At 41.6% G+C, this 63,128-nt stretch overlaps 3 protein-coding genes, 1 non-coding gene and 2 pseudogenes across 4 annotated transcripts; 1 reads left to right on the top strand and 5 right to left on the bottom strand.

Annotated features, from left to right (window-relative positions):
- Positions 1–4,334: 4,334 nt before the first annotated feature.
- LOC136500959 (large ribosomal subunit protein eL34-like) lies at positions 4,335–8,489 on the bottom strand. The gene is made up of 4 exons (XM_066496441.1): positions 8,328–8,489; positions 8,031–8,110; positions 4,736–4,845; positions 4,335–4,660 (listed from the first exon to the last, which is right to left on the bottom strand). Exons 1-4 carry the CDS (start codon positions 8,404–8,406, stop codon positions 4,570–4,572), a joined length of 360 nt encoding a protein of 119 aa, XP_066352538.1. The 5' UTR covers positions 8,407–8,489; the 3' UTR covers positions 4,335–4,569.
- On the bottom strand, positions 5,248–5,339 carry LOC136502390 (small nucleolar RNA snR60/Z15/Z230/Z193/J17; annotated as a pseudogene).
- On the bottom strand, positions 6,236–6,327 carry LOC136502391 (small nucleolar RNA snR60/Z15/Z230/Z193/J17; annotated as a pseudogene).
- LOC136502435 (small nucleolar RNA SNORD27) lies at positions 7,320–7,394 on the bottom strand. Its single transcript, XR_010770574.1, has one exon. It is a non-coding gene; the product is annotated as a small nucleolar RNA SNORD27 (small nucleolar RNA).
- Positions 8,490–28,775: 20,286 nt separating the features above from the next.
- Positions 28,776–35,420, top strand: LOC136501763 (vesicle-associated protein 1-2-like). The gene is made up of 8 exons (XM_066497302.1): positions 28,776–29,009; positions 29,143–29,213; positions 29,908–29,989; positions 30,083–30,198; positions 30,388–30,552; positions 30,640–30,681; positions 30,813–30,890; positions 34,924–35,420. The coding sequence occupies exons 1-8, from the start codon at positions 28,940–28,942 to the stop codon at positions 35,032–35,034; spliced, it is 735 nt and encodes a 244-aa protein (XP_066353399.1). The 5' UTR covers positions 28,776–28,939; the 3' UTR covers positions 35,035–35,420.
- A 261-nt stretch (positions 35,421–35,681) lies between these two features.
- Positions 35,682–39,067, bottom strand: LOC136501762 (putative glycerol-3-phosphate transporter 1). Its single transcript, XM_066497301.1, has 3 exons — positions 38,819–39,067; positions 36,912–37,932; positions 35,682–36,771 (listed from the first exon to the last, which is right to left on the bottom strand). The coding sequence occupies exons 2-3, from the start codon at positions 37,846–37,848 to the stop codon at positions 36,209–36,211; spliced, it is 1,500 nt and encodes a 499-aa protein (XP_066353398.1). The 5' UTR covers positions 37,849–37,932; positions 38,819–39,067; the 3' UTR covers positions 35,682–36,208.
- Positions 39,068–63,128: the final 24,061 nt, after the last annotated feature.

The following is a 63,128-nucleotide window of genomic DNA, read 5'->3' as shown; positions in this document are numbered from 1 at the left end:
AGTGGTGCCACTGTCCACTAGGCATAATTCCTCCTCCATCAGATCGACTCCCGTAGAAACTATAATAAATAAAGAAGTTTGATATGAAACTCTTTGATGATATATAGAATACATACATTATTTATTGAATATCAAATGTTACAATACATTTATTGGATATCGAAACAAAGTGATGACATTATTAAATATTTTACACACATAGACATAAATTGGTTTTATTATTACAATCACTGGGACATAAAGACATTAGAATATAGGGATTGGGAGCATATTCAAAGTCTCCAAAAAATGTCATTGGATCAGCATTTCATGATCATATTCCCCGATCAGCAAGATCCCGCCTCTCCGTTTGTTGTGCTTGGTTCCATTGGAACTTGTTGCGAACAATCAGCCTTATTCCTATGGTGTCAGGTCGAATGTTGAAGTGGGCTTCATACTTCTGTCCTAGTACAGCATGTCCGCAACCCACAGACTTTAAGTAAGATCGACAAGATGACTTGGGGTGCGACATTTCTTTGTAGCATGGCTATAACAACCACATTTCTGACACACAGGTTTATCATTCCTGTGTTTGAAAATGTTCTTACCATTGTTGGTAATACGAGTTTGGGATTTCTTGTTGCGTCTGCGTTTATTTTTACCTTTCTTGGAATTTCCCTGAGGATGGGTCTTAGAAGGTCCACCATCAAATTTGGGTTTATTCTGAGTGTAGGCATGTACTTCAGGCAATGGAGCAGACCCTATGGGCGCTGCTGATTATTCCAAACCATAAGTTCAGAATGTTTTTGGCTTTAAGTAAAGTTTGTATAAGCTCAGAATAAACCTAAAAAATGCCTTGTCACGGTATTGTTGTTGAAGAATCCTTTCAGAGGGAAACATAGTAGAGAGGTCTTTTCTATCTTATCCGCATCTGTAGGTTCTTTCTCGCAAGAATTACAACTTTGAGCAAATCCTATGAACAGCATGGTTGTAATCACTCACAGTTTTAAAATCCTGTAAGCGAAGTTGCGTCCACTCATAGTTAGCCACGAGCAGGACAGTGCCTTTGTTGTTCACAGCATTGCTTAAGAGAGTTCCATAGATTTCGTGGATTTTCTTCCAACAAATATTCAACCTTAAGGTCATGATGAATATGGCTCCTAATGAGATATAGGGTCGTGTATAGGTGCAACACCCTCTTGGGGTGGTAACACTGCTTGATAAAGTCCACGGGACGCAAGACTAACTTTACGTCCACAACCCATGTTTGGATAATTGTGGTCGTCTAGCAGCTAACAATTCAAAACTCTTTGACGGTCATTGATCCTACACGAGGCAAACCATCGAAACATTTTAAGCTATTTAAAAATGTTGTGGTGTATTGTACTTATGGGATGCAAAATAGAGACAAGATAAAATCTTGTATTATTAATGGTGTAAAATCTCATGTGCATAATTGTAAAATGGAGGTAGTCACCATAAGGTGTAGACCTCAAATAGGGCATAATCTGTGTTAACAGTAGATGCCCAAAGTAATTTATGCAAGTTGTATAAGAACGCGTCTTAAGGTAGTCATCATATATTGATGTAGACCTTAGGTAATTCGCAAACGAATTGGGTACGCACGTTGAGGATAGTCACTAAGTGTTTACTTAGTGTAGATCCCGTAGTAGCAACTATTGTGCTACCTTGTGTATGACCAACAGGAATGTGAATTATTGGTAGCCATCTTTGTGAAAATATGTAGAACAAAATGTTCTAATTTGTGATGTTAGGTATGCACGTTGAGGATAGTCATTAAGTGTTTACTTAGTGTAGATCCGCAGCAGCAGCAACTATGGTGCTACCTTGTGTATGGCCAACAACAAAGATAGAACATGCGTGTGTTATACAATTGATGAGAAAATACAAATAAAATGTTGCATCCATTATTTAAAGCGTGTAGTGCTTTAAAGTTGAAAAGCATAAAAGGGGCTTAAATAAAATGATCGAATTGCAAAAAGTGATAACTGAATAAATAATTTGTAAGATCATGGTCGTAATAACAAGGGTATTATTTATTGGATTTGCCATACATACAGGGCAAATACTTTGAATAATATCATAAATGGATATTTTACAATGGTAAAACCTCATAAGTACAACTATAGTTAAGTCAGCGACTAAACATAAGAGTACTTAATTTTACAGCACGTAATTATAGTCATTGATGAATTAATACTGAAAAATAAATAAAACAGATAAGAAGCCAATCAGGCCAAAGGAAAGCCATTTTCGTTTGGGCCAGCCTGGCTCAATCGGGTGCACAGTAGACAGCAGGGAGGTAGGGTAGGGCGTAGGCCATTGGGTCCGCCCATTTGCGGGCGCGGGCCTTTAAAAGGAAAGGAGCAAGCGACAGTTAGGGTTCACACCGCCACCGCTGGAGGCCACCCGCCGCGGCTGTAGATCGCCGTCGCTGCCTCCAAGTGCCGCTGCGCCGCCGCTAGTGCCTTGAATCAGGTCGAGGAAGACTCCCCTCATCGGGGGAGTAGAAGACGCTGCCGCCTACTGCCATGTTGAGGACCTTCGCGGACGGGAGGCCGAGCGCCGTCGGGCTCCAGGTTTCCCTGCGGATGCCGAGGCGCCTGTCCACCACGGCCACCCTGTGACCCAGGAGTCAACGTAGAGTTGGAGGCATGGTGGCAATGCCCTCGGCCTGAGATGGTCGCAGCAGTTGCTGGAGTCGTCGAAAGTGTCGTCACCTTCATTCAGGCAGCGGCCTCAGCGCGTGTCGCAGCCGGAGGCGGAGTCATAGTAGAAGGCGCCGAGGGGCCAGCACGAGCGTCGAGGATGCTCCGGGGAAGGGCAGCGCCGCTGCCGAAGGAGGCGCCGAAGGGCCAGCCACGTCGAGGAAGGTGTACGGTGGGACGCCGGTCCTGGCCGCGAGTGTGCCGCCGGGATTGAAGAGGTTGCCGACGCCGGGGGCAGTCACCATGTCCTCGTCCTTTGTCTTCACTTGCTGAAGCATTGGCGTGGCGACGGTGTTGAAGTAACATAGATCGAGGGCGTCGCTGGGGATGCTTCTGCCAGCCGCCACTTGAGTCTCCGGGGCCGACGTGGGCGATGGCAGTGAGTAGTTGTACTCCAGCGTGTGCGGCATTAGCGTGAACTCTTTGTAGAAGTCGCACCAATAGCGAGGCGGTGCCGATGCTGGCGACATCGGCTCCATGGGGACGTAGGCGGGTACGGCGACGGGCTCAAAAACAACTTCATCAACGTGCGGCGCCAAGGCTTCGACAGCGGGTGGCGCCGGGGCTTCCACAGCGAGCGGTGCGGCATTGCTGGGCCCGGCACCGTCCATGCCAAGGCGAGGAGACGGTGGCTGGCTCTGCAGATGGAGATCGCACCGAGAAGCATGGCGGCCACGCCGAACTGGACTCCATCGGCGGCGAGGAACTGCATTGCCACGGAGACCACGAACAATGGAGTCAAAGAGGCGGCCGAAAGGACCATGGTCATGACCATGGGCAACATTGCGGCGAACACGAGGCCCAAGGCGCTCAAAGACACCGCGGCGCTGTCCATGGTGGCCGTGGTGGTGGATCGGGCCACGGCGAACTCCGCCGACGCGACGAAGGACGAAGAACAGTTGACGAACAACATGCGACGGTAAGTCAATCCTTGCCATGCTTACCGATGGGGGTTCAGGGGCATGTGCCTCTATCGTTGTCGTTCTCTTTCTCTTGTCCAGAAGAGCAACTCGTTCTCTTTCCCTTGTCCAGAAGAGCAACGTGTCTCTGTTTCATTGCTCTTCGTGAAACTCCAAAGTCCATTTGGTTAACTGCTAATCACCCCTCTGAAGAGAGCTAATCACCCCTCTGAAGAGAGGCCTGTTGGCTCTGAAAGGTGCCTGTTAGTGAACAGGTGTCGTTTCACAACAATTTAATTCAATTCACCCGTTCACCCGGTAGACATATAGTAGAATCGAATGGTAGGTCTCCACCAAATAGATCCATGCGAGTCAATTGAGCTCAAATTTGACAAAATTTTATAATAAAAAATATTAACATTTATATTTCTAAATAATTATTATGAAAATATATTCTATAACACTTTAGACTATTTGACTCCTCAAAGTCCAAGAATTACATTCTTTTGTCGCCGGAGATAGTACTACTTCACACAGATTTCGATCAATAAATAAATAGTAATAATATACAAATGCACCATCAGAAACAAATGTTTATGTAAGTTCTTTTTTTACGGCAACCGACAATAGATGATTTAATCAGGAGACAATATAAGCTTAAAGAAATCTATAGATACGCTCACCGTTATGTACGAAGAGGTCGATTTGAAGGCGAAAACTGGGGCAATTGTGCAAGCAACATTAACAAAATATCTGACATCCACACAAGTGAAAAACATTTCCACCGAACTTGAGTTACAAAACTTGAGGATCTGCAACTTACGCTCAAAATTTAAACAACCACATCCATCTCACATACTTGCATAAGTACCAGGATTCCCCAAACCCACGAGAAAATTTCTTGCCGAAACAAATTCGAAGGGACTTAAACATTGTGGTAAATGCCTATACCGCAATAGTGTCTAGCTCTTGGAGGCCTTGTCCTTGGTCTTTTGGATCTTCAACACCTTCTTCACGATCTTCTGCTCCTCGACCAAAAAGGCACGGATGATCCTGAGAGGTGCAGGCAGCTTAGTTTCACCATTAATCATTTTAACAGACGAGCATGAGATGTGAAAGAATGATCACCTCTCTCTAACTGCAGTACCAGACAGAACTCCACCATATGGACGGTTCACAGTCCTGCGGTTCCTTGACAATCTGGACCTCTTGTACTCAGCAGGTCTCAGGTGTGGAATCTGCAATTCAAGGATATGCAATATTTGTGAGCAGTTAGATAAGATGTAAATGACACAAACTTGTACTCCAAGGTGAACTTAAGACTGTCTATTCTGATTAATCAGTGCAGTGGCTACACCACATGTCATGTAGGATGCAACATGCTGTCATGCCTATAAGACAAACAGTCCTTAGCAGATTCAAGGAACAGTATGCACAGGGAATTCGTCCAAAGATATTACTACCAAGCACTACAGTTGATGTAATGAAACTAAAGCAATCTCCATTGACATGTATGTTAAGGAGTCATAGAACTTCTGAATTAAAATTTTAAAAAATCAGATAAACTTAACAAAATCAGTGTCCTAAAGATAGTGGTACACAAAAATCCTCCAAGATTACCAGGAAAAATCAGGTGGTCAGAAGGTTGTCAGTTAGGAGCGAAAGACAATTCAGTGTAATCATAGTCATCACTGATCATTTGAACTATGCAACTAATCATCATCCAAACTTCAACACCTGAAGAGTTCTACCAACAAAGATAGCAAATAAATAGAGGATAGCAAAGGAGCAAACAGGTTGATTGCTTTGAACATCAAAAATAAAAATTAAAAAAATGCAGGGGGGAGGGGGTATGCCAGTGCAAAGGGCCTCATACAGAAGATTAGGCAGAATCCACATGAAAGTTTCAGACAGTGCTTGCCATGTTTCTCAGTAATCATAGGCCCAGCAGTACGTCAGGAAAAAAAAAAAGAGGAGCAGTACATAACTGGAACAGCAATTTGGAAGTTACAACAAAACATGTTTGTAAGGTGAAAGCATAGATGAGAAATCAACATCAACAGAGAACATCTCAACAACCAGGAATACCAATGGGATCTAATAATAGTGTCCTGACTTTCATAATATAACCTGTACTACAAAAAAAAAACAATTCCGTGCCAGTGTGTCCCAGAATCACTGCCAGTTATTGATGTGGGAGTAATAAATCAGCAAACCAACAAGTAGGGATACTTGTTCGTGTTCTGAACTGGGACAATAACCATGCATCATAGTCTCTTTATAACATGAACTTAAGACTGTCTATTCTGATTAATCAGTGTAGTGGCTACACCTACATGTCATGTAGGATGCAACATGCTGTCATGCCTATAAGGCGAACAATCCTTAGCAGATTCAAGGAACAGTATGCACAGGGATTCGTCAATATATATTACTACCAAGCACATGTACAGTTGATGTAATGTAGTACTCAAACAAAAGCAATCTCTATTGACATGTGCGCAAGGAGTCAAAGAACTTCAGAATTAATATTTTTTAAAAATCGTATAAATGAAACAAAATCAGTGCGTCCTAAAGATAGTAGTACACAAAAATCCTCCAAGAATACCAGACAAAATCAGGTGGTCAGAAGGTTGTCAGTTAGGAGCGAAAGACAATTCAGTGTAATCATAGTCATTACTGATCATTTGAACTATGCGATTGATCATCATCCAAGCCTCACCACCTGAGGAATTCTACCATCAAAGATAGCAAATAAATAGAAGATAGCAAAGGAGCAAACAGATTGGATTGCTTTGTAATCATAGTCATTACTGATCATTTGAACCATGCGATTGATCATCATCCAAGCCTCACCACCTGAGGAATTCTACCATCAAAGATAGCAAAGGAGCAAACAGATTGGATTGCTTTGAACATCAAAATAAAAATTGAAAAAATGCAGGGGAGAGGAGGTATGCCAGTGCAAAGGGCCTCATAGAGAAGATTAGGCAGAATCCACATGAAAGTTTCAGACATATGCTTGTCATGTTTCTCAGTAATCATAGGCCCAGTAGTACGCCAGAAACAAAACAGGGGCAGTACATGTGTTCAAACTGGAACAGCAATTTGGAAGTTACAACAAAACATGTTTGTAAGGCGAAAGCATAGATGAGAAATCAACATCAACAGAGAACATCTCAACAACCAGGAGCACAAAAGGTATCCAATAAAGGTGACATTTCATAATAACCTGTACTGCACAAAAAAAAACAATTCCGTGCCGGTTTCTACCCAGAACCACTGCCAATTATTTGAAGTGGGAGTAACAAATCAGCGAACCAACCAATAGGGAAACTTGGTGCATTTACCTGTTCGTGTTATGAACTGGGATGATAACCATGCATCATAGTCACTTCATAACATGAAAAGGCACCAGGGCCAGAAAAGAGGCTCATCAAGCTCAATCAATTTACAAAGTACACAATGCAATTCCATGTAATTGGCATTGGCATCAAAGCTCACAATCTCTCTGCCACCCTGATTTGGTCTAAACAAACGGCAGAAGATGGAAAAATCTTCATAATCAATTAGAACAAGGTGGACATCTAATATTCATCCTACCCTTTATTCCAGCTCCTCAGAGGAATTGAACCATAGTAAAGATGCAAGCCAACCATCACAAGAATTGAACACAACTAAGATAATGAGAAAAAAAGGCACAACATTGGAAGGCCTCATAAAGAAGATTAATCAACATAAAAATTCAGGCATATGCTTGTCAATTATAACTATATAATCATTGGCCAAAAAATTGAAACAAAGGGACAGGCAGATCTGGACAAAGGGCCTCTTGGTACAACCTAGACTTAAGGAAAACGGGCACAACACAATACATTGTGACAAATGTGTACACTGTCCTGCAATGAATAATATAGGACCAGTACCACAGATAGATATGTTAACAGATATGACATGCAAATTAACCAGCTCCAGCAGCACATGTTACAGCAAGCTAAGGCCTAAGGATCAAAACCAATGTAAAATCTCAATCATGAAACAAAACAAGCATTATACCTATGGTTCAAAACTAGAACAGTCAATTAAGCACTCAAATATTTGGTATATACTACAAATACAGTTTACCAAGAGCCTGAAGCATTCTTTTATATTTAGGAATAACAAATGTTCCAACCAAGAGCCCCAAGCATGATTCAATAAGAACAGGTGCACTCCAACCCCCAGTTTGTAATCACACTTAACGAGAATATGAGCCATAAGCCATACAAAATACTAATGCCGCGATACAAATACATGCTCCGTCAGGAACTCCTAGCCTAGGTTGATCACGCAGCATTCAAAATGAAAAATCCTTGCATAGAGCATGATGCAGCGACCTAACGCAAGAACAAGTGGATACAACAGAAAGGTGGGGGGAACATACTCCTTGGATCTTCTTCCCGGTGACGGGGCACTTCGGTCCGCTCGCGCGCTTCTTGGTGTACTGGTACACAAGCCTCCCGCCTAATCAACAACAACGAGAGTCAAGATCAGAGCAAACAATGCGTAAAATTGAACGACAACAGTGCGATATCCGATGTGAAGGGTCATAAATCCCTCGCGCAGATCCATCTAACTCCTAACCAAGACATGAGCAGAGCAGCGAGAATCCTATCTCAAAATCCCGCACGAACAGAAACAACGCGCGATCGACCACGCGAGGGCGAGGCGCCGGTCTTACCGGGGGTCTTGACGACGCGGGTCTGGTTGGACTTGGTGGCGTAGCTGTGCCGCTTCCGGTAGGTGAGCCGCTGCACCATCTTGCCGCCGGCCGCCGCTTCTCCCGGGCTCTGGCTCTCCGCGCGCTCTTCCTCTCTAGCGTGGCGGCGGGGAAGGGAGTGAGGAGGAGAGGTGGAGGAGAGGTTTTATAGGATGGCTTATGGGCCGGGTGACCTAGATCTGACGGCGGGAGAGGATTTGCCAAGCGAATGGACGGTCCGATCTGTGACTCGGGATTATCAGAACCTTTCAATATATGTGTGTAGACAATTCCGTGGGAGCCGTTATAAAATATGCAACTTCTCTCTAAACCACCGAAAAAGTTCATCTTCTCTCTCAACCACCGCTTCAACTTTTCCCACCCTTACATGCCACCGCCGTCAGCTTCGGGGGAAACGGCAGCCAGTAGAAGCGTGAAATGTCCCTTTTACCAATCTTACAGGTGGCCCCCACGTGTCAGCCTTCTTCTTCCTCTCTCCTTGGCCATGGACGCTGAGGCCGAGCGCTCCACCCCCTGCAGCTTGCCCTACCCCTTCCTCGCGCTGAGTGTGGAGATGCTGAGCTCCCCTCGCCTCGCCTCTCTGCTCGCTTTCTCGCTCGCCCTCGCCATGCTGCTGCTGCGCGTGGCTGCGTCCGCCATGGACAGCCACGGAGCTTGCAGCGCCGTCGTCGTTCCTTCACCTCAGCACTTCCTCGCTCCCTACTGACCGCACCACCTTCCTTCCCGTCAAGGGCGAAGCTACAGGCAAATGAACCCTGGTGCACTACTTAAGTAACTTACACAACTTTATTAAAACATATGGTGAAAATAAGGCCGTTGAATGCAAAAAAAAATTACCCTAGTGCACAACATGGCTTCGCCCCTACTTCCCCTTCCACGCCGACTCTCCAGTGTCATCCCTCCACCCTCGCCTGCCGTCGTAGCCTGCTCGTCGGCGAGCGGCCACAGGCATTACTGCCTGTGCATGTGGCCAGCAGGCCACGGGCCGCCTCCTGCCGGGACGATGCAACCTTGGAGCTCAGCCTGTTGCCGCGAGGCCACCCAGCCGCTCCCTCACCGTCGCCTGTGAACCGGCCGAATCGGCTGGCCCTGGCCCCGCGTCGCCCCTAAATTACAGCAGCGGGTCCAGCTCTGGCGCATCCACTAGCGGCGGTGAGGATGCTTCCACGGCGGCTACTACTCGAACAGAAGAGCACCGTACCCCCGCACGCAGCTCCAGCTCTAAGCTCGGTGGCCGGCCATGGCGGCAACGAACTGAGCAGAGAGAGCCAAGATCGTCGTCCTAGGCCTCGCCGTCGAGCGAGGGTCGCACGAGGGTGGGCGCGGGTGGGGCCTGCCCGTGGCGGTGCTAGGGCAAGGGCCGGGGTGGCGCTGGAGCAGCTAAGCTCCTAGCACGCTCAGCCTCAGCGTCCATGGCCAAGGAAAGAGGATAAAGAAGGTTGACGCGTGGGGCCCACCTGTAAGTGGGGCAAAAGGGACATTTCATGCTTCTGTTAGCTACGGTTTCCCCTAAGCTGACGGTAGTGGCATGTAAGGGTGGAAAAAGGTGAAGCAGTGGTTGAAAGGGATGATGAACTTTTTCGGTGGCTTATAGGGATGTTGTATTTTTTATAATGGCTCACAGGGAATTGTCTCATATGTGGATGTGGATGGTCTGAATTTGGTTTGATGCTCATACATAAACAATAACCTTTTTTTAGTTTCCTTCTATTCAAAATTCATTTCATAGTAATTTTACTCGTTTTTTGTTCTGATTCTGTTTATATTTTCTTACCTCCCAGCCATGCTAACTTTTTTAAGAAAAAAATTCAATTATGTAACATTTTCGGGGTTACGCTGTCTTATAACACATATGTTTTTTTCTGTGTGTGTGTGGCAATAGCTTTGTAACACATATGATGATATGATTGTCAATGTAGACGTGTCAAAATAAATAAATATTATACCTTTGCTTCAAATATAGAAAATTGTTTGAACTGTCGAATAGAAACAAAATGCACATGAGCTCGGAGCTACTCTGCATAAAACATCATTTGGTGGAACATATATATAGATTATAAGTATGTACCAATGTTCTTATTTGTTGACATTAAACGACTGGTAAATAGTTTTATTAGACATACAATACAGTATCAACGTGTTGTGATATGACATTATGACTTATGAGCAGGAGCAGAGAGACCAAGTTGGCCAAGAAATTCTTAGTCGCCATATAGTAAACCATGGCTACTTCATATGCATTTAATGAGTATCCCATAATGTAGTGTGAGATTTTTTATGAAGATAAAAGAAGAAATAGTATCATCTAGATGATACAACTTGGACAAGAAAATCGAGATTTAGAATCTACATGTATAGGCTAAGGTTGTTATTGATTTAATTTCTCCGACGATAGGTTTTGGTGGATTAAATGACAACACGATTAAAGATCTAACATGTTTACTAAATGCTAATAGGGTATTTATTTGTAATATGCATTTGAGATATGCTTAATTGGATGAATCGTTATGAAGCAAGGCTCAAGTATATGGCAAACAAACAAGATATTCATATGTGATTGACAGCACGAAGAAATGGCAATCCAAGGTGTAAAAAGGAGATGAGACACGGTCTTAAGCAAATATGTGGTCTCACTGTGATGGCATGCATTTGTATATATTATGGAGTGTCATGGAATCAAGTAAAGACAAACCAAATCAAGCATTATATTGAATAATCTTTGGCATTATTACTTGGGCATGGTCAATTTTGACAGTGGATTTCAATGAGTGCTTAACATTTTGATGCAAGATAGAACGTGACTTGAGGATGGCTCAATAGGGTGAAGGTAGCATGGAAAAGTGCTTCAAGTGATTGATCTATGGTGAAGGGCAAGCAATACTTAGCCACTTAGGTAACATGGCTAAGATGAAGAAGAGAGTATTTGCATCGAGCCAATGAACTAATCGAGCTATGAGGAGTCATATTTTGTAGAGAAACAATTTATTTTTTGATCGTATGAAGAAGAGGCTTCAAGCCATGAAACGAATTGGTATGTGTTCAAATGGTTCAAGACATATGCTTAAGATGGTTTTACTCAAATAATGGGGACAACAAGATTGCAACCATTAAGAAGATAAATTGATAAGAAATGACATATGTGAAGACATAAAGCTCAAGTGGATTCAAATTCTCATAGGTATGATCAAGGGGGTAATACATGTGGTGAATTGACAAGTCTCTAGTGCTCAAGAAAATCTAAGTGAGATTTGAGAGACACCTACCTATGATTCTAACTTTGTGGGATAAGGTTCCCAATAATTGATGACCCGTATGGTAGCCTCTTTCAGAGACTAACTCATGCAAAATCGGATACCCTGGTTTTGACAAGTTTTCCTGAGAACTTGTGAGGATGATATTGTCCATTTGGTTCAGAATTTCTAAGGCCTGGGAGGTTTGGGCATCTAAACTAGTAGGTGCTGAAAGGATAAAGATGTCCAAGAGAAGGGGTGAATTAGACTAATTCTAATTTTTTTTCAATAATTAAGCCCTACACTTAGCCTATTTCACCCCCTTGTGTCTAGAAGTGTTTCTATTATTCTACCACACAAAAGTTTTGCACCCTAGGTTCTAATCCTACTCTAGCATGGCAATGCTAAGAATGTAAAGACATGAATTGAATTGCTCAAATGTAAATGCTCAAAGCAAAGAAAAAGAGAGGAACACGGCGATGTTTTTTCAAGATATCGGAGAGTCGCCACTCCCTACTAGTTCTTGTTGGAGCACCCACGCAACGGTGTAGCTCCCCCTTGATCCGCGCAAGGATCAAGTGCTCTCTATGAGCTGATTCTTTGACACTCCATCATAGTGAATTGCCCATAACCGCTCACACCATGACTTGGGTCATCCACAAGCTTCGCTGGATGATCACCAAGCTTCCAATCACCACCGAGCAGTCTAGGTGATGGCAATCACCAAGAGTAACAAGCACAAACTCTCACTTGATCAAGACAAGCCTAATGAGAAAGGTGGATGCACACTTGCTACTCCCTATGCACTAATGACGTCCTTAATCTTGGATTATCAAATCTCAACCACCCCATTAGGCTCTTGCTCTCCCTTGCACTCCAAAGGTGTTTCTCAGGTGAACAAATGGGCAAGAGAGCTAAGTTGGACGAGCAGGAGAAGTATATATACTACCCACTTTAAAACACAACCATTATTGTCCAACTCAGTAGTTTTCAGGGTGACCGGACACATCCGGTCAGTAGCCAATGGCTACGTGGCGTCAGCCAGTCAGGGAAGGCTGTTGGAGTGACCTAATGCTGGCCAACATCTGGTCAACATCCACCAGACGCGTCTGGTCAGGAATTTTAGTCTCTGGACCCTCTCTGATGTTGACCTGACACTGCAAACTCGGCGTTCGATCGTTTACTGTTCAGCATCTAGTCCTGCCTGATAGTGAGTCCCTACTGCTACAGATATGACTAGAGGCGCGTATGGTTCCAATCAGTGTGCAGCGTCCGGTTGCTCATCGGCTTCTACTATGCGCGCTGATCATTGACCGGACGTAGCACCTATGAGTCCGGTCATCACTAAAATAGTGTCCGGTCAACATTGAATCCTCCATTCACTTCCAATTCAAAATCCTTTGTGAATAAGGTGGACTCCAATTTATCTTTGGGCTATTCCTAAGCTACCTAGTGCTAAGTTTAATAAGTGTGCACCACATCTAACCTATTAGACTCACCTAGGTCAAGCTACTAGTTCATATCCCCTTAATAGTATGACCAAATGAAAAACAAAGTCCTAAACTACTCCAAGTGTCTCTCCAATGCCAAATGACACTTAGAGCTAGTCCGTCCTTAACCTTGTCGTCCAACCTTTGAAAATCGAAATGATTTCCATCGACAGAGGCATGAAAACCATAATTGCCCAAACAATCATCATTACCATAACCTAACTCAAGTTGCCTCTGCAAAACACATGTTAGTCACAGTAATCTCATGTAGTCATTAATCACCGAAACTCAACTAGGTGCCTAGATGCTTTTAATCTCCCCCTTTTTAGTGATTGATGACAACACAACCTCGAGTAGGTATAAGAGATGAGTGAGGTTTTCAACATGCTTGGTTCATATAAGCAATTGACAATAAGAACAAAAGGGGTTAGGCATGCTTATATGATCCAAGCCAACGCAATGTACTCACAAGATATGAAATACGTATGAGTACACAAAGTAAAGCTCATTTGTATCGGAGTAAAATGCGAAAGCAAAGCAAATGAGCATAACAAAGTGACATGACATATATATCAAAGTAGAGGGCACACATGTCACATAAGTTTCACAATCACACATATATCACATATAACACAATGCATGAAAGTAAACATGAATGCATGAACTATCACACACAAAAGATTGAGTCCATCTCACAAGCTCCCCTTAAATCTAACATACTCGCTCCCTCTCCACCTTTGGCGTCAAGCACCAAAACCTAAGGGTCGGACGGTGGGGTAGAAGTGGACGAGTCAGGTGCTGAGGTGTGGTGAGAGATTTGAAATGAGCTTCATCATCCTTGGACCCTAAACTCTGAGTGGTTGGACCCTCTGTCACTAGAAGTGGAGGTGAAGTGGTCTAGGTCTACTCAGTTAACTTGATAGCTGGGTCAGCCTATGGTAACGCTGAAGCTATGGTAGTAGCCTAACCTTGTGGCTCAGAAGATGTCACTAGAGGAAGTGGAGCCACAACTACCGCTGTTGCTGTTGCTAAAACCTCAAGGGTGGGAGTGCCTGTCAGAGGCGGCTCGGACGAAGCAACATAGGATGGGATTGTCTTAGTAGTCCCTATGACTAGAGCGGTTGTGGTAGGAGCAAGGACTCATAACTCAAGCGGTGTAGGCTATCCTGTGAGCTCACTGAAAGTAGCACCCAGACTCTAAGAGACAGGGGTGTCCATCACTAGCACTAACGTGGACTGAGTAGCAGTGAAGCCCATGACTATAGGAGTGAAGTGCTGAGCCTGCTCTGTCTCTGGTGATGCAAACCACTAAGACACCTACTCGGTAGGTGAGGCAAATGGTGCAGCTGGCTATCCCTAACTCTAAAGCCCACTGGACTATATAGCTAGAGTCACTGGGGTAGTAGTAGTAGACTGACCAAGCTGCAACATGGGCTAGTGAAGAGCAATCCCTGTAGCCAAAAAGACATGCTGCATGAAACCAAGAAGTTGCTGTTGAATGACTAGCTGCTGCTGCATGGCCTGCTACTGCTACTAGAACTGATCCTGACATGTTTGCACCTAAGGAATGGTAGCTACTATCTCCTATGCCTGACGAGCCTGGTCCTATCGCATGCGCTCAAGTATAGCTAGTAAGGCAGGGTCTACCTGTGGTGGCTGTGGCTGTGGTGGAGCTGAGCTAGAGCCACTGGCCTCTCGGTCGTGTGCACGTGGTGGCATATGCAGGATAGGCTAGTAGTCCTCATCTGAGCTGTCAGTTAGGTCGCTCTCGACCACATCCTCCTGTTGTGCCTCTAGATGCTCTAACTCAGTCTCAGCAATGGCCCTGATGGCCTCGTCCTGCTCAACTATAGTCTCTGGCACCTCTGGTCTATGGCTCGGCAGGCTAGGAGTCCTCCCATGACTGTGACGTAACAGCTGGCTCATGTCATACTATGGGAACTCTATAGTAGCACCACTCCACTCAGCCACTGTCTCTAGGGACATGTAAAATTGCCTATAAGATAAGAAATATGATCCAATGAGCATATGGCAACCGACGATGGCCTCTAAAACCCTCTGCTAAGGTGTCCTCTATCTCTAAGAGCATCACATCCCAAATATCAAACATAGTCTGAGAGATCAAGTGGTGGACTAGCCAAAGCTAAATACGTGTCAACCCCTCACGATAGCCACTCCTCAAGAGCAAAGACCTCCTCATGACTACATCAAGGATACAAGTTGTAGGTGTAAGGTCACGCGGTGTGCGGCTCGATCCCTCTCTAAATGGCTCAGTGAAGCAAGCTCTAACCAAGTCTGTGGGTAGTACCAGTCTACTGTGAGGGTGTCTCGATGGCTCTATCTCTCCATAATAGATCTCATGAATCTAAACAGGAGACTCTAAAATCCTCAATATCTCTCTAGCCCTCGAGCTCTATAGCCTGTAGTCATGGCCTCTGAAGGCAAAGTGAATGTACCTATGCCTCGGGTTAATCCACAAAGAAGCATAGAACTCTCTGACCCATGACAGAACGTACCGACTAGTTCATCCTAGGAGATCTGCTAGACCTAGCAGGTAGCTAAGGTAGGGATGGATCTGCTCTCCTACAATTGCAACTACAACCTCTAAGGAGCATACTCTCTGAGATCTAAATGCCACACCACTGTTGAGGTAGGCATTATAGAAGTCCTCCTGCAGCACTATGTAGAACTTCTCTAAAGCACGCTCATCCCGCCTCGACAGAAACTACTGCTCAAACTCCACAAAACAGAGCTGCTACACCTGTCTAGCTATGGCTGCCTGCAAGTCCAAGTGTACCACTGGAGGTGGACCCTATGGTCTAGGAGGTGGACAAGAACCACGTCTCTGTGTCTCAGGCCTCGGTGACACCTGGGTGCGAGTATGAGTGGAATGTCGAAGCCATGGCTGCTCTGCTTGCTCTGTCTACTCTGCCTATGCTAGGTGCTATGCCTGCTCCTGGTGCTGCTCAGTCTCCTCCTAAGGCTCAATTTCCTCCACTCGAGCACCCTCTGGTGCATCCTCTAGAGATACACACCGACCTCCAAGCATGATAGTACCACATGGACTACCAAGACTGACCTCAAGCTACTCGACTACAGTCCTCTGAGCTAGTGACAATTGATCGCCAATACAAATACCACTGCCTTTGTCACCTCTCTCAGCACGCTCTATGGCGACAGCCACTGTTGCTGCTCTCTCTTCCTCTATGTCACCTCTCTTGTGCTTCTTCTTTGTAGTGGTCTTCTTTGGCCCCTTTCCATTTTCCTACTCTGTCAGGCGAGGCAGACGCCTCTAATCATAACTAGGGCCACCCCGATATTCTTATAATGAGCCATAATTGACACTGCAAAGAACACAATTGACAAGCAAAGGACCACTACCACTGATAAAGGACAACTATCACTAACTCCCCCTAGCACTGAGAATCACTTCCCAACTAACACTTGCTGAGGCTTGTCCTCAATCCTTACTCGTGGGCTTGGCCCTGAGTTTATCTGTCACTGCTCAACTTCCACTGCCTCACTGCCCAACTCATTACACAAGATAGAATGGAAGGATGTATATAAGCATTATATATTCTAGAGAAGCGATGGTCCTTAGAAGAAGCAATCAGTTAGATAAGAAAAGAGGAGATGACTCGCTACCTTAGATCATAGCCGGGACCTATGAAAAGGTGAGAATTGAGCACGTTGGGGCACCACACAATCATGACAAGAGATCCTGGAGAAATTGGCAGTGAACCAAGGAAACGCTGGACACGGAGCTCTAGATGTCGGGAACACGAGCACTGAGTTACCATGGTCGAGTAAGGAGATGGCACGACCGATGGTGGTAGTGGTTTTTGGAGGTGGTGGCGACTGCCCTCATCGCGGTAAGCAGGGATGTGGTAGAACGCGGGCATGAGGGTGGTGCGGGCGTGGGTGAATGGGCGACAGTGGTGGAGGTGCTGCACACGGGTGCGTGGATGAGGTGGATAGAGCTAGTGATGGCTCGCGGTGGCCGGAGTGGCAAACCTAACGGTGAGTGCGGGCACAGCGTGCCAGAGCGGCGGCGTAGGCACAGCAGGGGAAGCACAGCAGCCGAAAAGGGCATGGTGGCTAGAGAGGTGCAATGGCGGTGGCAGTTAGGGTTAGAGCGGTGGCGGCACGACGTATGGAGCAAAGAAAACGAGCGTAGTCAAGAGAGAAAGAAGAGGATGGGCCCCATGTGTTAGTCGGGTTTTGAAACAGATCACGCGAGCACTGTTGTGACCGAACGCATAGATGAAAATGACCTGACGCTGCAGCCTCGGAGTCTGATCGAGTACAGAAAGGTCTAGAAAGTCACAAACTATGATCGGACACGTCCTATTTCTCATGACCGGACGCAGATCGAGTCTGGTCAATCCTGTGATCCAACTTGTGCTAACCGGACGCAGATTCAAGTTGTCATAAGATGCGCGTGGAACACTATTCATCATCTGGTCTTTCTTCAGCAACTGCATCTCCTCCTGATGTACTGACCGGACGCTGCAAAGGGTGAGTCTGGTCCCTACGTCCAGTCCCTCTTCAGCTGCAGTTTTCCTCCTTTCTCTGCGACGCTTTCTCCCAATCAAGTCACAACTTCTAATAAGACCCAAATAAACACCAATTAGGACAGATATCAGAGACCTCTCTCAAACCCTCAAGTTTTTCAAAATAATTTGCCTTCGGCTATAGTTCTTTCTAGAAAAATAGGCAACAAGAGAGTCGAGAGCAACATGTGGCAACTCAATAGGGTTTATAACCAATAGGAGCTTCAAATGCTCTCCCTATTTATTGACAAACACAGCGGATGCTCAAAAGATAACCAAAAAGAAACGACAAACAAACACACATGCATATGTAATGCAATACTTGAAAGAAAATCTAGTTGCTTGTTAAGTTTGATCTAAGGTTAAGCTTTTTCACACGCTTTTCGGCGGTTATCTTAACCATGTTAGATAAGCCCTAAGTGCATTACTAAAAATTAAACATGTTTTATATTACAATGCAATGCAAGGGATAACACAAGCTCATTTTTTAGTGAAGTTACTTAGGTCAAGCACATTGAGATCATTCCTCAACCGACAAAAAGTAGCATCATCTAGTGGTTTTATGAAGATATCTGCTAAATGATCATCGGTCCTTACACCTTTTAGGGATATATCATTTTTAGCAATATGATCTCTAAGAAAGTGATGATGCATATCTATGTGTTAGGTGCGAGAGTGTTAAACTGGGTTATTAGCAAGTTTTACCGCACTCTCATTGTCACACAAAGGAGGTATATTTTTCTAGAACTACACCATAGTCTAGAAAAGTTTGTTTTATGTAAAGGATTTGTGCACAACAAGCACCCACGGTAATGTACTCCGTCTCGGCGGTGGACAAGGCCACACTATTTTGCTTCTTAGAGGTCCAAGACACTAGTGATCTACCAAGCAAATGGCACCCTTCGGCTGTGCTTTTTTTATCAATTTTGCAACCAACATAATCCGAATCGGAATAGCCAACTAGTTGGAATCTAGTTCCTTTGAGATACCAAAGACCAATGCTTGGTGTATGCTTAAGGTACCTAAGGATTCTTTTAACGGCAACCAAGTGAGCCTCCTTAGAATTAGCTTGAAATCTAGCACACATACACACACTAAATATGATGTCGGGCTTAGATGTGGTCAAATATAGCAAGCTACCAATCATAGAATGGTAGAGAGTTTGATCAACCAATTTACCTCCCTTATCTAGGTCGAGATGTCTATTAGATTGCATTGGTGTCTTGATTGGCTTATATTCATCCATTTTGAACCTCTTGAGAAGATCATTGATATATTTTTCTTGAGAGATAAAAATTCCTTCTCTCATTTGCTTGACTTGAAAGCCAAGAAAGAATGTAAGCTCTCCAATCATAGACATCTCAAACTACTTTGACATCAATTCACCAAACTCTTTGCAATAGTCTTCATTTGATGAGCCAAATATGATATCATCAATATATACTTAACAATTAAAGATCTCTCCATCAAGCTTCTTGGTGAATAGTATGGTGTCGACCTTCCTAATAGTAAAGTCTTTTTCAATGAGGAAATCCAAAAGACGCTCATACCAAGCTCTAGGGGCTTGCTTTAGCCCATATAGCGTCTTGGACAACCTAAAAACATGATTAGGATATCTAGGGTCTTCAAACCTAGGAGGTTGATCAACATAGACCAGTTCATTTATGAAGCCATTTAAAAATACACTTTTAACATCCATTTGATATAATTTCATTTCATGATGAGATGCATATGCAAGAAGGATATGAATGGCTTCAAGTCTTGCAACCAGGGCAAAGGTCTCTCCAAAATCCAACCCTTTAACTTAAGAGAACCCCTTTGCAACTAGTCTTGCCTTGTTTCTCACAACGATGCCTTGATCATCTTGCTTGTTGTGGAACACCCACTTTGTTCTAATGACTCTTGCATCTTGTGGTCGCTCTTTAAGTGTCCAAACTTCATTGCGGGTGAAGTTGTTCAATTCTTCATGCATGGTATTTATCCAATCCAGATCTCGAAGAGTTTCTTCTACATTCTTAGGCTTAATGCAAGAAACAAACGAGTGATGTTCAATAAAGGAAGTAAGTTTTTGTGAGTCATTACACCCTTTGAAGTACTCCCTATGATAAGATCTTATGGATGTGCTTGAAGTATAGGAGAATTTCTTCTATCAACTACTTGAGGAGGTGGTTGTGGAGCATCAACATCTTGAGCTTGTGCCACCATTTGGTCATGAGAGATATGAGTACCTTCATTTTCTACTCTCCTATTTTTATCATCATCTTGTGGCACATTTAATAGAGGGTGGATCAATCACTTGAACATCATCTTCATCATCTTTGGGCTTGATGTCTCCAACCAGAATATTCTTCATGGACTCCATCAATGGTTCATCACCTACATCATCAAGATTCTCATGTGCTCCTAGAAAGCCATTGATTCATCAAATTCCACATCATATGTTTCTTCAACCAATCCGGTGGTATGATTAAATACTCGATATGCTTTGGACTTTGATGAGTAACCAACAAGAAAATCAATATCACAACGTCTTTGGAACTTCCCTAGGTGTTGCCACTTCTTATAGATGTAGCATTTGCAACCAAACACCCGAAAGAATGAGACGTCTGGCTTCTTCCCATTGAGCAACTCATAAGGGGTCTTGCTAATAAACTTTTGGAGAAATAGACGGTTGGATGCATAGCATGCGGTGTTGATGGCTTCCGCCCATAGATCTTGAGGTGTATTATACTCATCAAGCATTGTTCTTGAAATGGTGATTAGTGTCCAGTTCTTTCTCTCTACTACACCATTTTGTTGAGGAGTGTATGTTGCGGAGACCTCATGCTTGATCCCAATTTTATCACAATATGCTTAAATGTTTGTGTTGTCAAATTCTTTCCCATTGTCACTTCTTATCTTTTTTAGCTTCACTTCAAATTCATTTTGTGCTCTCTTGGCAAACTTCTTGAAACATGTGGCCACTTCGGTCTTATCATGAATGCAGAACGCCCAAGTGTATCTAGAGTAGTCATCAACTATCACAAGACAATAGACGTTGCCTCCCAAACTCTTGTAAGTTGTTGGTCCAAATATATTCATGTGGAGAAACTCTAACAATCTTGTTGACATGTAAGCTTTGGTTGGATGAGTGTTTGCAACTTGCTTGTCTGCTTGACATGCACTACAAAGCTTGTCCTTCTCAAATTTCATATCCTTCAAACCTCTCACCAATTCATTTTTCATTAACTTCTTGAGTGAACTCATCCCAACATGTGCAAGTCTTTTATGCCAAAGCCACCTAAGTGATGTTTTGGTGAATAAGCATGTCTTTAGGTTTGCATCTTCGGAGGTGAAATCCATTAGATATAGGTTGTTGTATCTAAAGCCCTTGAATATAACTTGATCATCATCTTTCTTTGACACAACCATTTCCTTCTTGGCAAATAAACATTGAAAGCCAATGTCACATAATTGACCAACGGATAGCAAGTTGAAACTCAATGAAGCAATATATATCACATTTGATATTGAGTGGTCATTTGATATTGCAACTTTGTCCAACCCTTGTACTTTGCCATTTGAATTATCACCAAAAGTAATCCTTTCTTGACTATCTACTTCTTCATCTAGTGAGGTGAGCATACGAGGATCATTGGTCATATGTTGAGTGCAATCACTATCAATAACCCAATGACTTCCACCGATCTTGTAGTTCACCTACACACACAAGATCAAGCTTGTTGTTTAGGGACCCAAACTTGATGAGGACCCTTCACTTTCTTAACTAGAGACTTAGCAACCCAAATTTGCTTAGGCCTATTCTTGTTGGGTGGACCTAAGAACATGACTTTCATCTTTCCACTAGAATCTTTTCTAAGCATGTAGTGAGCATTGAAGGCAAAGGGTCTAACATGCTTGGGCATGGGTTGTGGTGGTGGAGTTTCACACTCATGAGCAAAGTGACCTTCTTGTCCACACTCAAAGCATCTCTTTGGCTTAGGCTTTGACTTGTATTGTTGTTGATGTTGAGCTTGAGCTTTCTTCTTTTGATTTGCCAAGAACCCAATATCACTTCTATCCATCTTTATTATGATGTTCATAAGTAGCTCACTTTAGAGATATTAGCCTCTTATGAACTTGCTCAAACCGGTCTTGAGATGTTTTTTCTCCAACTTGAGTTTCATGTTTTCTTCTCTAAGTTCATCATGATTCTTCTCCATCTTGAGTCTCTTATTCTCTTCTCTAACTATCTCATTCTCAAGAGCCATATCATGATCATTGTCAAGATTCTCTATCACTATTGTGTTTGCGGTTGATAGCTTTTTAAGATCCTTCTTGAGCTTTTCATTTTTATGCTTGAGCTTGACATAATCATCATAGTTGTCAGACTCAACCACCTTCTTGCCTTTGCTACTAGAACCTTGCTGAAAGGTCCTAATGGCTAGAGGGGGTGAATAGCCTATTAAAAAATTCTACAACAACACTTAAAAATGGTTAGACAATTATGAGGCGAAGCAAGTATTGCGCTAGCCTACTAAAAATGCAAGCCACCTGCCACAATTTTAGTTTTTATTGTCTCTAACTACACAATGGCTATGGCACTACACTAAGTTAGTGTGCTCTCAAAGACTAACTAAAGAGCCACACTAACCAAACTAACAAGCTCTCACAACTAGCTACACTAAAGAGCTTGATAACTAGTTTGCGGTAATGTAAAGAGAGAGAGCAAGATAGTTATACCACCATGTCGAGGAGTGAACCAATCAATCACAAGAATCAATATCAATGAAGACCAATCATCTTGGAATCAAATAATGAACACAATGATTTTTTACTGAGGTTCACTTGCTTGCCGACAAGCTAGTCCTTATTGTGGCGATTCACTCACTTGGAGGTTCACGCGCTAATTGGCATCACACGCCAAACCCTCAATAGGGTGCTGCACAACCAACATAAGATGAGGATCACACAAGCCACAAGCAATCCACTAGAGTACCTTTTGGCTCTCTGTCGGGAAAGGTCAAGAACCCCTCAGAATCACCATGATCGGAGCTGGAGACAATCACCAACCTTCACTCGATGATCCTTACTGCTCCAAGCTATCTAGGTGGCGACAACCACCAAGAGTAACAAGCGAATTCCGTAGTGAAACACAAACACCAAGTGCCTCTAGATGCAAACACTCAAGCAATGCACTTGGATTCACTCCTAATCTCACAAAGATGTTGAATCTATGATGGAGATGAGTGGAAGGGCTTTGGCTAAGCTCACAAGGTTGCTATATCAATGCAAAATGGCCAAGAGAATGAGCTTGAGCCGGCTATGGCTTCTTACTGCACTGAACACGGGGCGACCGGACGCTCCGGTCATATTGACCAGACGCTAGTCCTCAGCGTCCGGTCGCGCAATGCACGCCACGTGTCCCTTCTCTTCAAATACTGAGCGCCTGATTCCAATGGTCAAGTGATGACCGGACGCGCTGCTGCCAAGTGATCGAACGCTGGACCTCAGCATCCGGTCGTTTCCAGTAAGCATCCAGAAGCTAGAAATTATGACCGAACACGTCCGGTCATGCTCGACCGGACACACCTAGCATCCGGTCACTTAACGTCATCATATGTCAAACTGACCGGACTCAGGCCCTGAGCGTCCGGTCATAAGACCGAAATGCGCGCTCTCTGCTGCCACTGACCGGATGCGCCAGTCCAACCAAGACCAGCGTCTGGTCACTTACAGTGGCCTCTGACTTTTCTATCTAGGGCATCGGTGGCACCGTCGGACTGTCCGTACTCTATGGGTGGACACTTCACCGGTGAAGTTTCTAGCCCTTGCTCAAATGTGCCAACCACCAAGTGTATCACCTTGTGCACATGTGTTAGCATATTTTCACAAACATTTCAAGGGTGTTAGCACTCCACTAGATCCTAAATGCATATCTAATGAGTTAGAGCATCTATTGGCACTTTGATAACCGCATTCCGATACTAGTTTCACCCCTCTTAATAGTATGGCTATCGATCCTAAATGTGATCACACTCGCTAAGTGTCTCAATCACCAAAACAAAATGGCTCCTACCATTTATACCTTTGCCTTGAGCCTTTTGTTTTTCTCTTTCTTCTTTTCAAGTCCAAGCACTTGATCATCACCATGGCATCACCATCATCATGTCATGATCTTCATTTGCTTCACCACTTGGAATATGCTACCTATCTCATAATCACTTGATAAACTAGGTTAGCACTTAGGGTTTCATCAATTTACCAAAACCAAACTAGAGCTTTCACTTACTCAATGCTCTCAGCAATCAAGTCATCACATGATGTAGCTATATCAATCTTAGCAACATTGTTAGTAGCATCATGCGGCTCATTTGACAATAACTCATGAGAAAGAACAAGATTGTCATGGTTAATTTTGAGATTAGTGTACTCTTCTTTTAGCAAGCTGTTACTAGTGATGAGCTCATTATGTATCTCCTCAAATTTATCATGTTTTTCTCTAAGCTCCCTTTTAGAAGTTTTGAGCTCCTTGAGTTTGGATGACACAATTTTATTTTCTTCTCTAAGCTCATCACTAGCTTTTTTGGCTATGTCATACCTTGCTAAGAGTGAGTCATTCTTAAGTTCTAGCTTCTCATTTTTTGCTTTGTCTTTCTAATGATTTTAGTGTATTGGTTTAACAATTTGACAAGATCATCATAAGAAGGCGATTCAAATTCTTCATCACTATCACTACCATTTTCATCATCACTAGCATTGTCATCACCATTACTATCATCATCATTTTGTACCTTTCGTTCATCCTTGGCCATGAGGCATAGATGTGTAGAGGATGATGACGGCGGTGTCGATGAAGATAGTGAAGAGCTAATCAGAAGAGCAGCCATTCTCCTTCTCATTTTCACTTTCATCATTGGATGAGCCACTTGATGATTCAATGTTCGTGAGCCAATCACCAACAGTATAGGCCTTGCCATTCTTCTTCTTCTTTCCATCTTTCTTCTTGTATGGCTTGTTCCTCTTCTTCTTATCATCATCATCACTTGAGTCATCTTTCTTGCCCTTGTACTTTTTTTTATACTTGTCTTTCTTAGGTTTGGGGCATTGATGGGCTAGATGACCAAGATCTCCACAATTGTAGCAATCTATTTTAGAGATGGACTTCCTTCTACTACTAGTGAAGAATTTTTTCTTCTTGCCATCAAACTTGGCACCATTCTTGTTTAGCTTCTTAAGCATCTTGGCGGTTCTTCTCACCATGAGAGCAAGGCTTGCATCATTAATCTCATTATCACTTGAGCTATCATGATCAACTTTTGCTTTGCCCCTCTTCTCTTGGCTAGCCTTGAATGCCAAATCTTTCTTCTTGGTGGAAGAAGAGCCATCTTATGATGTGCATGTACATCTCATGTGCATTGATATTCCCCAATATTTGAGTTGGCGTAGCGGTGGAAAGATCACCTTGATAAAGCACCGTCACAATATGCCCATACTTGTCAATAGGGAGGACACTCAAGATCTTTTTCACAACATTGGATGGTTGCATTTGAGTGAGTCCAAGCTCATTGATCTCCTCTACAAGAACATTCAAGCGTGAATACATTTCATTAGCACTTTCACTAGGAAGCATTTCAAATGAATTAAGCTTCTTCATTACAAGGTGATAATGTTCCTCACGCTCAATCTTGGTTCCCTCATGGAGCGCACAAATGTCCGACCATAGTGAATAGGCATCTTTGTGGTTCCGCATATGGTTAAAGACATCCTTGCAAAGGCCTCTAAAAAGAGTGTTTCTAGCCTTTGCATTCCACTTCTCATAGTGAACTTCATCACCTTGAAGGTTAGCCGGATCCCTAGGTGTTGGGAAACCTTGTGAGGCGGCTCTAAGCACTCCAACATCTAAAGCATCTAGGTACGCCTCTATGCGAATTTTCCAATAAGAAAAATCATCTCCCTCAAAGACGGGAGGGGGTCCATCCTCGTGGGACATCTTGCTCTAGGTGATTAAGCCTAATTTAAGGAGCATGAGGCTCCGATACTAATTGAAAGGATCAAGATGCCCAAGAGGAGGGGGGTGAATTGGGCTAATTCTAAATTTCTTTCAAAAATTAAGCCCTACACTTAGCCCATTTCATCCCCTTATGCCTAGAAGTTTCTATTGTTCTACCGTACAAAAGTTTTGCACCCTAGATCCCAATCCTCCTCTAGCATGGCAATTCTAAGAATGTAAAGACATGAATTGAATTGCTCAAATGTAAATGCTCAAACCAAAGAGAAGGAGAGGAATGCGGTGATGTTTTTCTAAGGTATCGAAGAGTTGCCACTCCCTACTAGTTCTCGTTGGAGCACCTACGCAAGGGTGTAGCTCCCCCTTGATACGCGCAAGGATCAAGTGCTCTCTACTTGCCGATTCTTTAACACTCCATCGCGGTGAATCGCCCACAACCGCTCACACCATGACTTGGGTCATCCACAAGCTCCGCTGGATGATCACCATGCTTCTAATCACCACCAAGCCATCTAAGTGATGGCGATCACCAAGAGTAACAAGCACAAACTCTCACTTGACCAAGATAAGCCTAATGAGAAAGGTGGATGCACACTTGCTACTCCCTATGCACTAATGAGGTCCTTAATCTTGGATTATCAAATCTCAATCACCCCACTAGGCTCTTGCTCTCTCTTGCACTACAAAGGTATTTCTCAGCTGAACAAATGGGCAAGAGAGCTAAGTTGGACGAGCAGGAGAAGTATATACACCCCCACTTTAAAACATAACCGTTATTGTCCAACTCAGTAGTTTTCGAGGTGACCGGACGCACCAGTCGAAGTGACTGGACGCTACGTGGCATCAGCTTGTCAGGGAAGGTTGTTGGAGTGACCTGACGCTGGCCAGCGTCCGGTCAACATCCACCGGACGTGTTCGGTCAGGAATTTTGGTCTCTGGACCCTCTCTGACGTTGACCTGACGCTGCAAACTCGGCATCTGGCCGTTTACTGTTCAGCGTCTGGTCCCCTCTGACAGTGAGGCCCTACTACTATAGATACGACGAGAGGCGTGTTTGGTTCCAATCACTGTACAGCATCCGATCGCTCCTCAGCTTCTGCTGTGCGCGCTGATCACTGACCGGACACAGCAACACCTATGAGTCCGGTCATCACTAAAACAGCGTTCGGTCAATACTTGACACTCCATTCACTTCCAATTCAAAATCCTTTGTGAATGAGGTGGACTCCAATTTATCTTTGGGCTATTCCTGAGCTATCTTGTGCTAAGTTTGACAAGTGTGCACCACACCTAACCCATTAGACTTATCTAGGTCAAGCTACTAGTTCATACCCACTTAATAGTATGGCCAAATGAAAAACAAAGTCCTAAACTACTCTAAGTATCTCTCCAATGCCAAACGACATTTAGAACTAGTCCGTCCTTAACCTTGTCGTCCAACCTTTGAAAACCGAAACGATTTCCATCGATCGGGCATGAAAATCATAATTGCCCAAACAATCATCATTACCATGACCTAACTCAAGTTGCCTCTGCAAAACACACGTTAGTCATAGTAATCTCGTGTCGTCATTAATCACCGAAATCCAACTAGGGGCCTAGATACTTTCAGGTGCCAAAACTGGATGACCCATCTTTCACTGCCACAATGCAACTACTAGTAATGACTAGTGTTTTGTGGGGGTATTTATACCCTTTATTAACTCTCTCCTTTGAGGCTGATTCCTGGTAAAATTAGATACATCCTAAGCATTGTGAGAGCCTCACCAACCCTCTATTTGTGAAATTGTGTGATTCAAGCTAAATCCTAGCGTTGGGTTGGGATCAATTGAGTTAGACAACAAACCAAAGTCTCGAGCACTTGCGGCAAGATGACAATCTCATGAGCACTTATATGCATGGAGCAAGAAGGTACAATCGACTACTTTTGGTCCTAAATATAATGGATTTCGAGTGGTCCTAAGTCAAACTAGCATATGTTTGCCAAAATTTATAGAAAACAAAAATGTTTATGCTATTAACTAAGCATCATTAGATACATTAATATTTTTTTATAGTTTATCTCTTTTGTCGTAGATGGCAATACTCTTCTCTATAAACTTGATTAATAGTCTGTTTGGCTTAGCTGTGAGCTGTGGGAAATTTTAAGCTATGGAAAAACTATTATGAGATATGTGCTATGAAAAGGTTGGAAGCTGTTTAATTGAAACAACTATGAAACCTGTCTCCCTCTATGTCTCCGTTGAAACAATTGTGAAACACATGTGAAACATCTCTCTATTTTCACCTATTCGGAAAAGCTAGAAGGCAAAGCCGAAAGTAGGTTTTAAGGCGTTGCAAAAATTGTACCAGTGAAAGCAACAACTTTTGAAAAACAACTCAGCAGAAGCACTTTTTAGAAACCAAACCAAATACAACCTAAATCTAGGATAGTTTGACTAGGACAAGCATTATATAAAATCTATCAAATCAATTTTTAGAAACCAAACCAAACATAGCTTAAATCTATGATAGTTTGACTAGGTCAAGCATTATATAAAATCTATTAAAACTTATCATGGAAGTTCGTTGTCGACGAGAACGTCGTCTACCACTAAAAATATAACGCTGTTAAATTCTGGAATATTCGCAAACACGGAGAGTCGAATCCAGGACGCTACTAAGGCTCTTGTAACCAATAGGCTACAAGCCCTTCACTAGAAACACCATTAGTTTAAGCTAGAAATACTCTTTTTTAGAAAGCAAGCCAAATCAAAGACATAAAAAACACAACCACTTGGTTCTAATTTTTCACACCAACCTCATGTTTCAACAAGTTTTGTTTGCAAATATATTTCAACAGGTTGTTTTTTAATAAATAAATATAACATTTCGGCCTTCAAAATTCACAAATGAATGAATATAGCTATTAGAACAGATCATGATATTTTACAACACTCCACTATACATACAAAGCCATTAAGATATAAAATAAGACAAAGTAATAAAGCAACTTAAGTCACTGTACTAATCCGATTTCACCACCTATATAACAAATATATTTCATCAGATTGTTACTACAATGGTCCACCGATCTAGCGTTTGGAGTTAGGACTCCTATTAGCAAAAATCTACGAATCTATAATAATATTTTGTCCTACTGTCAAAGTAGGGAGAGAACGGATACCTGCAATTACGAAGACCAAGGCTGGAAAACCAGAGCCAACTTCTATTCTTTTCCCACCCTTCCTATCTCTCCTCACCCACCACCCCGAGATCTCCCCCTTCTCTCTCCTCGAGCCGTTTCTCTCTCTATCTCTTTGATCCGGCAATGGCCACCCCCGCCCCTGCCACCGCCGGCGAGCTCCTACGCGTGGAACCCCTCGAGCTACGCTTCCCCTGTATGCCGCCCTGCTCTCTCCCGGTTTATTCTTTTCTTCTTGGTTTGGAGGAAAAAAATCCGTTTTTTTCCCCTTCTTTCCGTGGGCGCGGATCGATTGGCTCCTGACCTTGCTTGGTGTTTCTCGTGAGCAGTCGAGTTGAAGAAGCAGATCTCGTGCTCCATGCAGCTGTCGAATCACACCGACGACTACATCGCCTTCAAGGTCCGTTTGTTCTTAGCACCCCCCCTCGCCCTCTATTTGGTTGTTTTTCCTAGAGATGGATTGAGACCATGCTATTTGGGCTGCTGTGCTACCTGATGGGTTTTTATGGTGACATTCCCTGCAATTCTGTTTTACATGAAATTGAAACATCGAATTTGACCATCCAAAATTGGGGCCCTCTAGATTGTTCTGTGATGGCGGGCCCTCAATTTGGACTTTTACTGTATCGACGAAAGTTACGTGATTAAAAAAACTTTAAATTGTCTGTTCTATTCATACTTGCATGTCTTGCTTGCTCACACTTTGGAGCTATTTGAATTGCATTGCTAATATCTTTACATTGAGGTTTGGCCTTTGGAGGGGTCACTTTGTTTTCCTGTGAGACCGAACTATTAAACTGTGGTAAAAATGCCTGTTCAGTGCAAAAGAGAAGTGTCGACCTTGGTGATTTATTCACCAGTTAGAATTAGCACTGATGTTATTTTTCTTAGAGGTTGCGATGCATTGTGATTTAATCTGCCATTGATGATTGAACATACGATGATGTTTTTTCTTGCTATTCTAACAATGGTTAGTGTGACATCTTTGTGCTGTTTAACTGCTTATAGTTTGATCTTGAAAATGTAAATATCTGTTCAAGGAGGACTTATCGTTCCCATATATTTCTTGTTTGACTGTTTCTTTGATTATCCAGGTGAAAACTACAAGTCCAAAGAAGTATTCAGTGCGGCCCAACACTGGGGTTGTCTTGCCACTGTCTACCTGTGATGTTGTTGGTTTGTGACTCTTAGCATTTACCAAAGCGATATGTGTTTGGGCAAGCAATCATCTATTCTGTTGTTTTGACGTATTTATCTGTACTGTTACAGTTACGATGCAAGCACAGCGGGAAGCCCCGCCTGACATGCAGTGCAAAGATAAGTTCCTAGTCCAAAGCGTCGTTGTCCCTGCTGGTATAACTGTGAAGGATGTCACAGGGGATATGGTAATATTTCTTTCTTAAACGTTAATTTGATGAAACACTACATGCATACAAGGATAAGGGCATCAGTTGTGGGATTATTTTTTACATAGATAAAATTGTCTTGTCTTCATAGCACTCTTTATCTAAATTGACTTTAGATTGCAGCTATATTGAAATCTCTGTGGTATTGATTGTCGTGTGACTTGATAGTTTACGAAGGAGTCTGGGAATAAGGTGGAAGAGGCCAAGTTGCGAGTGACCTATGTTGCTCCTCCACAGCCACCCTCTCCAGTTCCAGAGGAATCTGAAGAAGGTTCTCCATCTAGGGCTTCTGAATCAGAAAATGGAGATGGACCTGCTGGAGGATTCACCAGAGTGAGTTATTGTTACCGTTGAACTTTGATTTACCCATTTACCATTTTTTATTGTTTGGAGGATAATGTATTTCTGAAACCATTGCAGGCACTGAGAGAGCGCATCGAGCCTCAAGACAAATCTACAGAGGTCAGTTACTATTCTGATTAGTATAAGATATTAAGATTTCATAATAGAGTTGGCATCTTTTATACTTTATTTCCTTTACTTTGTACTTTTCTCGTATAGTCTCATATACTTTGGGAGTGTTGGCATTGCAGGCTGGAGCTTTGATTTCCAAGTTGACTGAAGAAAAGAATTCCGCGATTCAACAGAATCATAGACTTAGACAGGAACTTGTAAGTGAAGCATAGCATTTTTATCTTTCTATCATATTAGGGAACTTATCGAGAATGATCTAACTGTTTGACAATATATCTTTATTCCCTTTTTGTTGTCATCTCATCAACAGTTGTAGAGGTAGTCCTTATAGTTATATCACACGAGATATCTGTTCAAACATAAATTTTGCTAAGAGAATTCTGTTGTGCAATGCATGTTTTTCTATACCAAAAACACTGTTATTTGTAGATACAGTTTCCCCTTTTGCGACGATTTGAGTGGATTTGAATGTGTTCAGAATACTGAAATCTATTTGATTCCCATACTAATAGATTACAATAATACTCCGTCCATCTATCAATATAAAGAATATTTAGTACGGGAAAATTCTTTCAATTAGATTTTGACCTCTAATTTCTCTTATGATATGATATATTTTCAAATGAAATCAACACCATCTCAAAAGTACTTTCAACACGTATCTATTGGTGCAAGTTTTGTACACTAAACATGTGTATGATTTGACAAGACTTTTCATTATTCAAAATATATATACCTTGCACTGATGGATGGAGGGGGTACCATATAAGCACCATATGCTGGTTTTCAGTAGAGATGCCATCTTCTTTCACGCAAATCCACTAGTACCACCAGCGATATGCATGTTCATGAAAACTCAATATGCATTTAGCGTTAACACTTAACAGTAACCTGTAGACTTCAGGCATGTGGTCTTCCATCTTCAAGCTCTTGCTCTCTAGTTCTTGTGATTGCCTCTCGACGGCAGCCTCAGACTCGACAGAGCAGGCTAGAAAATGCCGGAATCGATTTCCCCACCGCCCAAATCGAGCTCTCCGCTGCCACAGTCAAGGTCTCCCATCACCCAAATTGAGCTCCCCCCCTCCCCCGAGCTCGAGTACAGGCGTGTTTGGTTAACTGCTCCCGCAGTGTATGCACCAGTGTGTGCGTATATTCTGGCAGAGAAGCATGATTGGTTGCCTGCTTCTGCTACAGTGTTTTGCATGGGTGGAAGCAAATCTATGCGCCCCGTTCGTTTTGGCTTGTTTGGCTTATAAGCCGTACTTTTTCAGCCAACGAACAGTACTTTTCTCTCACACCAAATCAGCCAACAGTACTTTCAGCCATGGCTTATCAGCCAAACAAGCCCAAATGAACAGGGCGATGGTTGGATGCAGGCATCCACGGATGCACTCGTTTTGAGCATCGCTGGCCAGACAGGCCTGGTGGATGCAGCAGCAGAGTGAGGGGCCCACGTAAGTCTCACATGCTGAACAGATTGCATCCGCTCATACAGGCAACCAAACATCTTAGTATTTTTGTTTGTATCAGCTCATGCAACCTCACCAAACACTTTCTTTTTTAGAATCACCCGCTTAGCTTAGCCTGCTTCCCTCCGGCCAGGATACATGATGCAGGTCTATGAAACACCATCCTAGCAACCAAACACACCATACACTTCTACCTAATCGAGCTTCACTGCACCGAGCTTGAGCTCTCAGCTGCCCTAATCAAATTTCTTCTTGTCGTGCTTGAACTTCCCCTTGACTGAAGTCCCTTCCATTGTAGCAACCTCACCCTCCTTTTGCTGCTTTACTGAGCAAGGGAACCAAATTCTATGCATCTTGTTTGTGCCAAGCCAAAGTAGGAAAGGTTTCAGATCACAGCTGAGCAAGGGAACCCTTTCCTACTTTGGCTTGGCACACTAAGGGCGTACCCAGTGCAGAGAGCTCCCGCTCTGTGCGGGGTCTAGGGAAGGGTGTCAGTGGCAAGCCTTACCCTCGCCTGTGCAATGCGAGGAGACTGCGACTCGAACCTGGGGCCTTCCGGTCACAGGCGGTAAGACTCTACCGCTTGCACCGGGGTCTGGGGAAGGGTGTCAGTGGAGGGAACCCTTTCCTACTTTGGCTTGGCACACTAGAGTCACAGAAATGAAGAATGGGCTGGGCGCAGTTAGCCTTCCACATGTGTCCTAGAGGTTATTAATCAGCCTACTTGCAAAATAAGCAACGACAAGGTTGCTTAGAAACTCCCTTCCTAGATCCCACTATTTGGGGAAGCTTTCAGCCACTGGGTACACACCTTTACACTGGTTCATTCACAAACCGAACAGGCCTTTTAAGGCCAAAATCGACTTTGTAAGATATGACATTGATTGGGAAACAGGATAGAAACACCACATATTCATTTTTTTTTCTTTGTTCTTTGTTCATTCTTTGTCAATTTTATGTATCACACAAACGAGGTTGAGTTGGGCGTTGAATTTTTTATATGCCTGTCCATCATCAGCTCACTAAATGTAAGAGTTTTTCTATTCTAAACACGTTTAATGAAGGATTTTTCACAGTTTGATGACGGGGTGTTTCCGTTGATTATACTTAACTTCATTCATATCAAATGCTGACTTGAAATCAGCTTTTTAAAAGCCACGATCCATCCAGATTCTAGAATTAAGTTCCCAAAAGCCAAAGCGCAAACAAACAGGCTCTTAGTCAACCAGCACCCAAGTGATTTGCATTGGTCCTGTCTTAAGCAAAGAGTTTTGAAAACACAGCTAATCTTCTTTTACTGATTCACGGAGTAATATTTAATATCAAAAGTCGTTCAACTGTTGCCAGTGCCTACACTATGCATTTTCAGGATATAGTCGATTTTTTTGTATTTTGACCCAAACTTCAGGATATAGTTCAGGGTATAGTTGTTTCCAAATTTCTTCTATTTGGCCCAAACTTTATGTGTGATTCTGCTTTTGAGTCTTAAAACATATCCTATATTTGATTAAGATCATGTGCCACTTCATATTTTGGCCCACCGTCTACCTAGTAAAGCCAAAGAATTGCACCAAGAACTACCTGAAGAACAATTATTATCTCCTTGAGGACAACTACTATTTTATATCACAAGGGACATACAAGGGGACATCCCTTGGTGTATGCTTTTCGCGGATGATGTAGTGCTAGTTGATGAAAGCCGGACAAGAGTGAATCAAAAACTAGAGTTATGGCGGGAGACTTTGGAGTCCAAAGATTTTAGACTTAGTAGCAATGTTTTCAAGCCGTCCGATTAATCACGATTAATCGTCCTAATCAGTCCCTGCTGACTCCCAATTAATCGTGTTTGATTGTCCTAGTCGGTCCCATGGCGACTAGGTTCGATTGGACGACTTGAAAACATTGCTTAGTAGAACTAAAACTGAGTATATGAGATGTGACTTCGGCACTACTACTTGGGAGGAGGAAGATATTATTAGTTTGGAAGGTCAAGTAGTGCCTAGGAAGGATACATTTCGATATTTAGGATCAATGCTACAGAGAGACGGGGATATTGATGAAGATGTTAGCCATAGAATCAAAGCAGGGTGGATGAAGTGGCGAAGCATCTGGTGTCCTATGTGACAAAAGGGTACCACAGAAGCTAAAAGGCAAGTTTTATAGGACGGCGATTAGATCTGCTATGTTGTATGGTGCAGAATGTTGGCCTACGAAAAGACGACATGTTCAACAGATAAGTGTCGCGGAAATGCGTATGTTGCGTTGGATTTGCGGTCATACAAGAAGGGATCGAGTTCGGAACGATGATATACGTGATAGATTAGGGATAACACCAATTGAAGAAAAACTTGTCCAACACCGGTTGAGATGGTTTGGACATGTCCAACGGAGACCTCCAGATCCAGAGGCACCGATGCGTAGTGGAATCCTAAGCCAGAATAGTAACGTGAAGAGAGGCAGAGAAAGACCGAAATTGACTTGGGTAGAGGCAATAAAAGGAGACTTGAAAGTTTGGAATATACCGAAAGACTTAGCCTTAGATAAGAGTGATTGGAAAACAGCTATTCACGTGCCTGAACCTGCCTGAACCTTGATTGCTTCTGCTGGGTTTCAACTCTAGCCTACCCCAACTTGTTTGGGACTTAAAGGCTTTGTTGTTGTTGTTAAGCTTGTACTGCCATCTAGAAATTCTGGGGTTTTAACGACCTTTTCTTGTCAGTTGAGAAACTCAGTATTTATTTGTTTCTGTTTCATGTGGCAGGATTTGGTGAGACAGGAGATCAGCAAGAGGCGTGGAGGGGGCTTCTCCTTTATCATTGTCATAATTGTTGCTTTGATCGGCGTCATCCTGGGCTATCTGATGAAGTCATAATTCTTTCAGGCTGTCCTCTGGCCATATCAAAGACAATCATGCAAGTTGTGTTTGGGAACTCGAAAAAGACTATTGAAACCAGATGTCTTGAAGTTCTCCTGCCTATTCGATATAGGAGTGCGTACGTGAGGAATGCTGAGCCAGCTTAAGCTTTTCTTTTTCTTCTTTTGTTATTTTTCGTTGGATTGGATGGGATGTGCGCATTGCTGACACTGTAACTTGGAAAATGCATCAATTGCTTTTGTTCAGTGTTTATCTTGCTGACGAAATCTGTCTTTCCCAAGTAATTTGCTGTTCCATTGTCCGGAAAGAACAAAGTGATTTCACCATGTAAAACCTTTGAAGGAGTCTCGTTGCAATTATCGCCTAAAAGCAATTAAAGTTTATAGCAGTTTGTCTGTTAAGTCTTCTGCAATGAATACCGTCCAATGTGATTGCAAAAAAGTTGCTGGTGCCTGGTTATGTAGCAATTTGTGTATGGCATTAGCCTCCAACACAATAGAGTTAGAGATTAGAGAGTGGCTATATGGTTTTTTCTAACCTGCAGAATGTCGATGCAGTTATGGCACCTGTGTCTGTACGAGTTTCAAAAATTGCTAAACACTGTAATAAAGAAAAACTGAACTGAAGAAATATGTACGCCAATGTTTCTTGAATCAACACTTTCCTGGTGCTTCAATTCAAAATTCTCTGAACCTTCTTCACACTGTTTGCACGTACAAAAGAAGGCCAACATTCCAAGTAAATGCAGAGCTGGCCATTCAGGTATAATCTTTGTACAGAAGGGTGGTTCGTCCTCCCTTTGATCTACCCTGATCTAACAACTATCACATACAATTACGTAATTAGCAGCAGTGCAACCAGTACAAGCCCGACCTTATTGCCCAACATATTTACAATACAAGGTGCCTAAAATGTGTCTATATTTGGGCTCTAGAGCTTTTGAGGTGTTCTCACCTCTATCTAGTAAACCTGAAAACTAATCTAAGCACACTTCTGCCTTCTATCGCCTCTATACCTGAACACACACAAAAAATCATCTGAAGTGGCATTTGAGCAAATCACTCAGCGGCCAAATCTCTTGGCCATCATAAAGGCAGTGGGAAGCAGCAACCGGCCAACTTCTTAGTAGGCATTCACTGGAACTACTTCCATGGCTCAACCAGCTTTGGATTTACACTTCATCTGAGTAGGTACCTTCTGCATCGGCGACGTCCTTGCTCACATTGGAAGACGTTTTTCCTTTTAGCTCGGCACATACAAGCTTTGTCAAGAGGAGCCCAGCAAGGAGAGCTGCTGCCATCAACATTGTGAACACAGCACTCCAGCTCTTGGATGAGATGTATCCTGTTAGCAAGGGTCCAATGGCAGCTCCAACAGACCCTGTCCCATCAATTATTGCTGTCACAGTGGCCAGTGCTCGGGAGTTGCCATTCAAAGAGCTGTGAGTGCCAAGGTCAGCTGACACTGCAGTTGTGATCAGGGCATAAGGCCCATTCACAAACATTCCAGTGATGAACATGAGGGAGATGTTCCACATTATCGACATGCTTCCATATGTGCGGTACAGGAAGAGGGCTGGTATCGCACAGTACATGAAGCTAGCAGCTGTGATTGCTCGCGCATTTAAACGATCAGAGATGTGACCGGCAAGGACTCCTCCCAACACACCACCAACATCAAAGATTGTTGATAAGCTGCCAGCCATAGCATCAGAGAGGTACTGACCACCAATACCTGAAACAAGTGAAGGCCTATTAGAAAGCATATTCCTAGGAACAGTTCCAGTTCTAGAAACAAGGGCTTCTAATATGTATACTGAACCATCAAATGAGAATAATGTCAGACAGATTTGAAGGTTGAATATGAAGACTTACGTGTATGGCTGATGTAGAACGGTAGCCAATACAGGAAGGTATATGCAACCAATTTGGAGAAGAAGAGGCAAAGAGCAAATGGCGCAACTCCAGGAATCCTCCATGCCTCTAAGAAACCCACTGCCTTATGTTTCACTTCTTGGCCTGGTTCCAAAAGGGGCTCCTTCACAGTGTCCTTCTCACAATTAAATTCACCACTGTCGATGTCTATCTCCATTACCTCAGGATTAACCGGCAAGAAAATATACACCATCAAACCAACAAGAGCCATGATAAGGCTGGGGATAGCAAATGACCAACCCCACCCAAACTTCAGGAGGAATGCAGCAAGCAGTGAGCCAGCTATATTCCCAATAGAAGTGTGTGCATTCCATATACCCATGATTAAGCCTCTCTTGCTCTTCCCAAACCAGTTACCAACAACTGCAACAACTGAAGGCCACCCAATTGATTGAAACAGACCAGAAATCATCTGAATAACCAAGAAATAGTAGAAGCTATGGACATTCAGCCAATATCCAGCACCAAAGAGAGTTGTGAATACGGCAGTGCCAATCATGCCAATTGTCAGAAAGATCCTTAAATCCATGCGATCCCCAATATGTCCAGCAAAGAACATCCCAATAGAATATACAGCAAGGAACGCAACATCAATCTCACCAAGTAATGCTGAACCATCAACAGTGTTAAATGGCAACCAGCCAATGTTAACAGCGTTGCTCGCGTGCAGTCGCCCCCAGTGGGAGAATCCCACCTTCGTCTGGGGATCGAGAGCGCTCTTAACGATACTTGTGATCTTCCGAGTCATATGAAAGCATGTGTATGCAAAGAATGTAAGGACCAGCACTAGTGTCTGGTACGTTCTGAGCGAACCAGCACCTCCAAATAACCGAAGACCAGGAGGTTTCCTACTCGTCATCTCTTGAGAGTGAGACATGAGAATATAAGATTGCTGAGAAAGGTCACAGTGCAGCTAGCGCCAGTTCAGGGACACCTTTCTGGAATCAACAATGGTTACCACCTGAAAGCAAGAAAGGAAGAAGCAATCAGGATAACAAGCGTGCAAGGAGCTTATGAATTCTATGTTGATGACTGAGACAGCAGATGTTATGCAACTCTTAGTTCATAGTATGCAATCATGCTCTAAAAGGTTGGAAAACAATGATCTTAATGCAGCCTCGTGCAGCTGTTTCAGTTACACCACGAAAAAGAGGAAAACTGATGCACGGAATGATCCAAAGCATCTCAGCATATTTCAGGAAACAAATTAATCTGTTTATTTAGTAGTCAAATTTAATGATCACAGGCGCAAGAGATTTGTTACTCTTGTTCCATAGCAACTGTGCCCTTGGATTAGAAACACACAGTGATTAAATTTGCATGTCCCTAAATGCCCCACTGATCAAAATTTCACCAAATTAGCGCCTTTCTTAACTCCTAATATTAGGCTAACTGCATCTGTAGCAGCCGATAAACTAAGACTTAATAACTCCCAAGTCTCAACTCTCAAGCAGCATACTTTCTGAAACCTGCACAAGAAGGAAGTTTCCATGTGGACGCAGGTAAAAAGCTGATTTTGACATTTCGACTCCACCGTCCTTGCAAAGATTTCACAAGTCCCGTCACAGGAGCTGGCCCCATCCTATTTCCAACTCAACAGGTACGATCTCAAACCTGACGTCCCGCAGTTCAGGGATGGAAAAACACCTCCCAAATTCCCATCAAATCCTTCACCAAAATTTCACTCAATTTCCACCCAAAACCCCCTAAAAGGCCTAAACCCATTACAGTAGTACAAAACACCACACCACCGTGAAAAACAATAACATCGAAGAACCAACAAAACAAACAAGCTGCGGATTCAGCCAGAATCGCCGCAGAGATCAAGAACAGGACAAAGCACGGACCTTTTTTAAAAAAAAGCGAGAGGGAGGGGGCTTCCGGAGCCCGGTCGATCTTCGCCGGATCGGAGGCGCGGCTACTGCCGGGGACGGATTGGGCGCCGCGCAGATGCACAAGCGACGCGGCGGAATCACGCAATGGGGAGGGAGGAGGGGGAGCGTGGAAAAGGAGAAAGCCTCGTGCCCGTGCGCTTCCTTCACGTTGGCGGTGGTGGTGTTCTCGAGCTCGGTTTGGGTGGTGCGAGTGCGAAGTCATCGAGCGAGGGCATTTATTGGAAGCTACGCCGGGAATTTACGGTGCTGCCCTTGGACGGAACTGCCCCTTGCTTTGGTGCTTCTCGGGAGTCGGGATGCAGACTAGTGGTTGCTGACACCACACGGCCACGAAAGGAAGCCTCTTCCTAAGCTGGCATCATGGCTCACGATGGTGTTTGTTTATCACTTTGGCATTTTGCTAAATCAAAGGCTAGGGCAATTAGGTAAACCGACAAACTATCATACGAAGTGGAAGTCCTGTTTGTAACTCACTAGCTCACTTGCGTGTTATGAGATCTCGCGTCCCATGACTCTAATCCACGTTGGAAGAAGCTGATTGTCTCGATTTTCCATGCGCTGTCCAATGTTGTCATGCCTTCTTCTTTTTTTTTTTTTGTGAAATATAATAGCTTCTATTGCGGTATGGGTGTGCTTTGTTACTTTATGTGCTGTAAGTCGTTTCAGCTTTATCGTAGATCAAACTTCTGTAACTTTGGCCGAGATTATAAAAAGATGCACAGATATCTACATCATCTATAGCTAAATTAACTAGATACATAATAAAAATATATTTTTATAGATATTTATTTGATATTATGTAAATATTATTGTATTCTGTTAGGCCAGGGTTTTATTAGAGTTTAATAGGCATTAAATATGATGTGCGCACCGTATTGATAGAGAGATGCTGAAAGTTTTATGGGAGTAGAAAGAGTTTTACGTGGATGAAACTCTTTTGCATTGTTTGCACAATATAGATATGTTGAAAACTGGGACATAAAACATCCATTAAGACTGGCCTTATGAACTTAAAATTAGATCAATTTAGTTTAGAACAAAGCTAAAACTGTTAGTTTGATCTCCAACGATTGGTTGAACGGCCAATCAGACCCCCTTAACCGCGTCCTGATCGGGGACGCTTAACCGACCACTGGTCGGCGGGCCTCTGTCACACAATGCTATAAGTAAAGAGAAAAGTGGGGGGCCAGGGCACGCGAGACGAGGTTCGACGCCGTCACTGGCCCACCGAAGTAACCCTAGAAGGCCCCTCCGATCATGGGCAGCGCTGCAAGTGACGGGAAGCCCCGTCGACACCGCCCCGTCCTCTAGACTCCACCGTGCCTACGCTACTACGACACCGACGGCCAAGTCGATGCGGCGCCATGGCCGCAACTAACCTAGGGCGAGGTACATGACCAAGTTTTCCCATCTAAGTCAAGTTTATCCCCTGATTTATGATTTTAGAGGTACTATGATTCGACAATGGTACCAGAGCTAGGTTCTCTAATGTGTAGATCTAGATAGGAAAAGTAGCAATTTAGAAGGAGATGAGAAAGATCCAATTCGGATCGAAGCCGAGGGTTTGATCCGGTTTGGATTAAAACTCTAACCCAAATCGGGGAAGAAACAGAGATGCAAGAGGGATCAAACCCGAACCCTAACCCTAAGACCTAACCCTAGCAGCAAAGACAGAAGGGGGAGGAGCCTACCTGGGTTTTTCCTCGCAGCCGTCACCCTTCTCTGACGAACTCAGGCGGCTGCCACTGCTCTCTGCTCTCCGTCGCAGGGCTAAGAGAGCAAGGGGAGGGAGACAGAATGACCTAGGGTTCGGGGGAGACGACACCGCGCGGAGTTTTTGTTCGCCCAAGATCACCACGTGGCCGTCAGATGAAAATAGACGGCGCAGATCAACCGGGCCAAGTTTAAGCCTAGGTGAGCGCGTGCACTGGGCCTCTTTGCTATCCCAGGCCCAGGTTGCGACCTGGGAGGCGCTGCGGGTGCGCACGTAGTTGGGCTAGGCCATTTTGTCGGTTGGGCCAAAGGAGCAGTACTGAATGGAGTCCATTTCCTCTTTTCTATTTTTTTTCTTTTTTCTAGTAAATTGTATTTTCCTTGAAAATGATTAATGGCTCAAAGGAAAATTTAGTAAAGAGAATTTTCCTATAGGTAAAATTCACAAATTATATCTAAGTTTCCGCTGCAAAGTTTAAAGTTAATTATCTTCTAATTAAATTCAAACCAACGGGAGAATTTAATTTGAAGAGTAGTTATATTTAGTAAATCATAATTATGCTTATCCTCTAGTTAAATTGGAACCAACAGAAAAATTGAATTAGAAGAGTAGTCCGTTTTTGTTTAAGTAAGATTATGGTATTGTCATTTTCTAACCAACGTTGATGATGACAATATTATAATGAATTTAAGTTTAAAGTTTAAATAAGAGTATGGTATTGTCATTTTCTGATCAACGTTGATGATGATAATATTATAATGAATTTAAGTTTGAAGTTTAAATCTTTGAAAAATTTTACACCAACGTGGTGAATTTTTTAAAGAGTAGATAAGGACAAAGAAATGCTCCTAAACTAAAAGAATGTATTTCATTTTTAAGTTTTCGCTGCAATAATGTTAATTATCTTCTAATTAAATTTGAACCAATGTGAGAATTTAATTTTGAAGAGTAGTTATATGGGTTTCAAGTTAATTTATGAGTTTTATGCATTAATTCTATTTTCTGCCCAGCAGTGATGTAGAATTGATGTAGAAACATATTGTATGTTTTATTTTAACCGACGAGATTACTCGACTGTATGTCAACGGGCTACAATGCTGGGGTATATGAATAAAAAGGCTTGAGTCAAGCCAGTTCATGACAATTTTTTGTTAGTTTACTATTTTTCTGATTAAATTAGAACCAACGAGAAGATTTAATTAAAAAATAAAGTATAAGTGAAGTTTTAGTTGCCATGACTAAGTTTTCGTATAGATATATCCCGCATGGGGAGAAGTTTTGGCATAGTATTTATGCTAGTCAATCCTGCATGGCAGGAGAAGTTTTATGATGATTCACATGTTTTGTATCCCGTATAACGAGAGAAGTTTGGGTAGCTCTTATGTTGTCCTAGTATTGACCTTAGCACAATAGAAATGCATCGTCATGGTCAATACTAACCAAAAGATAAGAAAAGATGCAAGTGTGACTTGCGAAAGCACTCCTAATGAAAGACCTCGTTGAGTTCTCGAAGTGAAATAAGGAAAGTGTATTCCTATACGAATCAAGAAATAACTATGTTCGCATGACATAATCATGTGAATGAAGTAAGTTATATGTGTCTCCTCGTTCACAGGTTTTCTTAATGGTTCTCGAAATATGGCACGAACTTCGAAATTATGGCAGTAAAGTTCGTGCCATATTTCGAGGGGGAGAATATTAAGATTAATTAAGAAAAATACTCTTCATTAAGAGTGAGATAAAGATTAATTAAGAAAGATACTCTTCATTAAGAGTGAGATAAAGATTAATTAAGATGTATGCGACCGTCGGAGGAGTACAACGGTCATAACAATGATACCCCCAAGCAGAGAAATAGCTACATTCCTTGATCTTTTAAAGTTCCAACAGAAAAATAGCATAGTCAGCGTCAAAGCTGTTAAGGTGGTGCTTAAAGCGCCATATGAGGTTTTAACAGATTAAACATAAAATAAAAAATTTGAAGATACACTATCTTTAGAAAAGATGGGAAGATCTAGAGGAGCATGGTATGTAGAGGTATGTAGAGACCTAAGACTTAAAGAGAAAAGAGACTGTGTGTCCACTCCAGTGACTCGGGAGCAACAAGTTTCTCAATACATGTTGATGTTGTATGACCAAAACAACACATGTTGTTAGCTCTTCGAAGAAGATGAATAATATAAATAAGGATCTTGTTACACAGAAGCCTATAGAATTAATTGTCTCTTAGCAATGAAGAGCAACAACAGCCCCATATAAAAAGTGCCAGTAGCTAAGGCCCCAAAAGGTCTCAAAGAATTAGTAAACTAGTTTTTTAATGACTATGAAGTCTATGTTAGTAAAGAAATTCAAATGAAGGATGATCCCACCTCATTTGAAGAAGCCATGAGAAACGTTTACTCGTTTAAATGGCAAGAAGATATGGAAGTTGAAATGAATTCGATGAATATCAATGATGTTTTGGGACTTAGAAGAAATTCCTAATGGAGCTAAAACAGTAGGCTATTAATGGGTCTACAAGACAAAATGTGACTCCAAAGAGAATATAGAAAGATAGAAAGCACGACTTGTAGCAATATGCTTTACGCAAAGAAAAATGAATAAATTACAATGAGAGTTTTCTCTCTAGTCTTATGCAAGGATTCTTTTAGAATCATAATGGTGTTCATGGCATATTACGATTTAGAAATACATCAGATGGATGTAAAGATGGCATTCCTCAATGGGGATTTATATGAAAATATTTACATGGCATAACCTAAAAGGTTTTTGTCATGGAAGAAAAGAACATAAGGGATGCCGCCTGTAAAAATCCATTTATGAATTAAAAGTAAGTCGCTAGATAGTAGTATTTGAAGTTGATGAAACAATAAGAAAGTTTAGGTTTTAAAGAAAATAAGAAGGACAATATCGTTATGCGAAGATCAAGAATGGAAAATTCATTTTCCACACCCTGTGAATAGATGACATTATACTCACTAGTAGTGATGTTAATCTGTCGTCGGAGAAGAAGTTTTGTCCTCAAGTTTCAATGTGAATGATCTGGGTGAAGCGTCGTTAGTTCTAGAAATCGAAATTCACCGAGATAGAAGAAAATAGGGCATTAGGACTATCGCAAAGACATACTTAGAAAAAATTCTAGAGAAATAAAGTATGCATGCGAGTAAACCTACGCCTGCTCCTACAGTCAAGGGTAATAGATTTAGGAACTTTAAGTGTTTCAGAAACCGATATGAGATCAATCAAATGAATATGGTTCCATATGCTTCAGTTGTTGGAAGCTTGATGAGTGTACAAGTACAAGTAAGAACTTACCCTAACGTAGTTTACGTATTCGGGATATTTTGGCAGAAGTCCAGTCTAGATATAGATCACTGGAATAAAGTTAAGAATGTCTTGCAATTTTGCAAAATATTATAGGCCTCATACTGAGTAAAAAAGAATAAGTACTCTCAAATAGTTGAGGGTACAAATGTTAAGTCTTGGCGAGATGTGTAGTGAAATCCACAGTAGTTGCTAATACTCGTAGTTGGAGTATTATTATGGAAAAGCTGTAAAGAAACAGTTGTGGTGTCATCAGTGATGCATACCATAGTATAGCTTGATATGAGGCTTAAAGAACAGGCAAAAAGAGGTTAAGGGAATCTATACCCGGATTTAACAATGGTAGACAACAACAATAACCATTTTAACTAAGTTAACTCCTAAAATAATAAGTCAAGTGTGCTGCCAAAGATATTGACACTAAGGTATATGTTGTAAAGGAGAAAATCCAGAATTATTTTGAAAACATTGAGCACATAAGTACCGAGTAAGTACTTGCGGATCCGCTTACCAAAGCTAGGCACCTAGTGCATTCAGAGAACACACAGTCGACATAGGTTTATGGGAAAGCCTATGATTTCTGGATACTAAGGGTCTAGTTGAGTATCTGTTTCAAAATAAAGAGATGTATTATAGCTGTTAAATCTAATGGCAACAGACCATGACGATGAGGCACGCTCTATGCACTGATTTGTGATGGAATGGGAACAAAATAAAGTAAGTACGTTAAGTTTAAGTCATAAGGTGAGATCAAGGGGGAGAATGTTAGTTTAATCTCCAACGATTGGCTCAACGGCCAATCAGACCCCCTTGACCACATCTTGATCGGGAACGCTTAACCAACCACTGGTCGACGGGCCCCTGTCACACAGCGCTATAAGTAAAGAGAAAGGTGGGGGCCAGGGCACGCGAGACGAGGTTCAACGCCGCCACTGACCCACCGAAGTAACCCTAGAAGGCCCCTTCGATCATGGGCAGTGCTGCAAGTGACGGGAAGCCCCGCCGGCACCGCCTCGTCCTTTGGACTCCACCGCGCCTACGCTACTACGACACCGGCGGCCAAGTCGCTGCGGCGCCATGGCCGCAACTGACCTAGGGCGAGGTACATGACCAAGTTTTCCCATCTAAGTCAAGTTTATCCCATGATCTACGATTTTAGAGGTACTATGATTCAACAAAAACAACTTAAGATCGTGCATCGAAAGAAACTAATCGAAAGATAAACCTTGACCTGTTCTTGTTTACGAACATGCCATATATATACACCGGTTAATAATAAAAAGGATACATGAAGGGTGGGATAAAGCATACCTCTAGCAATCACGGAGAGGAGAGTTAAAATACTCTTGGATCCATCTACTTGCTCTAAACTAGAGCTCTCTTCGGTCGCTCGTAAAGTTGTTTGAGCCGATTTGTTCGAATAATTTATTAGAAGAGAAAAATACTATAATAGCTTGTAAATCGGCTTATAATGACGGGCGAACGCTCTTTAGATCGTGTGGTGTGCACCGGCGCAGGGGGTGTCAGGGGAGGGCGTATAAACGCGACAGGGCAGGGGTATAATCGGAATTAGAGAGGAGGATCAAAATTCGTGGCCGACCTGACGGGGCGGCGAAGCTCTCCGAATATTCCCTTCCCGCCACTGGAATTATCCCTCGCGTGCCGTGCGGGTCTTCCGCTTGCCACCCGCCGCGTCGCGCGTGGCCCGTCCGTCCGTCCCCACGCGCGCGGCCACAGCACGGGCCACACGAGAGCACACGACTCGGCTCCGCTGCGCCTGCGCCTGCGCCGCTCTGTCGCTTCCCGTTCCCGCGGGGAGGTGGGCCCCACGTCGTCAGCCCACGTCAATGGTCGTGGGCCCCGCTTCGCAACTGTCCCGATCCTCTGTGCCGCGCGTGTCTGTACGTCTGCGGCGGCGCTGCGACGCCGCCCCCAGCCCACAAGTTTGAGGGATCTCTTCATGTCCGCCGGGTATATTCTGGGAATAGTCCGTGCGAGATGCGTTCAACCATTCAAAATCAATAATTGGCTCCATAGCCCATGCTTTCAAGTTAACTATACAGAGTATACATTTAAAAAATCTATTTGTACACTTCTCCTGCCTCCGATAAGAGCGTGTTTAGTTGCATGCCGCAGCTCGCCACTCAAAAAAAAAAAACTCGGCGGCTTTGGTCTATGCTTGTTTGCCGTGTACCCATTGCCCACCATAGCTATCGTTTTGCTATGTGGCGTGTGGCGACCATTTCTTATGCCACAGCCGTGACGCCGCCAAACCTACGGCATGGCGAGCCATGGCAGGCAACCAAACAAGTTCTAAATGTTTTGGGTACTAATACTAGCAAAGGGTGCAAAAGGGACGCTAAAAAATTCTCTACTACGTTCTTGGCCAAATATTTTTGAGACATTTTAAAAACCTAAATTTCCCCTTGCAAAGTCAACTTGATGCGAATTTGGTGCCCGACGATCGTAAGCAAAGATGTACTCCCTGTCCCAAAATAAATGCAAGATTTCTAAGATAGACGAGTACTCTTAAGAAATGATCTACTTAGATCCCTCTGTCCTTAAAAAAGAGTTGCTATGGGATTCGTGTTGATCAATATTTCTTAAGTTTAACAAAGTTTATAGAAAAATTTAATAATATTTGTATCTCCAAATAAGTTTAAATAAAAATATATTCAAAGATTTATCTAATAATACTAATTATGCATTATAAATATCAATACATTTTACATGTATTTAGTCGAAGTTAGAAGTGTTTGACTTCTCGGCAAGCTAGAATGACACTCTTTTAGAGATAGAGGGAGTATGCGTGTGGGCATCTTGATAAAGAAATAAAGAAAACCATGCAATCTAATGCGTTGACAATTGATCAACCACTTAGCTAAACCAGCAGCTACAACTCCTTAGCAAGTTATTGTGAATGAATATTGCTGAACAGAGCCTCTTTGGTTCTGCTTATAATCAGATTCGGAGTTAAGAAAAACAAGAATCCTACTAAAACGTGTCGAATAATTTTGCTTTTTTCTAATTGCTGCTTCTCAAAACTTTAAACTAGCAAAATCGAGAATGAAAAAATCCTCATAGTACAAAGATATCAGCCTGTTCGTTTCGGCTGATACGATCGTGGATTATAAGCCAGAAGTACTGCTGGCTGGTTTGATGTGAGAGAAAAATACTGTTCCAGCTTATAATTCACGATCGTATAAGCCGAAACGAACAGGCTGTATAAAGGTTGTTTATGGCGGAACATTTCACTTATGTTGATTGAAGTCTCTAAATTAGCATGGACGAGAGCATCCTTGGCTAAATAATTATTTTTATGGTAAGATGTTCTCGTCGGCAACATAAATATACAGCCTAGTCTTTCAGAAATGTTCTTAAAAATAATGCATGTATATTGCGTAAGGAAGAGGTGAGGCGTAGGTGTGCAATACAGCGAGAGCAGACCATATCGTCGGATGGGGAAGGACGGCAAGGCGCAAGTGCGCAACAATAGTGGGAGCAGGCCATCATCGGCGTATGGGTGATAGGACAAGGAGCCGATCAGAGGGGTGAATAGTCGTATGTAAAATTTAGTCGCATCGACTAATCAAAACAAATGTATAATTAAATTAATTGATCTAACCTCGACTATACCCCTCTATGTTCACGATCACCTTACAAAGATCCTAGATAAGCAACTAAAATCTAGTTGGCAAGGTAAAACCGCCTCTATAAATGATTATCAAAACGAACCACCTGTATCGATGGTTTCCAAAACGAGCCGCCTCTACAAATTAATTTGTAGGACGAATCTAAATTCATACACCCCTACAAATTGATTTCTAGAGGCGTTGGATCTAGAGCCGCATCTAAAAATAGGCGCCGAACGGTAAAATTACATCGTAAAATTTGATTTTTTCAAACAACCTCAGATGAAGAAATTATAAAAAACAGAAATTATAGATCTCAAAAAGTTATCGAACTTTGTATTTGACAACTTTTTCATTTTAAATCATCTATCCCACGTAAATTACGTTCGTTTGAATTTCTCACATTTAAAATTTAAAAATTTCAAATGACCTCGGATGGAGAAATAACCAAAACAAGAGTTGTAAATCTTGAAAAGCTAAATAACTTTGTACTTGACAAGTTTTTTATTTAAAATCATCTATCAAACAAAAATTACGTAAGAATTTCCTCACGTTTGAAATTTGTATTTTCAAACGACCTTGGATTGAGAAATGATCAAAACAAAAGTTGTCGATCTATAAAAATTAAATAACTTTATGGTTGACAAATTTTTCATTTGAAATCATCTATCCCTGAAAATTACGTTCGAATTTCGCACATTTTCAAATGACCTCGGATAGAGAAATGACCAAAACAAAAGTTGTAGATCTCGAAGAGTTATAAAAGTATGTAGTTGATAACTTTTTCATTTAAATTTCTTCAGGATCTCAAATACTCATTTTAAAATCATCGAGATAAAATGATGAGGACGAAAATGTTAAATGAATACAATGACTTGTAGGTGGAGTGGTTAGGAGAGGAACACATAAGGACTACGAAGGTCAAGGTTTTGAGCACGGGTGGTCGCATAGTGCGTGCTTTCGTGAGAAAAATCGATCGCGACTCCACACGCGTTGGCTGACTCATAAACCTGGCTGAAACAAACCAACCAACGTGCTGGTAACGGGTATCTGTATCTCTCACACATGGTGGCCAAAGCAGAAGACGCCGAAAAAGATAGGTGGCGTACCGAGGCGGAGGCGCAACAGACACAGCGACGTGTTTCCCGACGTGCATACCGGATATGGCGTGTGCGCCTCATCTTCTTGGCTTTCGCCGGTCGCCGCTGGCTGCTGCTTCGAACAAAGCTGTACTACTGGCTACAGTACTACGGATCGGGGTTGGATTTTGCCCGGCGCTAGCTAGACAGACAGTGAGACAGCCACCCAGTAGACAGGGACGGACAGAGGCACGGAGCCATGGTTTTAAGGGCCTGTTTACATTGAAGTAGGCTAAAATTTAGCGGGCTAAAATCAGCGGCTAAACTTTAATCACTTCTATTTGGTTTGGTGAACTAAAAAAAAGATTAAAAGAGGTCTTTTAATCCCTTTTAGTCAGGATGTTTGATCCAAAGTGATTAAAAAGTAAGACAACTTTGGCTCCCATTTAGCAACTTTGACCGACTAGTTGGCTAAATGATATTTAGTCCTATTTAGTCATGGCGTTTAGATAAAAACTAACTAAATGAGACTAAAATTAGTCAGCTAAACTTTAGCAGCCCAATCTAAACACCCCCTAGAGCCGTTTGGCAGCGTTTTCCAAAACAATTTCCAAAATAGTTTCTCACAGTTTCTTCAATGCAACATAGATGCATCCATCCTCAATTTTCTCGACCTTCTCATGCTTGCTAGCTGCAGAGAAGATCTTGGTACAAAATGCTTCATACATACCTTACACTACTTAAAAAAGGATTTGTAGCAACGCTCCTCTTTTTAGGGTACAAATAGTGCCTAAACAAGCTGTCTCTATAAATCTATTTGTAGGGGGTGTTGGTGTTATCAGCCATCTCTATAAATTGTTTGATTTCTAGGGGCGGCTGGATATAGAGCCACCCCTATAAATAGATATCGAATAGTAAAAATTAAGCACTAAGAAATAACAAAAAAAAGTTGTAGATCTCGAAAAGTTATGAAACTTTGTTGTTTATAACTTTTTCATTTGAAATCATTTTCTGCTTCAAAATGTTGTTCGAAATTCAATTTTAAAATTGTTGAAGAACATTTAGTTCTCTTTTTAATTTCTAGCTAAAACTTGTAACTAGTCTTTTTCCCTCATACTAACGTCAAATTTGATGATTTTTTTTTTAATTTTTTCTAAAATCATGCTTTATCAATTTACTGTGTTCTTACAGCTATTATTGTGTCCATCTTTTTATATGACTGTGTTTTATCTATTTGAATTTGAATTTTAAAAAATGACAACTTCAAACGTTATTTTGAAACATTAAATGGTTTCAGCTGAAAAAATCATGAATATAAAATTTATAGAACTCATCAAGATCTACAACTTTTATTTTGGTCATTTTTTCATCCGACAAAGTGTTAGTCACATTGTTCCCAAAATTTATATAAGAGGAATATATAAAATTTGTGAACAATGTTACTACCACCGTATCGGATGACGAAATGACCAAAATAAAAGTTATAGACCTCAAAAAGTTATAAAATTTTGTAGTTGATAACTTTTTTATTTGAATTCATTTTGTTAAGGAAAACTATATTTGAATTTCTCAAATTTGAATTTTAAAATTTTCAAACAACCTCGGATGGAGAAACAACCAAAATGAAAGTTGTAGATCCCAAAAAGCTATACAACTTTGTAGTTGATAACTTTTTCATTTGAAATCATCTTGTGAAAACTACGTTTGAATTTATAAAAAATTAAAATTTGAATTTTTTAAACAACTTCGGATGGACAAACAACAAAAATGAAAGTTGTAGATCTCGAAAAGTTATGAGACTTTGTAGTTAACAACTTTTTGATTTGAAATCATCTTGTCAAGGAAAACTATGTTTGAATTTATTAAATTTGAAATTCACATTTTGTAAACGACCTTGGATGGAGAAACTATCAAAATGAAAGTTGTAGATCTCGAAAAGTTATTAAACTTTGTAGTTGACAACTTTTCTATTTAAATTCGTTTAGAGTCTCAAACAATCAATTTAAACTCGGTTTAGCATAATATGTGGGGGGGAAATAAGTTATAAACACAAGTGAGTGATAGGTGGAGTGGTTCGATGAAGGAATGCGCGAGCCCGAGGTTGTGGGTTCGAAACTCGGTGGCTACGAAGCACGTAATTTTTGCACGAAAAAATGCACGACTTGCAGGCGCACGATGTGTGGCTGATCGGTGGGGGCCTGCCCGGAATAATTTTTTTGTTATTTTTTTTGCTATTTTGTTTTGCGCCTGGAATCGAGATTTCTAGAAAATGATTTGTAGGGGCAGCTCCAGCCACCCCTGCAAATCTTGAGCCTCCCCTAAAAAGACCATTTGTAGGGGGCGGCTGGCCAACCGCCCCTACAAATCAGGGATGTATAGCAAACCCTTCATAGGGGCAGCTAGTAAAACTGCTATTGACGGGAGTTAATGTTTATCACAAATCATTAATACACCTTTCATAAATGACTAAAATGGATCACCAACATAGACTTAGGGGTTTTAACTGACAATTTCCACGGGTTTTGGTGAATCTGTGTTTTTTGCAAGATTTAATCAGAAAACAGCTAAGGAGGACCTATTCGTCAAAGGAATTCAAGCTTATCCGCGACGGTACCTACGTGGAAAGGCTCTAGAGGATACTCCACTGAAGCAGGGCCTGAGCCACTGCCATGTGGTGCTAGCTGGCCCCACCTCTTGATCGGCCCGCCTGTGAGCCCCTACTATCAGTCTCCCGTTGCTATGTCAGTTCTCCACCACCTCTAGGATCACATCTACGCCGTTCTTTTAAGTCGGTTTGATCCGAGGATCTACGATGCTTGAAGGGCCCTATATGTACCTGCCGTACCCTCCTCCAGAGAAGCCATGCATTGGATCCTAGGAGCCTGAAGGCCAGAAACCCTAATTCATATTTCCACCAGGATTAGAGCTAGCAATCAAGAGAAGATTAATCCTCAATAGAATCTAGTCTTGTATTAGAGATAGAGAGATAGAGTGAGAGGAAAGAGTTTTAGAGGAGTTCTGGCCTGTCGGTGCTCTCCCTACGGCTTGTACCCTACCAGAATAAAGTTCTTTTTAGGCTTGCTTATGAGATTCTCTGGTAATCAACTTCTAATTGAAGTAAGCATCTTATTCATATTATTCTTCAGGTTTGCAACTCTTTTTGAATACTTTAATCTTGTAGCTCCTGGGTTAAAGTAGTATTCGTAGTGTAAGCGTGATGCTTCGACTCAGTTACTCGGAGATGTACCCTACTTTTCGGATCGGTGGTAGCTCACGAGGGTGACTCTTATAGCCTCGTTGAATCCTTTATAGTCCACCTCCGGTTAATAGGCCTAGCAGGACCTTTTTGCTATAGGAAACATACTCTGCTTGTATTTTCTTTAGTAATATCCCCTGAATTGAACAATAGAAGACAAAGCTTACTGAAGTTAGAACTAGAAGACATTTGTGATCTCCTTTACACTCCTATTATCTAGCCTTGATTTTGAAGTTGGGTTAAGTTAGATTTAGTTTTTCTCACACACGTTTTCTTGAGTTCGATATAAAACTGGGATACTTCCGGTGAAGTGCTACATCGGTATAATATCTGTGCGCTTGTGGATTATTATGTGTGTGTTAATTTATACCAATAAGCATTTCTGACACCGTTGCCGGGAAAACGGTTGCTGAGTTAATTTTGAACCTAGCTTATCCTTGTATCATTATTCTTTTATCTTTTTATTCTTTTCTTTTTTCCATGGATCTAGCATCCACCCCTATCTATCAATACATCACACTTACGAGCGCACGCCTAGAGTCACTAGAATCCTCAAAGCCTATCCTTACATTTGGTTATGAGCTGCGCCCTTGTTTAATCAACATGGTTCGGGATCAATCCTTTTTGGGCAAAGATGATGAAAATCCTTATTCTCACCTAAATGAGTTTGAGCAGACCTGTGCATGCCTACACATTGTGGGCATGTGAAAGCCCTAGTTTGGTTTTTGGTGAACTGATAAAACCCTAAATACTAACATAGTTTATCAAAGTGATCATGAGATAGGTAGCACTATTCCAAGTGTAGAGCAAATGGTGAAGATCATGATGATGGTGTGACCATAGTGATGATCAAGTGCTTGGACTTGAAAAGAAGAAAGAGAAAAACAAAAAGCTCAAGACAAAGGTGAAACATGATAGAAGCTTTTTTGTTTGATGATCGAGACACTTAGTGAGTGTGATCATATTTAGGATCAATAGTCGTACTATTAAGAGGGGTGAAACTCATATCGAAATGCGATTATCAAAGTGCCACTAGATGCTCTAAATCATTGCATATGCATTTAGATTCTAGTGAGTGCTAACACCCTTGAAAATATTTATGAAAATATGCTAACACACGTGCACAAAGTGATACACTTGGTGGTTGGCACATTTGAGCAAGGGTGGAGAAGTTGGTGAAGTGAAGGATGTGATTGTCACTGTAAAATAGTGACTGAACACAGGTCACGAAGTGACCGGATGCTCAAGCGGGTGAGTTCGGTCCCTGCTGATGTACGCTGACGCAACATGGAGGAGCTTACCAGAGAGGACCGGACGCTGAGCGTGTCAGGTCATGTTGGACCGAACGTGTCAGGTCATGGTTTTGCCTCTCTGGAACCTCTCTAAATTCGACCTAATGCTGCACAGTGACGATGAGCTGCACGTCCGGTCATAGGGTGAAGGCTTGGGCACGCGCGGCTAAAGTGAGCATCGGTGCATCCGGTCTTGGACTGTGGTGCGTCCAGTCGTTCTTTAACACGGCGCAAGGAAGCAAATTGACCGTTGAAATCATACGTGCGAGATTGAACGTAGGGGACACATGGACAGCGATCGCTGACCAGACGCTGGGGCTGGTGCGTCCGGTTGATCTGACCGGCGCGTCCGGTTGCCTTGAGTTGGGTTGCAGTGAGAGCCCAACGGCTCTATTTCAAGGGAGTCTCTATTTAAGCCCCATGGCTGGCTCAAGCTCACTCCATTAGCCATTTGCATTGATATAGCAACCTTATGAGCTTAGCTAAAGCCCTCTCACTCATCTCCATCATTGATTCATCATCTTTATGAGATTGAGAGTGAATCCAAGTGCATTGCTTGAGTGATTGCATCTAGAGGCATCTGGTATTCATGTTTTGCTGCGGATTTTGCTTGTTACTCTTGGTGGTTGCCGCCACCTAGATGGCTTGGTGCAGCGAGTATCGTCGAGCGAAGGAAGGTGCTTGTCTCTGACTCTAATCGAGGTGATTATGAGGGGTTCTTGACCTTTCTCCGGCAGAGAGCCAAAATGTACTCTAGTGGATTGCTCGTAGCTTGTGTGATCCCGATCTTGTGTTGGTTGTGCGGCACCCTATTGAGGGTTTGGCGTGTGAACCTCTAAGTGAGTGTATCGCCATAACGGGGAGTAGCTTGCCGGCAATCAAGTGAACCTCGGTGAAAAATCATTGTGTCACCTCTTGTCACCGGGACTCTATTGTAATTGATTGGCTTCATCTTGTGATTGGCACACCTCTCTACATGGTGGTTCAAATGTTATGTGCTTTTGGAAATTCTAAAGAAAAAAAATCTAGAGATAGAATGGGATATGAAAAATCCAAATAAAAGAGCTTGTGACTACATATTTAGAAAATTTAAAAAAAAGTTTTAGCTCGACGAAAATAGAGAAATATCCAAAAATAAAAAATTTCCAAAACATTCTAATTCATGTATAAGCATGTTGGTGTTGCGTATTCGTGTTACTTGCGTATTACATATTTTGTTGTGAATTTAAAGGAAAGCATGTTCACATATAAATTAGAATGTTTTGTGATTTTTTAGATTTTAGACTTTTTTTGTGGTTTAAAACATTAATGAGTATCTACCGAGTTTTTGTAACTAAAAAAGGACAAACCCGTCTTTAAAACCATTCTAAACCAGGGTAGGGGTAATTTGAATGGTTTTAAAATTCAGGGAGTAAAATCAGACTACGACGTCAATTCAGTCGGTAGAATAGACTTTTTCCACCAGTATATTACCCCTACCCTGTAAGTCGTTTCAGCTTTGGCTGTGTTCGCTGGTCTGGAAAACCAGACCAGCCGGCTGCTTCTTCTCACAGGTGCACTGTTCATCAACAAGTCGCTACAGTATTTCTCTCTCATACAACCAGCCAGTTTCAGCCAAGTTTTATACCAGCGAACGGGGCCTTTATGTGCTGTAAGTCGTTTCAGCTTTATCGTAGATCAAACTTCTGTAACTTTGGCCGAGATTATAAAAAGTTGCACACATATCTACATCATCTATAGCTAAATTAACTAGATATTTATTTGATATTATGTAAATATTACTGTATTCTGTTAGGCTAGTCTCAATGGGGTTTTATTAGAGTTTAATAGGCATTAAATATGCTGATGATAAAGAGAGATGCTGAAAAATTTATAGGAGTAGAGAGAGTTTTACGTGGATGAAACTTTTTTGCATTGTTTGCACAATATAGATATGTTCAAAACTGGGACATAAAACATCCATTGAGACTGGCCTTATGAACTTAAAATTAGATAAATTTAGTTTAGAACAAAGCTAAAACAACTTAAGATTGTGCATCGAAAGAAACTAATCGAAAGATAAACCTTGCGACCTGTTCTTGTTTACGAACATGCCATATATATACACCGATTAATAATTAAAAGGATACAAGAAGGGTGGGATAAAGCATACCTCTAGCAATCACGGAGAGGAGAGTTAAAACACTCTTGATCCATCTACTTCTCCAAACTAGCGCTCTCTTTGGCCGCTTGTAAAATCGTTTGTGCTGATTTATACGCCTGATTTGTTATAAAAGAAAAATACTGTACCATAACTTATAAGCCGACTTATAATGACACCTGAAAGCTTCGTAGATTGTATGCAGGTGTGCACCGGCGCAGGGGGTCAGGCGGCAAGGCGTATAAACGCGACAGGGCAGGGGTATAATCGGAATTAGAGAGGAGGATCAAAATTCGTGGCCGACCCGACGGGGCGGCGAAGCTCTCCGAATATTCCCTTCCCGCCACTGGAATTATCCCTCGCGTGCCGTGCGGGTCTTCCGCTTGCCACCCGCCGCGTCGCGCGTGGCCCGTCCGTCCGTCCCCACGCGCGCGGCCACAGCACGGGCCACACGAGAGCACACGACTCGGCTCCGCTGCGCCTGCGCCTGCGCCGCTCGGTCGCTTCCCGTTCCCGCGGGGAGGTGGGCCCCACGTCGTCAGTCCACGTCAATGGTCGTGGGCCCCGCTTCGCAACTGTCCCGATCCTTTGTGCCGCGCGTGTCTGTACGTCTGCGGCGGCGCTGCGACGCCGCCCCCAGCCCACAAGTTTGAGGGATCTCTTCATGTCCGCCGGGTATATTCTGGGAATAGTCCGTGCGAGATGCGTTCAACCATTCAAAATCAATAATTGGCTCCATAGCCCATGCTTTCAAGTTAACTATACAGAGTATACATTTAAAAAATCTATTTGTACACTTCTCCTGCCTCCGATAAGAGCGTGTTTAGTTGCATGCCGCAACTCGCCACTCAAAAAAAAAAAAACTCGGCGGCTTTGGTCTATGCTTGTTTGCCGTGTACCCATTGCCCGCCATAGCTATCGTTTTGCTATGTGGCGTGTGGCGACCATTTCTTATGCCACAGCCGTGACGCCGCCAAACCTATGGCGTGGCGAGCCATGGCAGGCAACCAAACAAGTTCTAAATGTTTTGGGTACTAATACTAGCAAAGGGTGCAAAAGGGACGCTAAAAAATTCTCTACTACGTTCTTGGCCAAATATTTTTGAGACATTTTAAAAACCTAAATTTCCCCTTGCAAAGTCAACTTGATGCGAATTTGGTGCCCGACGGTCGTAAGCAAAGATGTACTCCCTGTCCCAAAATAAATGCAAGATTTCTAAGATAGACGAGTACTCTTAAGAAATGATCTACTTAGATCCCTCTGTCCTTAAAAAAGAGTTGCTATGGGATTCGTGTTGATCAATATTTCTTAAGTTTAACAAAGTTTATAGAAAAATTTAATAATATTTGTATCTCCAAATAAGTTTAAATAAAAATATATTCAAAGATTTATCTAATAATACTAATTATGCATTATAAATATCAATACATTTTACATGTATTTAGTCGAAGTTAGAAGTGTTTGACTTCTCGGCAAGCTAGAATGACACTCTTTTAGAGATAGAGGGAGTATGCGTGTGGGCATCTTGATAAAGAAATAAAGAAAACCATGCAATCTAATGCGTTGACAATTGATCAACCACTTAGCTAAACCAGCAGCTACAACTCCTTAGCAAGTTATTGTGAATGAATATTGCTGAACAGAGCCTCTTTGGTTCTGCTTATAATCAGATTCGGAGTTAAGAAAAACAAGAATCCTACTAAAACGTGTCGAATAGTTTTGCTTTTTCTAATTGCTGCTTCTCAAAACTTTAAACTAGCAAAATCGAGAATGAAAAAATCCCCATAGTACAAAGATATCAGCCTGTTCGTTTCGGCTGATACGATCGTGGATTATAAGCCAGAAGTACTGCTGGCTGGTTTGATGTGAGAGAAAAATACTGTTCCAGCTTATAATTCACGATCGTATAAGCCGAAACGAACAGGCTGTATAAAGGTTGTTTATGGCGGAACATTTCACTTATGTTGATTGAAGTCTCTAAATTAGCATGGACGAGAGCATCCTTGGCTAAATAATTATTTTTATGGTAAGATGTTCTCGTCGGCAACATAAATATACAGCCTAGTCTTTCAGAAATGTTCTTAAAAATAATGCATGTATATTACGTAAGGAAGAGGGTGAGGCGTAGGTGTGCAATAACAGCGAGAGCAGGCCATATCGTCGCATGGGGAAGGACGGCAAGGCGCAAGTGCGCAACAATAGTGGGAGCAGGCCATCATCATAGTGGAAGCAGGCCATCATCGGCGTATGGATGATAGAAAAGGAGCCGATCAGAGGGGTGAATAGTCATATGTAAAATTTAGTTGCGGCGCCTAATCAAAACAAATGCATAATTAAATTAATTGATCTAACCTCGACTATACCCCTCTATGTTCACAATCATCTTACAAAGACCCTAGATAAGCAACTAAAATCTAGTTGGCAAGGTAAAACCGCCTCTATAAATGATTTTCGAAACGAACCGCCTGTATAGATGGTTTCCAAAACGAGCCGCCTCTACAAATTAATTTGTAGGGCGAATCTAAATTCATACACCCCTACAAATTGATTTCTAGAGGCGTTGGATCTAGAGCCGCATCTAAAAATAGGCGCCGAATAGTAAAATTACATCGTAAAATTTGAATTTTTCAAACAACCTTAGACGAAGAAATTATAAAAACAAAAATTATAGATCTCAAAAAGTTATTGAACTTTGTATTTGATAATTTTTCCATTTTAAATCATCTATCCAACGTAAATTACGTTTGTTTGAATTTCTCACATTTAAAATTTAAAATTTTCAAATGACCTCGGATGGAGAAATAACCAAAACAAGAGTTGTAAATCTCGAAAAGCTAAATAACTTTGTACTTGACAAGTTTTTTATTTAAAATCATCTATCCAAGAAAAATTACGTAAGAATTTCCTCACGTTTGAAATTTGTATTTTCAAACGACCTCGGATTGAGAAATGACCAAAACAAAAGTTGTCGATCTATAAAAATTAAATAACTTTATGGTTGATAAATTTTTCATTTGAAATCGTCTATCCCTGAAAATTACGTTTGAATTTCGCATATTTTTAAATGACCTCGGATGGAGAAATAACCAAAACAAAAGTTGTAGATCTCGAAAAGTTATAAAAGTATGTAGTTGATAACTTTTTCATTTAAATTTCTTCAGGATCTTAAAGACTCATTTTAAAATCGTCGAGATAAAATGATGAGGACGAAAATGTCAAATGAACACAATGACTTTTAGGTGGAGTGGTTAGGAGAGAAACACACAAGAACTACGAAGGTCAAGGTTTTGAGCACAGGTGGCCACATAGTGCGCGTTTTAACGAGAAAAATCGACCGCGACTCCACACGCGTGGCTGCCTGGTTGATGTCTCCCAGGATTAAGAAAATTATTTTTTCTTACTATTTTAGGTCTAGATTTATGTTTAAATCGTTGATTCGTAGAGAATGATAGGTAGGGACCGAGGCATCCCTACTAACCATCTACCAGCCGCCCTTTGAGATAAGTTACCTGAAGAAGATCTGATGAATGGATAAACGGTATTTTACACACGACGAGCCCAGGGTCATCCGAAGATCGCGAGTCATCGAGATCGAAGCCCGATGTATCCGGACCAAGATTTGCACGTACTCCCATGCATTTGGTACCAAGAAAATCATGTGGTGGCAGTACAATCACTGCTTGCATGCTATGCTAGCCAGGAGTGTGGAAGCAGTACAATAGTGGGATTAATTTATTTACCCTAATAATCGCCATAAATAAATAACAAATTCATATACTGAGGAGTACAGTACCTGTTTAATCTGTGCAAGCTAAAGGTTCGCGTGAATTTTTCGAGCCGGTTTGCTGGTTGATTTTTAGGCTGACCCGACTGATGCTAATTCATTATGAGAGAAAAATATTGTTGATTGACTGATAAACCCTGAGCGAAACCAACCGGCTAACCAACGTAACGGGTATCTGTATCTCTCACACATGGTGGCCAAAGCAGAAGACGCCGAAAAAGATAGGTGGCGTACCGAGGCGGAGGCGCAACAGACACAGCGACGTGTTTCCCGACGTGCATACCGGATATGGCGTGTGCGCCTCATCTTCTTGGCTTTCGCCGGTCGCCGCTGGCTGCTGCTTCGAACAAAGCTGTACTACTGGCTACAGTACTACGGATCGGGGTTGGATTTTGCCCGGCGGTAGCTAGACAGACAGTGAGACAGCCACCCGGTAGACAGGGACGGACAGAGGCACGGAGCCATGGTTTTAAGGGCCTGTTTACATTGAAGTAGGCTAAAGTTTAGCCAGCTAAAATCAGCTGCAAAACTTTAGTCACTCTTATTTAGTTTGGTGAACTAAAAAAAACTAAAAAAGGTCTTTTAATCTCTTTTAGTCAGAATGTTTGATCTAAAGTGACTAAAAGGTAAGACAGCTTGGGCTCCCATTTAGCAACCTTTGACTGACTAGTTGGTTAAATGACATTTAGTCCTATTTAGTCATGGCGTTTAGATAAAAAGTAACTAAATGAGACTAAAATTAGCCAGCTAAACTTTAGCAGCCCAATCAAAACACCCCCTAGAGCCGTTTGGCAACGTTTTCCAAAACAATTTCCAAAATAGTTTCTCACAGTTTCTTCAATGCAACATAGCTGCATCCATCCTCAATTTTCTCGACCTTCTCATGCTTGCTAGCTGCAGAGAAGATCTTGGTACAAAGTGCTTCACACATACCTTACACTACTTAAAAAAGGATTTGTAGCAACGCTCCCCTTTTTAGGGTACAAATGGTGTCCAAACAAGCTGTCCCTAAAAATCTATTTATAGGGGTGTTGGTGTTATCGGCCGTCTCTATAAATTGTTTGATTTCTTGGGGCGGCTGGATATAGAGCCACCCCTACAAATAGATGCCGAATAGTAAAAATTAAGCGCTAAAATTTGAATTTTTTAAATGACCTCAGATGGAGAAATAACCAAAAAAAAGTTGTAGATCTCGAAAAGTTATGAAACTTTGCTGTTTACAACCTTTTCATTTGAAATCATTTCCTGCTTCAAAATGCTGTTCGAAATTCAATTTTAAAATTGTTGAAGAACATTTATTTCTCTTTTTAATTTCTAGTTAAAACTTATAACTAGTCTTTTTTCCTCGTACTAACTTTAAATTTGATGATTTTTTTATTTTTTTTTTCTAAAATCATGCTCTATCAATTTACTGTATTCTTACTAGGGATGAAAACGGATCGGATACGAACGGATATCACTCATATTATATTTGTTTTCATATTTTTGTTCGGATTCGGATTCGGACACGGATAGTGTTCGGATACATATACGAATACGGATTGACTCGGTTACGGATATGAATAATGAGTATCGAATACGGTATGAATCGGATTCAGAGAAGGTCGGATACAAATATCTATTCGGATATTGAGTAAAAGCAGCATATATATAGTTCATTTTTTCATTTGAGAAAGTTTGAACAAAATATAGTTCAAATTTCACAAGTGTGTGACATGGTTTTAGAAAGTCTATATGAGATTCAAGAATTTGTGACTAGTGTTTGATAAAACTTTCTCAAATGGGAAAATGAGCTATGTAACAATTGTAGATCTTGCTGAGATGATCAAACTTGGTATTCAGAGTTTTTTCATCTGAGGTCATTTAGTGTCTCATTTGAGCAAGTTTGACCAAGTCAAATTTGGTCAAATGAAAAAACAACACTTTGACTCTAGTATTATGAACTCTAAATGACTTTAAATTGAAAAGTTTTGAATACCAAGTTTGTTTAACTCCTCAAGATCTACAATTGTTGTTTTGGTCAACTTTCCATTTGAGATAGTTTGGATGGTTCAAATTTATGATTTTTAAATTTCGACGCCTACAAACTAGTTTTCAGAACCCTAGATTATCTCAAATTGAAAAGTTTTGAATACCAAGTTTGTTCAGATCATCAAGATCTACAATCCTTATATAGGCCATTTTTTCATTTGAGAAAGTTTGAATAAAATATAGTTCAAATTTCACAAGTGTGTGACATAGTTTTACAAAGTCTATATGAGATTCAAGAATTTGTGACTAGTGTTTAATAAAACTTTCTTAAATGACAAAATGAGCTATGTAACAATTGTAGATCTTGCTGAGATGATCAAACTTGGTATTCAGAGTTTTTTCATCTGAGGTCATTTAGTGTCTCATTTGAGCAAGTTTGACCAAGTCAAATTTGGTCAAATGAAAAAACAACACTTTGACTCTGGTATTATGAACTCTAAATGACTTCAAATTGAAACGTTTTGAATACCAAGTTTGTTCAACTCATTAAGATCTACAATTATTGTTTTGGTCAACTTTCCATTTGAGATAGTTTGGATGGTTCAAATTTGTGATTTTTAAATTTTGACGTCTATAAACTAGTTTTCGAAAGCCTAGATTGTCTCAAATTGAAAAGTTTTGAATACCAAGTTTGTTAAGCTCATCAAGATCTACAATCCTTATATAGGACATTTTTTTATTTGAGAAAGTTTAAACAAAATGTAGTTCAAATTTCACAAGTGTGTGACATGGTTTGAGAAAGTCTATATGAGATTCAAGAATTTATGACTAGTGTTTGATAAAACTTTCTCAAATGAGAAAATAAGCTATGTAACAATTGTAGATCTTGCTGAGATGATCAAACTTGGTATTCAGAGTTTTTTCATCTGAGGTCATTTAGTATCTCATTTGAGCAAGTTTGACCAAGTCAAATTTGGTCAAATAAAAAACAACACTTTGACTCTAGTATTATGAACTCTAAATGACTTCAAATTGAAACGTTTTGAATACCAAGTTTGTTCAACTCATCAAGATCTACAATTGTTGTTTTGGTCAACTTTCCATTTGAGATAGTTTGGATGGTTCAAATTTGTGATTTTTAAATTTCGAAGCCTACAAACTAGTTTTCAGATCCCTAGATTGTCTCAAATTAAAAAGTTTTGAATACCAAGTTTGTTCAGATCATCAAGATCTACAATCCTTATATAGGCCATTTTTTCATTTGAGAAAGTTTGAACAAAATGTAGTTCAAATTTCATAAGTGTGTGACATGGTTTTAGAAAGTCTATATGAGATTCAAGAATTTGTGACTAGTGTTTGATAAAACTTTCTCAAATGAGAAAATGAGCTATGTAACAATTGTAGATCTTGCTGAGATGATCAAACTTGATATTCAGAGTTTTTTCATCTGAGGTCATTTAGTGTCTCATTTGAGCAAGTTTGACCAAGTCAAATTTAGTCAAATGAAAAAACAACACTTTGACTCTAGTATTATGAACTCTAAATGACTTCAAATTGAAAAGTTTTGAATACCATGTTTGTTCAACTCATCAAGATCTACAATTGTTGTTTTGGTCAACTTTCCATTTGAGATAGTTTGAACGGTTCAAATTTGTGATTTTTAAATTTTGACGCCTACAAACTAGTTTTTGAAACCCTAGATTGTCTCAAATTGAAAAGTTTTGAATACCAAGTTTGTTCAGATCATCAAGATCTACAATCCTTATATAAGCCATTTTTTCATTTGAGAAAGTTTGAACAAAATGTAATTCAAATTTCACAAGTGTGTGACATGGTTTTAGAAAGTCTATATGAGATTCAAGAATTTATGACTAGTGTTTGATAAAACTTTCTCAAATGACAAAATAAGCTATGTAACAATTGTAGGTCTTGCTGAGATGATCAAACTTGGTATTCAGAGTTTTTTCATCTGAGGTCATTTAGTGTCTCATTTGAGCAAGTTTGACCAAGTCAAATTTGGTCAAATGAAAAAACAACACTTTGACTCTAGTATTATGAACTCTAAATGAC

Source organism: Miscanthus floridulus, chromosome 13, assembly GCF_019320115.1.
Source record: "Miscanthus floridulus cultivar M001 chromosome 13, ASM1932011v1, whole genome shotgun sequence".
Lineage (NCBI taxonomy): Eukaryota > Viridiplantae > Streptophyta > Magnoliopsida > Poales > Poaceae > Miscanthus > Miscanthus floridulus.
Note: the sequence above shows the minus strand (reverse complement) of the source record. Positions and strands in the feature narration are given on the sequence as shown.

What these genes read in the sequence shown, in the direction of transcription:
- LOC136500959 (XM_066496441.1), bottom strand. Translation starts at nt 8,406, where the DNA reads ATGGTGCAGCGGCTCACCTACCGGAAGCGGCACAGCTACGCCACCAAG. An exon ending in CCGCGTCGTCAAGACCCCCG is followed by an intron (nt 8,111 to 8,327) that starts GTAAGACCGGCG and finishes GTTGTTGATTAG; the next exon opens with GCGGGAGGCTTGTGTACCAG. An exon ending in CCGGGAAGAAGATCCAAGGA is followed by an intron (nt 4,846 to 8,030) that starts GTATGTTCCCCC and finishes CTTGAATTGCAG; the next exon opens with ATTCCACACCTGAGACCTGC.
- LOC136501762 (XM_066497301.1), bottom strand. Translation starts at nt 37,848, where the DNA reads ATGTCTCACTCTCAAGAGATGACGAGTAGGAAACCTCCTGGTCTTCGG. An exon ending in GTTCTACATCAGCCATACAC is followed by an intron (nt 36,772 to 36,911) that starts GTAAGTCTTCAT and finishes CACTTGTTTCAG; the next exon opens with GTATTGGTGGTCAGTACCTC.
- LOC136501763 (XM_066497302.1), top strand. Translation starts at nt 28,940, where the DNA reads ATGGCCACCCCCGCCCCTGCCACCGCCGGCGAGCTCCTACGCGTGGAA. An exon ending in CCTCGAGCTACGCTTCCCCT is followed by an intron (nt 29,010 to 29,142) that starts GTATGCCGCCCT and finishes TCTCGTGAGCAG; the next exon opens with TCGAGTTGAAGAAGCAGATC. An exon ending in CTCAAGACAAATCTACAGAG is followed by an intron (nt 30,682 to 30,812) that starts GTCAGTTACTAT and finishes TTGGCATTGCAG; the next exon opens with GCTGGAGCTTTGATTTCCAA.